Here is a 72089-nt window from a genome sequence, read left to right as displayed (position 1 = left end):
CCGCTGACGGACAAGAAACACTAGTCACATTAATCTTATGTTAACATTTTATCATCTCAACATTTATAACAAAATATAGGTAATAATTCTGATACTGATTGGGAGTATAAATCGCGCATGTTCCATGCGCAGGAATAATTTTGATTCATTTCAGTAAAATGTTTTTTTTTTTTTACAAATTTTTGCAACCCATTTCTTCTCATTCATCATTTCAACCGGAATACGTCCACTGGTGGACAAAGGGTCCCCCAAAGATCGCTATGACGACCGGTCCTAGGTTGTCCTCGTCATATTCCGTCGCTATTGACCAGTTCGTCGGTCCAACTTGTGGGGTTCTAACAACACTACGTCTTCCGGTACGTGGTCGAATACTTTACTGCCCCAACAGCAATCTGTCCGTTGAGCTAAGTGCCCTGCCCACTGCCATTTCAGTCTCGATTTCTTCAGTAATAAGTATAAATATTATAAATAATTCTGAAGAAGATGTGCATCTTCGGTAGAAGAATCTAATGTTATCAATATAGTTAAAAACCTTTAGAGATTGACTTATTTATATATCGTTTATCCATGTTTTGAAGATAAGACGGCCTCGGGTTTATTAGTTTCTAGGTAGACTACATTTAATAATGGAGATGGTGCGTGATATTGGTGTAAGAGTGCTGGGTGGGGTGTGGGGTTTTTGGTATGGGGTGGGGTACCTGCTCTACCTGCTGGCGGTGCGGCGCCCGCTGCCGTATGCGCTGCCAGCACCAGAACCGCCAGAACCTGGCGAGTCCACAGAAACAGAATATGTCACTCTGTTGTGTATTAAATTAGCCTACTACTCGGTTAAGTCGAGTTAGTAAGTATTTTATTGGGCGATGTATATGCTTCTGCAATATGATCCCAGAAAATGTACAAAATAAATGTGTTACGAAATTTAAAAGAATTTTTAAAAAACGTTTGTGTGGGAAAGGTACTATACTACTACTATAGCATAAACTATTTCCTCAATGACACCACAGACTGGGAATGAAGCGAACACCCTCAGGCTCTTATTAAATTATAAATGTTTATTGTACGTTAACACATTGTAATCCATATTTATATATATAAAAAAGCCCGCTGAGTTTCTTGCGCCTGTTCTTCTCAGGTCTGAGGCAGTCTTTTTTGAATGGGTTTTTGACGTTCGATAAGTGATTTTGAGTCCTATTTTGAATAAAAATATTTGAATTTGAATTTAGCGCTGGTATTTTGATATAAATATTTATTTGAATGGACTATTTGATTATTTTATAATTGAGGAATTGATGTGAGTCCTCGTAGTACTCTACCTCAATGTGCAAAATCGGGCCAAAGTTAAAATAGTGACCTTAACACCTTAACACCTTAACTTCCAGCTCGATGCACGGCTCTCGAAGCTGACAAGAAGTCCGATACGGACGTTAAAAGGAGACTTATGAATCGAAACCGTTACGTAAGACGCAACAATAGAACAAGGGGGTTTTCAGAGTACAAAGTGACAGCACCTCTTCTTCGCTGTGGCCGGACGCGGACTCTCGTCTCGTGTTTGTGTCACTCACACAAGCCGGCGAGCGATGACAGCTGTCACTTCGACAAGATGAGGGTAGTTAGAAAATATAACTTGAGTGGTCCCTTCTATCCACCACCGTCACTTGCACATTGATCGAACACACTATTATATAAAACTAATTGATGAGGGGATGAGCGATCACATGACATTATGAGTGCCTGCATCTTACTCCGGCTGCTAAAGAAATTACAAACCCTGACATGCTTGACTTTGAGAGTTATAAAACTCAAAACTTATGGCAGAACTATTAGAGATGCCGTAACTAAACTATGTAAGATTTGTGGGGTCTTTTCTGGTGAATGAGTACGCAATGAAAAGCGGTATGAGGTAGTTCTGGTTGTAGAATTTGTGATTGTAGAATTGCCTACCTAAAATAAAAAATAAAAAAGACGCTTAACCTAAACTAAGGATTAGTTGAGTCTTAACATTCTAGTTGTGTTGTAATTGGTTGGTGGTTGGTGGTTTTAGCTCAATTCAGATAACATTTCGTGCACTCATGAAGTTAGGACTTAATATCAAATGACGCTTCAAAATTATAGATGACAATATTCAAAATTCATCGATTTACAAAATGTTCCGTTCCGTTCCCGCATGCTGCGCTGGGCGAATTTTAAAGGGCCTTGAAAGAAGGGGAAGGGAATTGAAAGAGCCTCAAACAAAGACATTTTTATTATATATATATATATATATATGTATATTTTTATTATATATATATGTATATATATATATATATATATATATATATATATATATATATATATATATATATATGTATATATATATATATATATGTATATATATATGTATATGTATATATATATACAAGAGATAACAACCTTTGGTGGTCGTGTTAGCGGCGCTGTCGCTATAGTCGTCGGAGTCAGAACGCTCCCGCCAGCCAGGCGGCGCGGGGGCAGCAGGGGGAGCAGGGGGCGCGGGAGCAGCGGGGGCAGCGCGCAGCCGGTGTCGCGCCTCCACCGTAGAGCACTTTGACAGGCTCGACTCGTCTGCAGAGTTCAATAAAAAAGGTTTATCTACACCCATGCTTTAAATCCTCTATTAAAGATTCTGAAACAGTTAGCTTATTGCCAACATTAAAACACCCAATGTCCTAATAACCATTACATCATCCAAACGAGTGTTGTAATGATATTCAGTACAACATTACAACAATCGTTTGGTTGATGTAATGGTTACTAAGATTACCTTTTTTAATCTTAGCGGTAAGCTAACTGTTTAGGAAATTTTTTAAAGAGGATTCATATTATGGGTGTAGATAAAGTCTTGTTTGCAACTGTGTATATGATACTATTATCACCCGCATTCATGTTTTAATAAGGGGTATATTAAATATTATTAATTGCTGACAGTGGAAAGGATGATTTGGTAGAAAAACTCCTTATAAATAAATTTGTAGTACGATTAGATTATACAATAAGATTATGTAAGGTTGCATAGTATAAACATAATTTGAAATAATTAATTATATGCTAGTCTTTGTTAATCATTTAGAATAAAGTATTGAATGCTATCAAAATCATTCGTATTCATAAGGTTGTATTCTCTTGCCTGCTGCCAGCTCTCTCGAGCGAATAATAAAAACAACATTCGTATTCTTATGCTTCAAATAAGTTTGACGTCTGACGTTTTCCGTCACAAAATTAATATAAAAAGGAGAAAACGACAAACGCCCGGGCATCTCAGCGGCTACTCCATAGGGAGTGCCGCTTGCACCTCTCTGTCCCCAAGAGAAGGTAGCCTTCGATGAAGGCTTAGAGGGTACTTGCCCAAAGCTCGAATCGTTGGGGACTCAGTGCTCTGTGAACGGCCGGATCACTTGGCGTTGCGTAGATACGTCGCTTCATTGTGTGTCTTCTACCGCATTTATCACGGGGAGTGTTCCGAAGAGCTGTTTAACCTGATTCCTACCGCCGAATTCCACCTTCGCACGACACGCCACAAGTTAGGATATCATCCCCACCATCTGGATGTGTGGCGGTCCTCCACATTGCGGTTTTCAAGGAGCTTTCTTCCTCGTACTATAAAGCTGTAGAATGAGCTTCCTTGTGCGGTGTTTCAGTAACGATACGACATAGGTACCTTCAAAAAAAGCGCATACACCTTCCTTAAAGGCCGGCAACGCTTTTGTGATTCCTCTGGTGTTGCAAGAGAATGTGGGCGGAGGTGATCACTTAACACCAGGTGACCCGGACGCTCGTTTGTCCTCCTATTCCATAAAAAAAACAGGTGGTGTTAGTGGGGAGGCACTTAGGTTTTACGTGAGTCCCACATAACCAACGCAGGCTTGGGCTGCGTTGGTATGCATGAGCAAACACCACCTCCCTCCCGTCGTTTTCCCGGAAGGTAGCCCTTTCCCTTTATCTGGGCGCAAAAAAAACACCCGCCATTAGGTGCTAATCAAAGTAGATGACACAGTTGTTCTAAGTATATAAGTATTAATCTAGTTTACCAGTTCTATTGTACATTGAACTTATAACACAAAAAGCGTGTTTAATTATTGAACCATTTTACCAATGTGATAAAGTAAAAGTGATACCGTATCTGTAATGATCACAAGCACGACGTCTCCGATGCGGTGGCGCAGCGTCATCGTCGCGACGCGCCAGTGTGCGGAAGTGTAGTGAGTGAGCGGCCGCTCCCGCCCCCGCACCCACCCCGCCAACGCCAAACGTTGCGTACGGGCTTATCTCATATAGCTCCGCTGGTGAAAAGTTTCTTCTAAAGTTTTGAAATATACTCCAACATTGGATGTATTATCCAAAAAGCACATACCCATTGCATAAGTAATTTATAGAGAAAAAAAATTTAAATGAGTTTTTTTTTAAATACAAGTTTCAGTTTATGGTTAGTTCTTTATTATTCATGCAGAAATTTTTGGGATATCCGTATTGATGATCCATATGAATAGTAAAATATACAATTTGCGCTTACATTGGAAAATATATCTTAATGCTTGGAATCCTATCGCTCCCATTTGTGACGCCTTTAGCAAAGAACTTGAATGCCATGTAAAAGTGAGCATCATAAAATTTGTATCTCATTTAATACATAACACACACGTGCTTAACATGATTTACAATTCGCGCCTTTAAAATAATAAAAGTAAAGTTGATATGCAATTATTATTATAATGTTACTGTAGTTATAAAATATGTATACCTGAGGAGTCATCATTTAACTTCTCGTTCCCATTGATAGAAGAAGAGGAGTACAATTTTTGTCCTTCTCTTAGTTTCTCTCGCTCAGCCTCGTTGCTTTCACTAAGCTTCCTATTGTCTCTCAAATAATGATCGTTTGACAAACAGAAAAATCTGAAACAAATATTTTAGTGAAAATGTTAATGATAATAAACATTTCAAAAGGTAATTGTACGGTGGTTTGGTTCCGTACAGAGTAAAACACAAGTTAGGCTCAAATGGTATATTGAAACCTTAACTTATGCTATATGGTAAAATGGTAAAATGTTGGTATGGTAATGAGCACGCGAATCGATCGGCGGCTTGTCGCGAACTGGTTACAATATTACTTAGGAAATAACGCGAGGCGACGTAAACGCTGACACGCGAAACGTGATGTACAGTCGACATGCTGTTGACCGTACATGCTGCCACCGCGAGAGAAGAAAGAGTGGTGGTGAAGATGGTACAAAAAAGAAATGGTTATGGTTAGCGAGTGACGTGAGACAAGGTGATAAACAAATTTGCATTATCTAATGGTAACCTTAATGTCTCTAGCCACAGTAATCACTAAAATTATGCCTATGCACTACAGGAGAAGTGGATTGGTCTTTCACTTCATCACTACACTTATCACTATTTTTACTAGCACTAGATTGCCCGTGGTTAACTACACTTACACACTGGTCACTAACACTATACACAAACGCTGCGTTCGTCAGACCCCGCGGCTCAGGGCGCGGCGGGTGCGACGCGGCTGGCCCTGCGCCAGCGGCTGCCGGCGCGGGCGGCGCGCTGGAGTCCTGGCGGCGGCTGCGGCGCGGGCACCACCGCCGCACGGCGTACGCGGCGGCCCCGGCCACCAGCACACCCGCCACCACGTATATCGCGACGTAGTGGTGAACGTCGTGATAAGATATACCACCCTTTAGACCACTCTCTGAATTCATTTGTTTTATTTTTGCGCCTATATCATCTAGCTCCTGATCGTAACCACCCATCACTGATGCTGGCTCCGAAATCAGCGACACGAACGTCTTATTCTGGTTAAAGATGTGGTTGATGGGGTGAATGTCTATCGCTGGTATATCCGTCTGTATGGTTAATGTATTGTTCTGAAGCCTCCGAGCATAAATGGTAATGTCTTGTCCTTTCAGAACACAATCTGGACCCAACCTAATAATGCCGCTATTATTAAGATGATTGGAAAACATTTGCTCTCCACAGATGATACGTACTGGATACGAGTCGCAGCAAAAGAAAAAGTATGTATTGACCTCGCTTAGCTGAGACCACCAATCTAGACATTTGGCAGTTTTGGTTCTGCACTGCTTCGTCTCCTGGTCTTTGGAGCACATGACGTCATCATGACTCATATGAGAAATTGGTTTTTCCAAAGGCCAAAGTTGTGTCTCAGTATCTAAATGAAGACAATTATTTAATTCTAAGTGTGATATGGTCATAAATGAGTCTCTTCGTAAGTTGATCGCAATGTAATCCGAAACTGGAACTAGGGTGACCATGGTTTTGCCGTTCCGTCTTGGTACAGGATAAATTTTATATACTTGGTAATGGTCTCTACTCACTAATGGTATTCTAATTTCAAAAATAAAATAGTCATTTAGCATTTTCGCTCTGACCTTGAGTAAATGGTACATTTTGGTTAATTCTGTATGCGTGTTCTCTATTGGTAAACTTAAATCGTTGGACAATCTTCCGGAAATAATATTTAATTCTTCTAGAAGCTGGTCGGGTTTCAAAAGATGTATGTTGAACTTCCCAAAGTACACCTCCGAAACAGTATCTAAAAGAACATCCTGCACATTCTTCAAATTCGACTCCAAGCTGTTAGCTGCCATAGCGCATAATAAAAATTCATTATTGTTTTCCACGTCTTTCAATTGACTCTTGACATCATTGGTAGCGTTCTTTAACTGGTTAAGGTAATGAGTAAATATTTTATATTGTTTGTCAATTGAGCCTTGCATCCTCTTCAATACATTATATTCTGCTTCTATTACGGAAGTCTGGTTTTTCCATAGAGCAGCAAGATGGTTTTGGTTTTCCCTAATTAAATCGATGTCCTGAATATACTGCTTAGCGAATTGGTCATCGAGTACACCGAACAGCGCGTGTGCAACATTACCCACAGCGTTGATAAGGCCGCGCCTGCGCCGCGCGTGCCCGCGTGGGAACTGCTGCGTCGACAGAATGTTATTGTAATGCGATAACTCTGTATAACTGTGCTGTAATTGTATTAAAATAGATTCACAATGGTTTCTGACTGACGATTCCTTGCAAATATATTCCATATGATCAATATATTTGGATAACAATTTACTGCCTTGCCAATATGGTTTTAAATCGTAGTATACAACTAGTTTCCATTCGTCCTGAACTAGTCGCATGGTTGATATTTTATCTAAATATAAACTTTGACTGTCGTTGAAGTTTATAGCGTTGTATGCACACGTGGCTGGTGAAAATAAAAAGGTAAACAACATAAGTGCCATGGTAAATAAATTAACAATTCCTCTTCTAGCTCGTCGCTTTGGTTTTGGTAAATCGTCGTTCGACTGGTGTTTCGGCTGGTTATGGTCAGTGGTTTCATGAATTTGGTTACTGTCTTCGTCGTTGGAGTGGTTAATAGGTAAAAGAGATAGTTTGACTACTGGTCGCTTCATAATGCCATTTTTGGTTTTAACAGAGACTACTCGAACTAGCCCATCTTGCCCCGGATGTAGCTGCACGATTCGACCGAGAGCCCATTTACCCGGTGGCAGGTTAGCATCGTGTATAATTACAATGCCGCCAACATTTAAATTTGGTTGTGAACGTCGCCACTTGGACCTAGCGTTCAACTGTGTGAGGTACTCCGCTCTCCATCTCTTCCACACATCTTGGTAAATCTTCTGCACTAACTGCCATCTGGTTCGTAAGTCGTGTTCTGACTCAACAATGGTCAATGTTGGTCCACTGGACAGAAAATGAGAAGGGGTCAAACAATCTAAGTCTTCGACGTCTTCACTCAGCGGGCACAGAGGTCTGGAGTTAAGGCATCCTTCTAGCTGAGCTAGAAGAGTAGAGAACTCCTCGTAGGTGAGTTTTTGTTCTCCTATTACTCGCTTCAGGTGGTATTTCAAGCTCTTCACTGCAGCCTCCCAGAGACCGCCTGCGCTTGGCCAAGATGGTGCGTTGAAGTGCCATTCTATCGACATTTCAGCTATTTCTGCATAAAACTGGTCATTCAATATGGTTTTCAAGTTAACAATCTCCTCTTGCAAAACTCTATTTGCTTTTATAAAGTTCGTCCCGTTGTCACTGTAAATGTGACCGGGCGATCCTCTCCTGGCCGCAAGTCTTCTGAGGGCTGCCAAAAATGCTGAGGCGGTGAGATCAGAGACCAACTCCAAATGTACAGCCTTGGTCGCCATACACACGAAGACGGCGACATATCCTTTGGTACATCTCACTGATCTACCCTTCGCAGACTTGACGTCAACAAAACCAGTAAAATCAACCCCCAAATGGTAAAAGGGGCGGGTCCTGTTGATTCTTGCAGGTGGTAAGTCTCCCATCAACTGGTCGTGTTTCAGGGGGTCGTGCCTTCTACATAGCACACATCTCCGTAGCCTCTTCTTTACAGCATTGTTTCCTCCCAGGATCCAATATTCTTGACGCAGCCAAGCAAGGGTTAACCGGGGACCCCCATGAAAGGTCATCTTATGCGCGTGGTCAATAATCATGTCAGTAAGCAAATGGTTATGTGGTAAAATACACGGATGTTTCATACTATCTTCTATTTTGGCGTTGGTCAATCGCCCCCCAACCCTCAAGAGCCCCTGGTTATCAATAAATGGTTTCAATTTTAATAATTTACTCTTAGGGTTAGGTTGGTTATGGTTTTTAATATATTGTATATCTTCTAAAAATTCTACTTGTTGTATATGCCTTATAATTAAGTTTTTAGCTTTTCTTATTTCTAATATAGTTAAGTAGTTTGTTTTATTAGTATTAAATGACTTAGGTGTAAAACGTAACACCCACGCAAGCACTCTTGAAGCTCGCGTAAAATCGCTGTATCTGCTAACTATACTATCTATAACCTTGTTTTGATATTTAATTGTGTTTACATTTATATTTAATAATGGTTTTTTAAGCTCTTCGCAGGTTGTATATAATTTATTGGTTAATTTGGACTCTTCAAACGATCGTAGCCAGTGGGGACCTATCCACCACATGGAATGGTTAATCAGCTGTTCGGTGGTAATGCCTCTACTTGCGCAGTCAGCTGGGTTGTCCTTTGTTGACACATAATGCCAGCTACTCGATGGTATAATGTCAATGACCTGCTTCACCCTATTCGCGACGAATGGTTTCCATTTACATGGGTCGCCGTTGAGCCAGCCTAACACAGCTGTCGAATCAGACCAACCGTAGATTTTGATGTTGTAATCTGATAGGCATTTACAGGTGATCTTCATGACCTTGGTAAGTAGAACCGCTGCACATAACTCTAATCTAGGTAACGATACATTTTTCTTTACAGGTACGAGACGAGACTTCGAAGCTACTAATACTACAGAAGACTGGTTGCTGGTAATATTGTTGACTCTGCAGTATACAACACAAGCGTAGGCATTTTGTGATGAATCACAAAACCCATGTAATTCAATGGTGTCGTTCTTAGAAGACTGCAACCACCTTGGTATGGTAATATGGCTAATTTTCGTGATGTCAGCCTCTATGGTTTTCCATTTTGTGTTGATGTCAGCTGGTAATTCGTCGTCCCACAGAAGATTTAAGAGCCATACTTCCTGGAAGAGTAGTTTCAACTTGGTGGTAACTGGTGAAAGCCATCCAAGCGGATCAAATATCTTCGATATATTCGAGAGTAAACTTCTTTTGGTGAGTTTACTGACTGGTTCGGAATTCAATTGAAAAGTGAAATAATCTTCGTCGGGATGCCACTTAAGTCCTAATGCCTTGGTTGATTCCTGGTATTTAAAAACATATGCTTGGTCTTCGCATGGTAACTGGTTATCTGGTAGTACATCTGGTTGATTTGACGACCACTTCCTTAGATTGAATCCACCTAACTTAAGGAGATTTATGAGGTCGGAAATCAGCCTCTTTGCAGACTGGAGGTCATGATGTCCATGGAGGAGGTCATCCATGTAGAGCCTGGTAGCCAGAACTTCTGCTGCTTCTGGGTAACGGTGACCTTCATCCTTAGCCAGACGTTTCAATGTCATCATGGCTAGGAATGGTGCGGCCTTGGTGCCGTATGTGACAGTGGTAAGTTGGTATTCTTCTAATGGTTGCTTTTCAGAGTCCCTCCACACGATCTTCTGGAGCGGCTGGTCATCATCATGGACATCTATAAATCTGAACATCTTCTCTATATCGGCTGTGAAGGCTATTTGGTACTGCCTCCACTTTAATATGAGAGTAAACAAATCCTCTTGTAAATTTGGTCCAGAGTACATAAGGTCATTCAACGAAAGTCCAGTCGAAGTTTTCGCTGAGGCATTAAAAACAACTCGCGTGGCAGTCGTCGTGGAATCCGTTCTGATTACACAATGGTGAGGTAAATAGCACTGAAGTATCGGATTACTATTACATTTCTTCATATGGTTTAAATTAATATATTCATGGATAAATTGTTTGTAGTTCTGTTCGATAATTTTATTTTTACAAAATCTGCGTTCTAATTGCCGAAATTGGGCTACGGCTTTGGTTTTAGACTCACCCAATTTTTCGGTAATCTCTGGTTTTAATGGTAACCGTACAACATAACGTCCGTCTGGTTTGCGCGTAGTATGCTGTTGATAATGATGAAGGCAATGGTTATCTTCATCCGTAATATTTACAGAGTTGTCTGAGATATCTTCAATCTCCCAGAACCGCTGTATATCCTGCAAGTCGACCATGACGACGTTGCAATATGTTTGGTTTGGTTTTATGGTACCACTAAGAATCCAACCGAGCTTGGTATTTTGCGCGATTGGTAGTGATGTGCCATTACGAATTAAACCTGGTAAAATAATTAATTCGTAAACTTCAACGCTTAAAATTAAATCTATTGGTCTACTTTTATAAAACTCTGGATCTGCGAGTGGTAAATTTTGTAAATACGGCCAAGCTGGTTTTTCTAATGTTTCGTGTGGTAAATTCCCGACGACATGCTTCATCACATAGGCTTCCGTTTTAAATGTGAAATTATTATGAAGAGATGACACTGAAAGCTGTGCGACTCCCTTACTATTGTTGGCTTTTGCGCCTACTCCGACCACCACACAGTGGCGCTTAATCCTGGGTAGGCCTAAAAGTTGAGCGGCATTCTCTGTAATGAGAGATGACTCCGCGCACGGGTCTATGAGGGCTCGCATGGTATGGTGACAGCCATCCATAGACATAATATTAACTTTAGCTGTTGCTAATAATTTGGGCATGGTTTCTTGTGGGGCATTGGTAACGCATATATTGGATTTTCTAGGAGAATTTTCGATCTCGGTATTTCTAGAAGTAGATGGTGCAAAAGTGACAAGAGCATTATGCAGAAGAGTATTATGCTGCTGGTTACAAAAACGGCAAGTTTTTTCCGAAGAACATTCCTTGTCATAATGGTTAATTAAACAGTTTTTACATAATTTGTTGGATTCAATGACCTTAAGTCGATTCAGCGGTGCGGATTCTAGAAATTGTTTGCATTTAAACAATTCATGGCAACACGTTTTACAGAGTATGCATTTCCGTTGTGGCGCAATATGTACTGGTTTCGTATTGACGTGGTTTATTACAGCTGGTCTTGGTTTAAAATTTCTGTTCATAAAATTATGTAAATGGTTATTGGTATGCTTTTCAGCCCATGGTTTTTGGTATTGGTTTTGGTGTACCTGGGATGAATTTGATTTGTTGAAGTCCTGCTTACGACGAGAGCTTTCTAACGAAGTAAATTTAATTTCTAAAAATTTCAAAAAATCTAACAAAGTAGGCAATTCTTTTGGATTCTTAAGCGACACAATGTAATCATTATGGGTTTCAGTATCTAACTTTTGGCACAAAATATAGACGATCAATGGGTCCCAGTTGGAAATGTCGATGCCCATTGCTTTTATAGAGTTAAGACACTCGTTGGTGGTGTCATGTAACTTTTTGATGACCGCTGCAGATTGATGTTGAATCGTAGGCATGGTTAGTAACAATTGTATGTGAGAATTAAATATTAACCTAGTATTATGGTAACGTTGGTTTAATATGTCCCAGCATACTTCGTAGTTTTCAGAATTGATGCGTAAATGGTGAACTAATTTTTCAGCCTCGCCACGGAGCTTACTTTTCAAGAATTGCATTTTCTGCGCATTTGGTAAAGATTTATTATGGTGAATTGTTTCGGAGAATAAATCTTTAAAACATATCCAATCTTGGTAGTTTCCGCTGAAGGTGGGAATGTCCATTTGTGGGGTTGAACGTTCCCTGTAAGATGACGACCACATCTGTCTGTTCACTGCCTTCTTCATGGTGTTGTATTTCTTCTCCATCTCAGCGAATGCTGTCTCATACTCTTCGTTGTCGAGCAGCCCTTCGCTGTCGATGTCCCAGTGAAGAGAATCGATGACCGACCATCTTGATTGGATAGTTCGTAAAATATCTTCGAACTCCCAGCGGTCGGAGCAGCTTTCAAGGTCGACAGCCTCTATGGTACGGGATAGCGCCTTGAAGTTGCTCTTCTGCTTTCGCAGCATTTCTTCGACCCTACTGGAGTTGCCCTGGTTCGATAGCTTTGGTGCAGGGAAGCTAAAAGAGGGACCCTCCTGAGCGGGAGAGAAAATATCGCGCCTATCTGAGCCCTGCGATAATGGTGTAGCAGGTCTCAGTAATGGTTTGCTGGGATCGCTGGTTACGTAATTAGAAATCATATTCCTAACTTCCTGGTAAAAATCTTTCGTCCGCTGGTAATGGTTTTCCGCGAAGTAGCGATGGTTAGGGTCTTCAAACTCAGCACAAAGCCTAGTATGGTTGGTCTGGAATTCACTCCAGTACGAGTCTAAAGCGTTGAGACGTTTTTCAATATAGGCGGGTGTCTTTCGTTCTGGCCCGTCCTTCTTGAAATTAACACACTGCGTGTTAATCGCGGACATAATCTGGTTTTGGGTGGTTAATAGAGCCTCCATGGTTACGGGTCAAAAGAGAGTGGTAAAGAGTGGTGAGTGATAAAAAGGAAAGATCTTACTTGAAGACTGGTACGTGGTGACCTGGTGTGTCCTCAGCAGTCTCCCCGTTGGTAGTCGCTGGTAGTATCGCCGATCTGGTGAACTGGTTACACTCCACACACAAGCACTTTGGTCAACACTAATTTGGTTCACTACACACGCGACGAATTTTGGTTAAAATGGTTAACTAATGGTACTGGTTAATAGAACGATGGATCACAATGTTTTTGTGTCCTCGAAATGGTTAAAAAATACACTGGTTAACAAAAGGCCGAAGGACCACAATGTCCTTGGAATGGTTAAAAAAAATTCTGGTCACTGGTTAACAAAAGGCCGAAGGACCACAATGTCCTTGGAATGGTTAAAAAAAAATTTTGGTCACTGGTTAACAAAAGGCCGAAGGACCACAATGTCCTTGGAATGGTTAAAAAAAATTCTGTTCACTGGTTAACAAAAGGCCGAAGGACCACAATGTACGGTGGTTTGGTTCCGTACAGAGTAAAACACAAGTTAGGCTCAAATGGTATATTGAAACCTTAACTTATGCTATATGGTAAAATGGTAAAATGTTGGTATGGTAATGAGCACGCGAATCGATCGGCGGCTTGTCGCGAACTGGTTACAATATTACTTAGGAAATAACGCGAGGCGACGTAAACGCTGACACGCGAAACGTGATGTACAGTCGACATGCTGTTGACCGTACAGTAATATTTATGTAAAAGATAATAGGGTTAATTAATTTAATCTTGAATCATTATAAGCAGTGTCTAAATCGTTTTTTCGAAACCAGACAGAACTCTTGTTTGTACAGTATTTTTTTTTCATGAAAATAAGGGATGAGACGAACTGGACGTTCGTGGTGTAATGAATTTCAGTACAACATTGACACTGTCAAACAATTGCATTAAAAAACCTTAATCTTTTTTCATAGTTGCTTTTGTTGCTTATATTTCTATTCATAAAATCTATATCTGTAGTAATTCAAGTCCAGAAGTAGATATAGCAGAGTGACATGGCTGCCACTCTACCAGCACCGTGTCCGCTATACAAAGGTGGAATATAAACGAGCACTTACTTCCTCTTTCCGTGCAGCAGACACAGGAGAGCGGCCAGTGCAGCCACCACGACCACGGCACTGGCTGCGCATGAGACCAGCACCGTACGCAGAGAACCTGAGCGCGCGCTCCCTACCGGTGGAGCTGACTGTACTGCTGGAATACGACCTGGTAATTATGACACAAGGGGTTAAGCATGAAACAGCATTAGATTACGGGAAGGTTATTTATACCTATGCGGTAGAAACGTGGTGGTCTCGAAACATAAACTCTGTGAAGTCATTTTGTATTATTTAGTGAGATGATATGTGCCTAGATTATGGGTACCACAACGGCGCCTATTTCTACCGTGAACCAATAATGTGTAAGCATTACTGTGTTTCGGACTGAAGTGCGCCGTAGTTAGTGAAATTACTGGGCAAATGAGACTTGACAACTTATGTCTCAAGGTGGCGAGCGCAGTTGTAGTGCCGTTCAAAATTTTTGGGTTAATCCTGAGCGGCAATGCATTGTAATGGGCAGGGCGTATCAATTACAATCAGCTGAACGTTCTGCTCGTCTCGTCCCTTATTTTCATTAAAAAAAATACAATATTATGCCATGTCAAGGAATGTCCAAAACTCGGAAAAATGGAAGGCGATTGCACTAGCTCTAGTGACTATAGAGGGTGTCAGAGAGACACTGAATGCGCGGTGACTGAGGCCTAGGCGGGTGCGACATGCGGGGGCGTGAGGTGGCCGCAGTGACGCGCGACCTTTCGAAGCGGCTAGACGTTTTATCAGGTGTTGCAAACCATGGACGACGATTTGGTATTTTTACTAGATACTAATCCTATCCTACGATGTGAGGTGCTCAACATGAGAGATGGTGTGCACGAAATAAATAAAAACAGAGAACAATGTGGTGAATTTTATAATTTGTATGAAAAAATGAGATTATATCCTACAAAATTTTTTGAGTACACTAGAATGCCCATATCGACATTTGAATACATTTTAAGTAAAATATCAGATAAAATAACCAAAGAAGATACAAACTTCCGCAAAAGTATTAGTCCTAAGGAGAAATTGTTCATAACTCTAAGGTAAGAATAAAACAAGATTTAAATAATTATAATTTTTTATTTATCTAGAAATTAATTCTGTCAGTTGTGTTAAAAGCTGTTGGTAATCATAAAGTTAATAATTATTGTAGTTTCCCGTAAAATACCCTCCTCTATAATTGTCCTCGAACCCCTGATGAGAAGAAAACTGCATCCTTTCTGTCTCATCTATTATGACTTGGGACATTTTATTTCGAATTCGTAACTTCTGTAATTCACTAAATTGCTTCATTTGAGGCAGGAGACTCATGAAAAAATGATAATCGTCACATTTCTCCAGCTGCTCATGAGTAGAGCTCATTTTCTGTTCTATTAGATAAATTTTTTTACGTTCGCATTCTATAAGCTCATCTCTATAATCTGAGGCAGTTTTGCGCTTTGGCACATTTGAGCGACTGTTGGTTGATGAACCTGGACTAGTCACATTAGTGAATGTCTCCTCAGTATTATGAGAGGACTCGTTAATGGATTCCGAATCGCTATCATGCAGATTTCCCGTCATGGGTTCGGGTGTTATGTCATCGTTCATAAATTGCATAAGTTGAAAGTATGGCCAGGTACTCTCTATATCGTCACCACCGTCACCAGATCGCGGAGTAGGGAATTTCTTTTTTTCTTTTCGAAACTGATCACGAAGATTTTTCCACTTCTTGCGCAGTTGTTTTTCTGTAACAATAATAATATGTTTAATTCATGTTTATTTTTCAGGTTTCTGTCAACTGGAACTCCGTTTAGAGCACTGGCTTACAGTTTTCGTATGGGGAAAAATACCCTTGCATCAATAGTTCACGAAACATGCCGTGTTTTATGGACTGAGTTAGTTCCTATTCACATGCCGACACCTACTGAACAACGTCTGAAAGCTATTGCAGAAGATTTTGAAGCTACCTGGAATTTCCCCCACTGCATCGGAGCAATTGATGGGAAACATTGCAAGATAAAAAAACCACCTAAAAGTGGTTCGGCACATTGGAGCTATAAAAAAAGAAATACAACTGTTATGCAAGCTGTAGCTGACGCAAAAAGGAGATTTATAGCAGTTGAAGTTGGCGGTCGAGGCAAGCAAAGTGATGGTGGTACTTTCGTTGCATCAAAACTATACAAACTTATAGAACAAAATAAATTCAAAGTTCCTATGCCAAAGAGACTTGCAAATTCTGATGTCGTTTATGCAAACATTATTTAATGCGTCCTTATCCCGAGCGAGTACTTAATAACGAAAGAAAAAATTTTAATATAAGATTGTCTACCGCTAGACAAACAATCGAGTGCGCATTTGGCATTTTAACATGTAAATGGAGAATATTACTAAAACCTATCGAAACTAACAGGAAAAATGCCTTGTCTATAATAAAAGCTGCGTGTATATTGCACAATGTTGTAATGGATTTAAACGTCGATGTCGATCTGGATATTGATCATGTGCTGTCTAACCCGCCAATAAATGAAAATCAAAATTATCAGAGAAACCTCGGAGTAAATAATAATCCATCACGAAGAGCAAAAAATGCTAGGATAAAACTCACAAATTATTTCTGGGAACAGTTTTTAAGAATGTAATAAATATATAATATTAAACTTACCTTCACTTTCAGGAAATTGTTCTTTTATTTCTTTCCACAACTTTCTTGTAATACTGCGGTTATTGTGGTGTACATGTTTACTTTGCCATATAGGTGGTTTAGATTGAATTGCACTTATAAACAGTTCAGTATTCAACGCCATTTTACAAAAACGTGTAATTAAATGAAACCAAATAATAAGCAGACGCGCAAACGCCGAGCGACAAGACCGGACTGGTTTGATATCCCCGCCACCCGCGCTTTAAATCGCATGTTGGCTAGGCCCGTAGTGTGGCCAGAAAGCGCGGACACGAACGTTTGAAAACAACGCGCGCTGTCTCGCTCGAGCCCATCGCGCTAGGCTTCCGCCTAACTACTATGGACACAAGCACTATGGACACAAAGGCGCGTTTCTTGTGTTTGATAATTCGCACCCGTCGTCGCAACCGCGCTAGGCTCGCAGTCTGGACGCACACAGAGGGTTTTTAAATGTAAATCTGTAATTGACCGGATCTGAGGAAGCCATAGTGAATAACACTTTTCAATGCGTAAGCATTGCTTTAGATCATTGCTGAGGCATTTGACCTGGAGACAGAGATTGTTTCCATGCTACTTCCATGTTCACTTACGATTATCGTTAAGAATCCACTTTTCATCACGCGTCATAATTCTCCTCTATATCTTTTCATTTATGTGCTGGTTCAATATGGTAAGGCAAGTTCCAACGCGTGCTTTTCGTTATAGCATCGTTGCACGTTCTGATGCAAATGCGTCAATATTGTGGGTTTGATTACATAAAATATAATCCCGCTAATTCCTTGGTAGTTTGATGCGAATCGGCTTCTAACACTGTATTGAATTCATTATTATTTATATTTGTGTCTAGTTTTAACGGATGTTCGTAACCCGTGTATTCTCCAAAAGCATCATATATGTTTAGAGCTGTTTCTGCTACATAACTTTCACGCCGGAACTCGTATTCAAAAATCACTTAATATTTTTGAGGATCACTCTTTAGTTTTAGTAATAGTTTAACTAAAACTGCCTGGTGTATTATGTAACATTGTAACTGACCTCCAGCTAGCGTGTGTGTGTCGGCCAGAAGGGTGACCCTTTCAACGCCGGCGTCGCTCCAGGCCTCCACCACCACCTCGTACCACGTGGCGGGTGACAGTGGCCCCAGAACATGGCTAGCTGCACTCAGTGACTCGTCCAACTGCCAATACAAGAGAGATATACAACTAGATGACTGATACTAACTAACAGGAACGGATAACTAAGTGGCAGTGATCATCCATGCAAATCAAAAGGTATTTGGCTAGTCCTAAAGAGTCCTAGTAACATCGCGTCCAGAATTGAACTATTGTGCTCGCCACTCCTACTTATAGTTCGTCGTCAAGCCCTGCCGCATTTATGGACCGTAGTATCTTCTTGACGCAAGTATTAAAAACAGCATTGGGTGCAGGGTATAGTTGCCAAGGATGGTATTACGCTTATGCATTAGTGGGCCGCAATCGCAGAGCAGATGAAGAGGCGTTTCATCGGCCTCAAGGGAAAATCTGCAAGTTCTTTCGTTTTTTATTCCAACCACACTGAGGTGCTTATTCAGGCGACAGTACCCAGTCAGCATAACAAAGCTATCATTACATTATGGATAGATGAATACGTATTTTTAAAAGGTCAGTCACACATTATATCTTTATTGGGAATTAATGGACAATTTGATCAGCTATGTATTTCACGCGGTCAGACGGATCGCGCTGATACTGGTGCCTCACATTAGAGAAGAGAGTCTCTACACGAATACTTTCTATAAAAAGCGTTACAGTTAGCTTGCAGTATTTCTTAAGTTCACTTCAAAAGCCACTTTGGCTTTGCCTTCCAAATCATTTGCCCTGATTGGCAAATGCTCGAAATATCGATGAGTATCATTATGACCCAATTTTTTTTACTTGACAAGGCACGTGAGAGGAAATTGTTACTTAACATGTTAGGTACTAATATCGTCGTTATCTCCTAAGAGTCTACTGAGAGTTAAACTGAAAAAGGTTCAATTAACCTAATACAATTAGGTTAATTGAACCTTTTTTCTATTTTCTTATATTGCAGGCCTGTTGTCATCGGTTGTCTAGCAGCAAAAGGCTCTAACTAGACGTATACATTATTTATCTAAGATTCTTAAGTTAGTTTAGTTTTTGTTGAATAAATAGCTTTTCGAAAACTAGGGATTAGTAAAAAATTATAATATGATGACATGCTGTGTTTAATTTGGATGATGATAGTTCTGAAAACTTTTTCAAATTCAAATTCAAATATTTTTATTCAAATAGGAAATTTTAATTTCATTAAAATTTTAATTTCATAATTCCGAACATAATTATTAGTTAGTAACAGCGGAATTCTTGTGTCATTATGACCATAGAAATCTAGCAATTAATCAAAAACAAACCTTTATCCAATGTTCATCGCCTACTCTCCTGTATGCCACTCGGAAGCCCAGTATAGGGCACCCTCCGTCCCGCCACGCGTAGAAGTTTATTTTTATAGCTGTCGAGTTCATATGTACATGCTCTTCTGATTTTGGCGGTTTTGGTCCTGAAATTTCCAAACAAAAACCACAATTAATAGATGAGATATCTATCCGCCTATGGAGTTGCAGATTACGTTGGGTATCCACATTCTTGGGTAATATTATTTATAATATTAATATTTATATATAATATAAACGTATATATATATATATATAAACCTGACGAGGCAACGAACACCGTTTATAAATGTATGGCCATGAACTGAAGGTGCATTTTCATTTTTAACCAACTTCGAAAAGGAGGAGGTTCTCAATAGTGTTTTTTATGTATGTACACCAATAACGCTAAGCTTAATGATCCGATTTTCGTGATTCCTCTTTAGTTTGATGCGGAATGTTTGCCATTCGGTTCCATTAAAATTTGACATAGTTTTGCCCAGTAGTTTTCATTTTATGAATATTTTTGTTTACGTGGATTCTGTTATATATTATATTATAGTTTGTGTACTACTTTTTCAGGAGTTTTTTAGTTTGTTTGTATATTATTATTATTAACCCGTTTGATAGATTTGAAGTCGGTGCCAAGCCAAATGTAATAGCAGGTACCTCCGCCACGCGTGACTTTGAGCCGGATAGCTCCGCCTAGAACCAATCAACCCAAGCGGGCAAGCACCTACTTAAACCCTATCAAGAGGTAGCATACAAATAATAGTAGTTTATTAATATGAAAGGTATAAGATTTGCATACGAGGTGTATTAAATTAAATCTCGATTAAGTTATTTTATCCTTTTGAGTTTTTGAAGTCGATTTTTTTAAACGTAATTTTTTGAACTAAAATTTGAATAAAAATTTGTTAGGTGGTGCGTTATTATGGCATACGAAAAATGTCACTTACGCCCTCCCCTAGTTGTTGCGGTCAGTATTTCACTCGGCGGTCCCAATGATATTTTGTTTTGCGCCTGAACTTTAGCTAAATATGTCGTCCCGCACTTTAACATATCCATTGTATACGAAGTCGATTCTGGAGACAGCTCTATGTTATGCCATTCATTTTCCGATGCTTGTTTATATTGGAGTACGTAACCTGAAATATAATCTAATATAATCAACTTAAAACTATATATACGGGGAAGCGTACCAAGAATACTGCCAGCATTTCTGCGTTGAATAGCTAGGCTGATCTTTTGACCGAAATAGTTGCCAGCGCTTGCGTTGCCAGTAGCCCTATTGAGGCGAGAATATAGTACTTTGTACATTCTCCGATCACTCTCCTCACTAAACTACACATAATTACCTAGCACTAACATTAATAATAATACTAACCTAACAATGAACAAAGTACTATCTTCGCGCCTCAATAAGGCTACTGGAAACCTAAGCGCTGGCAGCTATTTCGGTCAACCGATCAGCCTAGCTATCCAACGCGGAAATGCTGCCAGTATTCTTGGTATGTTTCCACGTAATGTTAGTTAAAATTTTATGTAGTCATGGTATTGTAAATATAGTTATAAGATTTGTTTTGTTTGAATAAATTCTATTACCTAGCACTGGTGTGGTGTCGGAACTCATGCGCCAGTGCAGCTTGATGCTGGTCGCCGTAGTGTACTGCAGGGACAGTGTGGGAGCGGCGGGAGGCAAGATGGCAAGGACAATGTATACAATGGAGTCCTCACCGATGCTGTTGCTCGCAGAACATGTAAAGTTTCCTGACGACTGTTCATTAACTTCTAAAATGAAACATTATCCACATTTATAAACTGTGAGATTTTTGCAAGAAATGAAAAGAGTGTTTGTATTACATGGAAGAGGATGACAAAGGGCGTACGGATGTTACGTGATGGTTAAGTGATCACTGCCGCTCACATTCTCATGTAATACCAGAAGAATCACAGGAACGTTGCCGCTCTTTTAGGAAGGAGATTCTTTACGACTATTTTGGAAATGAAGACCCATGTCATATTGTCCTGGAAATTCCCGCAATAGCTTTAGATGACAGCGAACCCGTGCCAGATATTTGGAACTACTTATTCGCCTGTTGAAAATTTTTGTTATAATTCAGGACAATCAGGGATGTATAAACATCATTGTTAACCCTGAGAAATGCTAGAATAATAGTTATATAAGCATGTGTAATAAAGGGTATTAAAACATGCATGTTGGTTTATCTCATGAGGGAAAGCCGAGTGTGGTAATAGTATTACATGAGTGTTTTAATACCTAACTTCCTCCTTATAGTAATTTTTAATTCGAGTAATGATGTCTTAAGTCATTATTATTTTATTATTATCAACAGTTGCATACAATTATCTACCCGCCCATAATATGAATCTTCCTAATATGATTCTGGAACAGTTAGCTTACTGCTAACATTAAAAAAACCAGTCCTAGTAACCATTACATCATCCAAACGAGTGTTGTAATGAAAACGGATTATATAATGTTGTACTGAATTTCATTACAACACTCGTTTGGATTATGTAATGGTTAGTAGGGCATTGGATGTTTTAATGTTGGCAATTAGCTGTTTAAGAATATTTAATAGAGTATTTAAAGCATGGGTGTAGATAAAACATTTTGGTATCAAATGCAAATTTGTTTGTGACAAAGTAAGGTCTAAAGAGATCATTGTAAAGTATGTAACTACAGAAAATCAAATTGATGATATCTTGACAAAACCTTTGCTGAAATGCAAATTTGTGAAATTTAGAGATTTAATTGTGTCTTTTATCTGAATATGTAGTACTAACTTCTTTTGTTGCACTAATTTATTTTCTAGAATTAACTCTATTTGATGACTTGAAAATAAGAACAAAACAAATAAGATATGTTATTGTTCATAAGAAGTATCTGGAACATAATAATTTGTATTTTTTTTAAGTTTTTATACAGATTACAAATGTATCATTTTGTTAAGCATACAGGTTGTTAAAATAAGTTTTTAATATAGTTATTTTAGTTATGATGTTGATTTATGTTAACTGTACTAAGTTTTTAGCAAGACTTACTTATTTACTCTATGATATATTGTTGTTTTTGTTTAATCTATGGTTAGGGATATCGCCTCGTCAAGATCTTTGAAAATTATAACGCGGTTGTTAATCTGATGTCTTGTGCTAAGTTAATAATTAGGCTTCTTGTTTCTTCGACTTATAAAAAATGGTTGTTAGCCGTGTAATATTTAATTTTTTTTTCAGGGAGGCCTTTGCACAGGATGCCGGCTAGATTATGGGTACCACAGCGGCGTCTGTTTCCGTGATATTACTGGGCAAATGAGACTTAAAATCTTATGTGTCAAGGTGACGAGCGCAGTTGTAGTGCCGCTCAGAATTTTTGGGATTTTATAAGAATCTCGATCGGCTCTTCATTGTAATGGGCAGGGCGTATCAATTACCAATTACGTCCCGCTCGTCTCGTCCCTTATTTTCACAAATACATATATTTCACATTCATGCACTGCACAAATCTCTGTGTTTTACTTAAAATGGTTCACCTCTGAGATGCAGGTGGCCTGCGCGTGTGACCTGGTAGTAGGGGTGGTGGGTGACGGGGTCTGCGTTGTGAGCCCACCGCGAGCGAGGCGCGGGCACGCCAACGCACGAACAAGCCAGTAGGGCGCCGCCGCCCAACGGTATCGCACGCGTGCCGCCAAACGACGCGATGCGGGCTGGAACTGACGCGTACACTTACACAAAAAGCCCTCACTCCACTTATGCCATTAAGGCGAAGGGTAAGCAGAAAACACGCAAACATGATGTTTTTAGACAAGTTATTCGGTGAAAGTATAGCAATTCGAGCTATAAACACTACTTAATCCTGTTACACATATCCTTAAGTCTTATTCATAGGTTGCTAATGCTTGCTGTTGGTTATAGTTAACACTGCCGAGCCTTTTTGAACTACCACTTTTCTTTGAAGTTAAACAAGTTTTTTGGCATGGCGTGACGCATTTTTTTGGTACTTTCTCAGAAAAGTTATTCTTATAGCTTGTACTTTTTTGTGTTGGTTCATTTATTCAGATTAGTAGTGAATAACGAGGATTGTAAGCATATAAACTGTTTTCCACCCAAGAATTTTGAAAATATTGGCTTTGTTACATAGATGGCGGGCCGGCAGCCGTGAACTCAAATCGCTCAAGGTCGCTGGCATTTAGTGTCGCCTTAAATCTCATTTTGTATAAAGATGTATATATAGTGTGTGTCACTGCCACCATTTACCATACATATTGTTACAATTAAAAATAAAAAAATATATATTACATTTGAATCTGGAATCTGTCATTTTTCCATGATTGTTCATTTAGGTTTCTCATTTTGGCGCCAATACATTATGCAATATTTTGCGATATTAAAATGTAGTGGGGTGATAAAGAGAACCGAATCGCTGTGATTGCATTACACAAAGTAGGTATGTGGCCAAATGCAATTTTCTAAAACTCTCCATACGCTTGGTATTAGTAAAATGTTTGTGTATCGGGCTACTAATGGGTATAATCAGACCTCCTCTGTTTGTGACAGAAAAATATCTAGACGTCCACGTCACAGACATAGATAACGCAAATCCCTCCGTCTGTATGAAAACTAAGCGTGCCCTTTTTTTGTACTTACTGTGACATCGTTAAAAATCCCAATGCATCGAGCCTAACGTTTAGCCACTCACCTCATCATTAGTTGACGGTTTCAGTACATCAATAGTCGGTATTGCTTATTACTAAAATCGGCAATGTATTATAAATCATAATAAAAAATAAAATAAAAGCGTCAAAGGAAGAGCATTACTGCTCTTTTTGTCGTCTTTTTGACACTGGAAGTACATACACTCGTGGCATCTATTTGAATTCATGTAGTGCACGTGGTCCACGTAGTGTTCGTACGAAAAAGGTGATCAAAGCAATAAGGGAAAGAACTCGAAGAAATCGTGTCCGAAAGCAAAACATTTTATCTCGGGAGATGAAGATAGCACCTAGAACCATGTTGCGTATTTTGAAAGATGACTCAGGACTTGCAGCCTATAAGAGACGTACCGGTCATTTCTTAACCGATAATTTAAAAAAGAATATTATTGAGATAAAACTTAAACAACTATTGAAGCAGTATGCAAAGGGAGGTCACAGAAAAATTTTGTTTACGGATGAGAACATTTTTGCAACTGAGCAACATTTTAGTAAACAAAATAACCATATTTATGCTCAAAGGTCCAAGGAAGTTTCCCATTTAGTCGACAGAGTGCAACGTGGGCACTATCCGACGTCAGTGATGGTTTGGTAGGGTACTAGCTATGAAGAAGTGACTGAGCAAATACTTTTGTGAAAAACGTATCAAAACATCGGCACAAGTGTCTCAAGATACCATTTTTGAGAAGTTATTGAAATCCCTTAACAACGTCATGTTCAATAACCAAGAATGGTCCTTCTAGCAAGACTCGGCGCCGGGTCAAAGCTCGGTCTACGCAGTCTTGGTTGGAAACGTTTCGGACTTCATCAGAGCTGCAGCAGAGCTGTCGTCTAGTCCCGATCTTAATGCGCTGGATTATGATTTATGGTCAGTTTTAGAGAGTACGGCTTGCACTAAACGCCATGATAATTTGGAGTCCCTAAAACAATCCGTACGATTGGCAGTGAATAATTTTGCCATGGAAAGAGTGCGTGCTTCTATTGATAACTGGCCTCAGCGTTTAAAGGACTGTATTGCAGCCAATGGAGACCACTTCGAATATGCTTTTTATGTTTTAAATTGTTTTATATTTATGTATTAAACTAAAACACTGTAAAAGTTATAAATGCTATTATTTTTCTTTGTTTCAATAATTATGGCAAGACTAGGTCTAAAAACTACGCAAAGACAACGTCGTATCGACAAATATTTCGGTCTCATTGCACAATTGCAAAGGCAAGCTACCAGTTTGGTTAAGAAGTCAAAAATTAGCATTATGAAGTTGAAAATTTATTTATAGCTATCCTTGGCTATACGATAAACTCAGTAGAGTTAACCTCATTAACTTTGTATGTATTAAAATATTATGGAGTAATAGTGGTTAAGTGTCGAGTATGAAAAAAAATGTATGTTCAGAAGGCTTTATCTTTTGCAGTCTGGGCCAGACTATTATCATAGACGCGACCCGGCACATCACACCTCGCTATAAAAATAATCTTTTGCAAACTACATCTAAATTAACAGTACACAGTTCTGTTCCCTACCCAATGTCAGTTCAAATGTATAATAAGTTACCAGAAAACTTAAAAGCGGAAACAAACATGCCCACCTTCGCACGACACGCCACAAGTTTGGATATCATCCCCACCATCTGGATGTGTGGCGGTCCTCCACAGTGCGGTTTTCAAGCTTTTTTCGGAGCTTTCTTCCACGTACTACAAAGCTGTGGAATGAGTTTCCTTGTGCGGTGTTTCCGGGACGACACGACATGGGTACCTTCAAAAAAAGCGTGTACACCTTCCTTAAAGGCCGGCTACGCTCCTGTGATTCCTCTGGTGTTGCAAGAGATTGTGGGCGGCGGTGATCAGTTAACAACAGGTGACCCGTACGCTCGTTTGTCCTCCCATTCCGTAAAAAAAAAACATTAAAAAATTCATAAGCTCTTTGAAAAAGTTACTTTTGGAGAAAAGTATAAAGTATTCTATTAATTAATAATTAGTGGAAAAAAAATATTTGAATGTCTGCCCCTCTGTTGTTCTTTGCTATGCCTTACGAGGTGTATGTGATAATTATTTAGTACTTACTACGATTTTGTAACTAAGTCGCAGCATGTAAAGCATTTTAAATAAATAAAAATAAAATAAATTTTCAAAAAATTTCAAATGTGTAGTGGCGGTAGTGAGGGCTAGCTTATGTAACTAAGAGCCACTGACCTCTACTATTTACCACTGGACTGGCGGCTGTCAAAGTACTTTTGTCTTGTCCTGTTTGATATTCGCCATTTTGGCGCTGTTGGCCATGTAGCGAGTGTCTGCGGTACTAAAACTATTGATCTTTAATATATCATTTACGGCCGTTCCCAATATACTATCTACAGATAGAGATTAATTACTACCTTCTACTGTCAGTAATTAGCTGTCAATAATCTAAAGCTGTCCCAATATACCCGATAAGTCATTCTTACCGCCTTATATTGGAACGCGTGAATTGCAATTTCCATACAAACTTCTATCGCTGGTAAACTATACGTCGTCCCATTGACAGACAGCGTGTACGGATATCAAATCAAAACAGTTTATTGAAAGTATGTATTTCAAAATACACTTTTTCACGTCAAATAATTACAATAATAATTTATACGTCATCTTTAGAAAATACAAATAATATGAATATAAAATATATGATGTCATTCATTACAAATTAAATTAAAATTTATACAATATCGGTGCCGCCTACACTCATTCATGTCAAACATATATCTAAAAACTAATCAAGGGCACTTGAGAGCAATATAGGTATGATATTTTTAGGACCAAGCATTCTTGTCATTAATATAATCAACTATCTAATAATAAGCTTTCTCAATTAGTTTACTTTTAACATGAGATTTAAATATAGATAAGGTGAGTTACCGTCGATTGGTTTATTGGGACAAAAAAGTCAACAATAGTTACGATTTTTATCTCAACTACGAGATAGACTGAATATTGGGAAAAGCCGTTAACCAGTCAACAACTCACATAAATAAAAAAAAGATATGTATGTACTTACTTCTAGCACTTGGTCCCTGACCGACGACTAGAGTTGATTCGCCTTCCCCGGAACCTGTAGTGGCCGACACCCAGAACTCGTACAGCTGATTTTCCATCAGGTTCCTTACTTGAAACATTAGCTCCATTTCAGGGTTCTTGTCCGCAGAAACAGTGAAGCTCGAATGCTTACCTAACCTAAGCAATATATAGAGATAAGGACAACTTCTTAATACAAACTTTTTCGTAAATTGAGATCTTTTTCAAACAATGGATATAATTACTGAGTGCCAACTCTTGAGATAAAAAGAAAACATTTAATATGCATATAACTTGTCATTCTGTACATCTATATACTTATAATAAATCTGTAAAGATCAAATTTCTGTACAAAGAAAAAAAATTATCAAAAACGAAAAATTAAATAAGTCCCGATTTTATGGAATTTTATGTTTCTCTGTCTGTTTGTCTGTTTGTACGGGCTAATCTCTCAAACTATTAGACCGATTTAATTGAAATTTTGCATGACGATACCTTACAGCCCCGGTCAACATATTAGATACTTTTATTTCCGGAAAATTAAAGAGTTGATTAAATGCCTGTCTGCAAGAAACTTTTAAATATTTTGTTATGAATGTTAGATGCAGTACGATTCTATATACCTATGCTACGATCACCAGGTATAAAAGGCACTTAAGCGTAATTATAAGAAAATTTTATCAATACCTCCCGGCTTCCCGATAGTACACGGTGTAGTGAGAAATGATCCCGTTGGGATGTACCGGTGGCAGCCAGCTTACCAGCACTGAGTCACTGGAGTACGCTAGGGCTTTGATCTTCTCAGGAGCAGATGGAACTGGAAATTATCCAAGCAGAACAGTATAGATGCGATTAAAGGCTACTGAATACCCTAAACATATTCTACTACTCGAGTTTGCTACGTAAGTCAAAGTTAGAACTTTAACGTACGTAGTTTGCTACGTAAGTCAAAGTTAGAACTTTGACTTACGTAGCAAACTCGACTTTTATTTGCCAGAAACATTCACAAGTAGAGTTGTTAAAATTTTAAGAGCAGGCACATGTTTCGTCTTGACAGACATGCAAATATTTTTGTGGTTTCACTTCACAATATTATAAACCTAACACAATCAATAATTATTGCTACATTTAATTTAATCAACGTAAAGCCTACTAAAAGACCCTACAATACTAAGTACTACATTTACAATAATAAGTGAAATGCTTAGATATAATGTAGTAAAAATAAACACAACAAAATATAATATCTTTCGTAAAAATAGTATTGGTGCCAGTAACCACTTCGTTTGATAATATTCATTTATTGAGTAAAAGCAGTATGTTTTTAATAGTGTTAATAATTTAAATTTAAATCTATTTAACACTGTCTCCTCTCTTATCTCTTTTGGTAATTTATTAAATATTTCGACACAGTATTGTCAAGAAGCTGATACACATAAATAAGGACTTGGGCAGCTCATATCCTACTAATATTATCAATGTGAAATTTTGTATGTCTGGATGTATGTTTGAACTTCTTTAACGCAAAATCTACTGAATAGATTTTGATGAAACTTTACAATAATATAGCTTACATACCAGAATAACAAATAGGCTATAATTTATAAAACTATAGCGTGAATTATACAAAATATAAAAGAAGTGTGATTGCTACTAATGAATACAACTAGCGCCATCTCTTATCAACTAGCAAGGAAAAGATCAATACAATTTATATGGCAAAACAACGTTTGCTGGGTCAGCTAGTTAAATATAACCACTGCTAAAATCGATTAAAAGTTTTCGCTATAACCAAGGCAACTGCCCGACTTTTTTCTTTCTTTCGATGGCCACCACTAATAAGGCTAAGGCCAAATCATTTAAAATTGAATCTTCAGTCGACCAAAAAGCAATATTCAGGTTAGTCCAAGTGCTATAACATATTTATTGACACTATTTTTCTTATGACCCATGAATTTGTTTTTAGTTTCAATTTATAATTAAGATTCACAGTCAGAATTATAGTATTAAAGTGTTGGAATTACGTGTAGTAAGTGTGATTTTTGAGCATCATGTGCCTCTTTCACTAGACAGATAGACGATGGAATTAATATATAAAACATACCATCTTCCTCAGTCATGCAGTAGACTGGAGAACTTCTCTTGCCGTCCCCAGCACCAGTGAACGCCAGCACTTGAATAGAATAATTGGTGTATTTGTGTAAGGTGTGCAGATACGTGTCCGTCGCTGTCACTCTTTTTATTTCAGCAACATCCGCTGTAAACGAGAAATCTAATATAGTTTGGTGCAATGAATCTATTGTGAAAAAAATTTCAACTCCAAGGTTTTCATTTAATCTTGCACGAATTCTGCTCTGGTAATATCGATTAAATTATTACATATTATTGTATATTGAGAAGAAGACTTGCTTAAGCAAATCTGAAACCCCAAAGATCATCAAGTGGCCCTAAACTGAGACGCCGATGTCCTTGGTCACATACAGTGGTATCAATGCAGAATGGTCAAGAATTTTCTTCATAGAAGAGTCTCGATTCTGATTTAATCAAAATTTTACAATGTTGAGGGAAGGTGAAGTGACAGGCGACCTGGTGATCGATACCCTCAAGCCTGGTGCTCTTCAGAAAGAGTCCAGTACGTTGGAGGCAGTATCAATGTATGGGCGTATGGGCTGGCATATCTGCAGAAGGTCATATAGAGTGAGTAGAAAATGGCACTCGGACGGGTAAAAGATTTGCCAAAGAATTTCTTAATGACTATGCGAGGCCTTATTTAGCAAATATGGGTAACGGATCGAAGCTGATGCATGATAATGCCCGGGCATTTTAATTTATTTATAATTTGTTTAAATTCTTCACCGTGGTTGCTGGTTAATGGCGCGTATATAACTTTGTATCCTTGTATCATCCCGCCGCGAGATCCGGGCGGTGGTGGACTCCATGAGACCTTCATGCTTGATGATGACAGCGCCGAACACAGCACGCGCGTCGGATGGGACTCTGGAACTGATTAGACGTACGATGTAGGATTACAACTTAGATTAAGGATTGGTCTCCGCTGCGCTCCAACTAAATACCGAACTACCTAAGAACTAATAGCTTTCTTATTACGACAACTATTAGATGTGTGTGTGCGTGGCATCTTTTAAATTTTGTAACATACACTTCGTTCTATTTTATATTGAAATCAATAAAAATACAAAATACTTACTGATGATATGTGATCCCAGTGTCTTTCTTATTTCTTGTAGTATTATTTACACAAAGTTTTAATTCGCAACCCGGCATTTTAGTTTCAATTATTAGTACAGTTTAACAGAACATGTGGCACGTCGTCACACATTGTTCAAAACTTTTTTTTTATGGAATAGGAGGACAAACGAGCTTTCGGGTCACCTGTTGTTAAGTGATCACCGCTGCCCACAATCTCTTGCAACACCAGAGGAATCACAGGAGCGTTGCCGGCCTTTAAGGAAGGTGTACGCGCTTTTTTTGAAGGTACCCATGTCGTATCGTCCCTGAAACACCGCACAAGGAAGCTCATTCCACAGCTTTGTAGTACGTGGAAGAAAGCTCCTTGAAAACCGCACTGTGGAGGACCGCCACACATCCAGATGGTGAGGATGATATCCTAACTTGTGGCGTGTCGTGCGAAGGTGGAATCAGGTTAAACAGCTCTTCGGAACACTCCCCGTGATAAATGCGGTAGAAGACACACAATGAAGCGACGAAAAAAAAAAACACGACAAACTGGCTCGAGTACGCTCTCTTGGGCGTTATGTTAGTTGCCGCACTTTGCGACTACGCCTGCGGTATCTAGTTGGAGCGCAGCGGAGAACAATAACTTTAAACTAAGGTTTTCAACGTAAATGCTGACTTACTATACTAAAATTTCGTACTGTAGGCATAAAGTTGGATAGTCCTATTAGTCATTTTGACGTATCTTTCGATATCTTTAGGTTTATAAATAGTTAAATTATTAAAACTTCCGTGAGACATTTTTAGGTTACTCATTTATACGGCCTTACTCATGACTTATCGGTGTGGGTCCCGACTAGTTTCGGACCATTCGGAGGTCCTTCATCAGGGTGAGTGTAGTGGTAGTATCACTATAACGTCCCGTCTCTTACTGCGGACTTGTGCTTGTAGTGCGCGGTAGAGGGGGAGGGGGGGGGGGGAGACGCCGGTTGTGAAGCCGAGCACGGTACCACTGATACTATGTCACTATTGGTGTGTCTACTGGTGCACAAAATGTACACACTACGTTTAATAACACGGGTTTCCCAGTAGGTGGAAGAGCCGAACCCTTGTCTTTATTACCATAAAGTCAACAGTCGTTTTTTATGGCTTCCAGAAGCTTCTAAGGACTGAATATGATATTTCACACTTGAAATAAATAGCCAAGAACATGGCTGACATATGTATAAACAAATATTTATTAACAACGAGCTACATAAGATATGTGATATGTTTTTGAGAAGTCCAGTTTTCCTATTTTTTTATGGAAAAGAAGACAAACGAGTTTTCGAGTTACCGGATGTAAAACCACCTCCACCCACAGTCCCTTGCAACACCAGAGGATACAAAAGAGCGTTGCCGGCCCTTTAAAAAGTGTACGCTCTTTTTGTGAAGGTACCGATGTCGTATCGTCCCGGTAACACCGCACAAGGAAGCTCATTCCACAGCTTTGTAGTACGTGGAAGAAAGTTCCTTGAAAACCGCACTGTGGACCGCCACACATCAAGATGGTGGGGATGATATCCTAATTCTTCCGTGTAATGCGAAGGTATAAGTCGGCGGCAGGAATCAGAATTCTTCTTTCCTATAATAATCTAATAATTATATAAAACAATTACAGGCATGGTCATGATCAGTTGTCAACATTGATTCGTACGTTTGTCATCATATCCTTTAAAAAAAAGTATGTATGCACGCAAGAAGTTATACTTCTCTGAACTAACGAAGCAAAAATCCTTAAAATGATTTATTCCTCGTGCTATTCTACGTTTGTAGAAACAACAATATTGTAAAAGTCTTGCAACGATGGCTTTGACAATTAATTATTAAATAACGAATACAGCTGTACGGGCTGAACCCTTTGTCTATCCTAATAAAGGACGAAGAAACCAAAAAAATAAAATAACGAATGTCGCAAACGTCAGAAAATTTTAGGAAGCAACTTCACCCTGTTACTTTTGTATTACAATGATCGCGCATTTTAAAATTTCATTCTCATTATTTTTTCAAAACGCGCCTAAAGAAGTATAACTTCAATAAAACTTTTTTTTTTATGGAATAGGATGACAAACGAGCGTACGGGTCACCTGTTGTTAAGTGAGACCTGCATGGCCTAATAAAACTTGCAGACAAAAAGGACACTATTTATTTAGAGATACTCCGTATAGGTTGATTAATATTTATCAACATGTAAATTAGACAGGTACCTCCTTCAAGTGTGGTGGCAGTGACTGGAGCAGACACAGGGCCTGCAGCAACACCGTTGAACGCACGAACTCTCACTTCATATCGAGTGAATTTCTTCAGTGACGAGAGAGTTAGCTCAGTAGCTGACCAGCCGTTCACAGTGAGTGTTCTACAAACAATAAATTTGAACATCACCAAAATACATATTATTAAAAAATCCATCTGACTAAATCTTTACCGAACTAGAATTAGTAGACGTAGACTAATCTACGCTATGGTCTAAAACTGTAGTAATTTCTTTGATTAACGCGAGTTTTACGCATTTACTCGTATATATTTATGTTACTTTTACGCAAAAATCTTATGTAAAAATATAGTTACAATTCCACTAGTTTTAATCTTTCAAAACTTTCTTATTTAAAGGACGTAGATTAGTTTCATATTTACTAAATATAAAAATACCTATATACCTTAGCAGCTTATTTATTTAATATAGACTTACCTATAAACATTTGTAAGCCATACAAAAAACATAATAATATGATATGAGACATTAAGGACAGAATAGCGTTCTTACAAGTGCTATGTCCAGCTATATTATACCTACTACCACTATTCAAAAAAGTAAATACAAAAAACTGAGTGAGACAAAGGCTTCGTGCTTTGAAATGAAAGCACAGTGTGTATTATTGTTGCACAGCACAGCTGCTGTTCGTCTGAAAGCAGGACGGGAATTTCCAGGGTACTTTATATTATTTTGGCCGTTTTTGAAAACTGTCCAGAGAGATATTTAAGCAGTTTAAATGTATTTTGAACGTATAGGAAAGTAAACCTATAGTCCGCCAACTTCGTGCGTGACTGTCTCACGGAGTGAGAGGCGATGACAGGGACGGGGTAATAAGATGTCAGCGGGTAGGAGGAGGTGAATGCGTGAGACTGTCGTAACCCGCGCACGAAGTTGTCGGACGAGGACGCTAAACACCGCACAAGGAAGCTCATTCCACAGCTTTGTAGTACGTGGAAGAAAGCTCATTGATAACCGAACTGTGGAAGACCGCCAAACATTCAGATGGTGCGGATGATATTCTAATTTATGGCGTGTCGTGCGAAGGTGGAATTCGGCGGCAGGAATCAGGTGAAGCAGCTCTTCGGAACACTCTCACCTCGTGAGATCAGGAGCGTAAAGCGTGTCCTGCGGCAGCTCGGTGCAGGATACGGAGTAGCCGAGCAGCTCGCCGTGCCATGCGTCCCGAGGCGGAGGGCGCCACGTCACGTGGAGCTCACCAGGTCCGCCCGCTGTTACTTGCACATTGCTCGGAGCTTCCGACGGAGCTGTCCAATTTAAATATTTCATTATATATCTGTCCATACAATCGAGATAAATGCTTTTGTGTGTCCAAATTATCTAATATCTGTACCAAAATTTATGCTGAATGCGAGATTTAAACTTCACGATTCACGTCTTCGGATATTACCTATGACCTGCTCATATAATCACATCGATCTTATGATTCACATTAATATTACCCGGATCATTTTTAATAAAAAAATCTACTTTTTATTTAAAAAAACCAACTTCAAAAACTCAAAAGTATCAAATAACTAATAATTTAAATTTATACACCTTTACCTTTAATATTAATAAAATGTTTTTATTTATATGCAAAATAAAACTTAATATTATAAACAGCTTACATACTGTAATTAATAAGGTTGCCTGGCCACGCGTCTCTCCGCTTGGGTTGTTTTGTTCTAGACGAAGCTATCCCGCTCAAAGTCACGCGTGGCGAGTGTAGGTACTTACTAATTTGCCTTGGAACCGACTTCAAAGCTATCAATATCACATACAAATAATAATATTTTATTAATATTAAAGTTAAAGGTGTATTAAGATATTTTTTTTAGTTATTTGATACTTTTGAGGTTTTGAAGTCGGTTATTTTAAAGGTTTTTTTTATTTTTTACTTTTTAGTGTCAGTTAATAATTATATTATATAATCAATCTGAATGAAAACTCCTAAAAAAGCCGTACACATAAAACAATTATATCATCATGGTAAACAAAAATTTTCATAAAATGAAAACTACTGGCCAAACGATGTAAAATGTTTATGGGGCCAAATAGCATCTATTCTGCATCGAACTGAAGAAAAATTACGTAAATCGGATCATAAATCTCAGAGTAATCGGTGTACAAACATAAAAAAATGAATTTGAATTTGAATAAGTTTCATTCAGAAAATTACGCTTAGACAGAGATGAGTGTGATTAAATATGAGGGGAGTCTTTCGCACGGGGCCCCATGTCACGCGGGGCCCCATTTCACGCGGGACCCATTTCACGCGGGACCCATTTCACGCGGGACCCATTTCACGCGGGGCCCGTAGCAATTGCTACGGAGTTAATCCCGCACTGAAGCACACACAATTTGAGATGCTATAAATTTGTACGAATGAGTTACCTTCCTCTTGTGTCTTGACGACGACGGGCTCGGTGAAGGCGCTCCGGTCAATCTGGTTAAGGGCAGCAATGCGGATCATGTACGCGGTGTGCGGCTTCAAGTTACTGAGTAGCGCCTCGTAGTGGACATCACCCTTCTTGGTTAAACTGAAATATAATTCAATTCTATTAGACGGTTAAATTTACTAAGCAATCCAATACTACACGCACGACACGCGACAGATTATAATATCATACACAGCATCTGGATGTGTGGCGTTCCTCCACAGTGCTGTTTTCAAGGAACTTTCTTCCACGTACTACAAAGCTGTGGAATGAGCTTCTTTGTGCGGTGTTTCCAGGACGATACGACATGTCATTAAATTCCTGTATCCCCTAGCTGGGGAAGAGGGCACCCACAGTGCATCTCCATCGCGATCGGTCCTGAGCATCTCTCTTAATTTCACTCCAGGTATTTCCGATGTCCTTCGCTTCGTCAATAACAGTCCACCGCCAGGTTTGCTTTGGACGGCCACGTTTGCGTTTTCCTTGAGGGTTCCAATCTAGGGCTTGCCTCGGTTTATGGTTGGGATCCCTCCGGAGTGTGTGGCCTATCCAGCTCCATTTGCGGCGTTTTATTTGTTGGTCGATTGGGACTTCATCACAGCGACGACGTGAGTACTTTCAAAAAACGGACGTGACCATTCCTTAAAGGGCGGAACGCTCCTTTTGATTCCTCTGGTCTCTTAAAAGAATGTAGGCGGCGGTGATCACTTCACATCAAGTAGCCCGTACGCTCGTTTGTCTTCCTTTTCCCAAAAAAAGAAGACTGGAAATAGTTATAGGATACGATGCAGCAAATATTCTAAGCATTCAGAAAAAGGGGATTCTTCTCACTCAGGAGTTTATTATAAAACTGTGACATAACTTACACCACATGAGCATGAGGGGTCCCTTGCAGGCTTATATTGATTGTGTTGGCGAGCTCCCAGTGGGTGACCCGGATGGCACCCTGTGGGGATAGCGCGCTGTATTGTAGCGTGTAGGCCTCCAGAGGGGAATTGCCATCGAAGCCCTGGCTCCAGGAGAGGCGTACAGCTCGCGACAGAATCTCTATCACTGACAACGACTGCGGTGTTTCTGGGTTCTCTAAAATAATAGTTAATGTTTCATTAATTACTTAACTTATTTAGCTAACCTTGAACAGAGAGATAAATATAGTGGTCGCTAAGTCCGTATGAGCTAACCTTGAACAGATAGATATATTTATTTATTTAATTAAGGTACAAAAACGATTACTAAGTAAAACATTACAAATATAAAAATAAAAATAAAGATCTTATCACTATAAAATTGTAAATCTAACTATTGTACACAGCGTTATATTATTTACATTCACATTGAAAATATGTAAGTACAACTAATATTTGAGTTCTATGTTACAGTGCTTCTTAATAGTTATTTTAAAATTATATAAACTTTGACTAAGTATGTCGATTTCACAATTTTTATAACTACTTAACTCGTTATATAATTGGCACATACAATGAAGTGGATTGTTATATGCGACATTGTTGTAACAGTGCGGTATTGCTAAAATTGTAAGCATACGAGTGGCTTGCTTGCGGGTAATAAAGTGAACATCTTATCAACATGTAGTGGTCGCTAAGTCCATCCGAGCTAACCTTGAACAGACGTAAGTGAATTGGTCGCTAAGTCCGTATGAGCTAACTTTGAACAGATATATATATATGTAGTGGTCGCTAAGTCCGTATGAGCTTACTTTGAACAGATATATAAATGAAGTGCTCGCTAAGTCCGTATGAGCTAACTTTGAACAGATATATAAATGAAGTGCTCGCTAAGTCCGTATGAGCTAACTTTAAACAGATATATAAATGAAATGCTCGCTAAGTCCGTATGACCTGACTTTGAGCAGATATATAATTGAAGTGCTCGCTAAGTCCGTATGAGCTAACCTTGAACAGATATATAAATGAAGTGCTCGCTAAGGCCGTATGAACTAACCTTGAACAGAGAGATATATGTAATGGTCGCTGTGTCCGTATGCGTTGACGGCTTGGCATTTGTACACCCCGGAGTCGAGTCGCTCAGTCCGACTGATGTACAATTGCGATCTCAATCCACCATCAGTCTTCGCTTCTGATATACTAAGCCTGAAATAAGTATTAAGATCTATGAATTAACTCTAACATAATTCGGAGCTTAGATACAATATTAAACAATTCTGTGAGTATCAAATATCACGAAGATTTCAGTGTGATGTTTAATTCTTTATGTGATGTTTAATTCTATCAAAATAAACTGATTTACAATAATTCATTTTCATCTGTGGCCGTTTCTTGAATAATTACATAAGTTTACAATATAATATTTTGTTTGCATTAATTCGAGCTATAATTGAGCAGGAGATCTTTAGAATAATAACGAGAATATTTGTTTTCTGATCATAATTTATCTTGGGAACTGCGATCGAGCATTGAGCTTATTCTCGGGTTAATCGCCTGTTTAAAAAATAATATTCGCTCCGAGCACTGACCAATTAATTCAGAGAGACTTTAGTAGGTTATGGTAACTGCACTATAATTGTGCCCGGTGCATAAATTAATAGGTAAGTTCCAGGTCAAAGGGTGTCGTTAGTGGCGTTTACCAAGGGCATTTACCAGTGGGATGCTTCTTGGCACAGGATGCCTGCTAGATAATGGGTACTACAACGGCACCTTATACTGCTGTGAAGCTGTAATGTGTAAACATTACTGTGCTTTGGTCTGAAGGGCGCCGTAGCTAGTGAAATTACTTGGCTAATGAGATTTGACATCTAACTAGGTGACGAGCGCAATTTTAGTGCCGATCACAATTTTTGGGATTTTACCATTAACTGAAAGTCCTGCTCGTCTCTTTCTTTATTATTATAAAAAAAATATAAAGTGATGACAGATTGAACACCAACCTGTAAGTAGAGAGGTCCAGTGGTTTTACCGCTCTAGACCAGGTGAGTCTGAGAGGCGCGTCTCCACGGGCCTCGCAGGCGAGGGTGGCCGCGGCGTCCTTTCGTGCTGACACATTGTGAGATGTCAGCTCGAATCGCGCCGGCTCTTAAAACAAATCGTAAGTCATTTCATCATTAAAAAATCTTAAAATAATTGTCGTAATATATTTTGTACTAAAATTAATGAACGCTGTCGGATTTGAACCCACATGAATGGATCTGGTTCTTAACGCAAAGATTGTGACCGTTAAGCTTGAGCTTAGATTGTGAGCGGTGTCATTAGGTATCGGAAAATAGTATATTACGCACCTAGGGAGAAAAGTAGGTCATTCTCACTCGCGGAATATTGACAATCGCGGGTGGCAATGTTGTCTTGCCGGGAAAGAATCGGCCACTTTTGCCCCTCGTACCAGGGACTAAAAGACAGTTTCATCGAGGTGGGAAAAAAAGTTATTACTCTACAATTTGAAAGCATAAATTTTACCCAGAAACATTTCATGACGTCCGTCTGGTCTGTCAAGGGACACTAAAATGTGTTTCACGGAGTCAGCGGATTGGCACTGTTCTATTTATTTATATATTTATTTCTTTCCTTTTTGCATAGACATATTACCTACTAAAACTTAATTTTAACGTTATATCTTGCTTTTTGAAATGCAGTTGTTGTTTGGGTATGAATTCAATGTGAAATTATCTTTCTTGTTTTTTTTTTAAACTCAATTCTTTTGTGAGATAAAAAGACTTCATCTGTGTTAATATGTGAAAATTCATGATTTATTTGTTGACAGGGACGTGCATTGCTTTTCTAGCAAGGTAGTAATTGCGCTTTGGAATTTGCAAAGATTGCTTACCGTAGGTATCTGGTATCTAGCGTAAGGAAAAATTTTATGAGTGTGTTTTCAATAGAAGTTTCGTTATAAAATAACGTTACCAAATTAAACTAAATTAACATTAACACTAGTGATATATTTATTTAGGTTTATAACGAGGTTGGCACTGCCTGCCTATATAATATGAACACCCCTGTTTGTTGATTACCATAACATAAAATTTACTAATGCTAAGCTAATATATAATAACGAACGCATTATTGATGTAACTAGCAGTATAGCCCAGTAAATACCCATAATAGCTATATCGTATGATTCTATGCAAATCTGTAAATGTTATACAACTTAGAATTACTTCTAATTCAGTTCAACTTACCATTGACAGCTAAGAAAATGGTCTTCGACAACGAACTACCCACTCCGTTCTCCGCCTTGCACGTGTAAGATCCTTCGTCGTATGGCAGCGTGGACTCGAACCACAGAGTTCCGTTCGACATGAACTGAAAGCGACCTCCCAGGTTGACTAGTGGCTCGTAGTCGGAAGACGAGCCCGCTGCGATTCACATAAGTAAAGCTTATTAAGTATTTAGCTATAGCCAATACATGTCTAAGCATTTCATTTGTTTGCGATCCTCTGTGGTTTAAGACATTACTAAATTTACTAGCTTTTCTAGCTAGTCGAAAGCAGACGTCGAAGAGGTTGTAATGAATGAATCAAGAATCAAGATCATATTTATAAAAGAGGAAATTTATAAGCTGACTTTTTGATTCACTTACTGATAGAACAACGTTTAGCTATAGATATGATTATTTATTCAAACAAAAGAAATCTTATAATTATATTTACAATGCTATGACTACATAAAATTAAAACTATCATTACGTGGAAGGGTACCAAGAATACTGGCAGCATTTCCGCGTTGGATAGCTAGGCTGATCCGTTGACCGAGATAGCTGCCAGCGCTTGGTTTTCCAGTAGCCTTATTGAGGCGCGAAGAAGTATTTTGAACATTCTCCGCACCTCTAGGCCCCACGGGCCAAGTGTCTCGACACCAAAGGGCATAAAGATGTATGTCTCACTGAGACCAATATATTTGCGACGCTTGTCGTACTAGGCAGTCGAAGCAACAACGTTTTGTTACATAAGAAACTTCACGACAATATTTCTTCATAAAAAACTATCCCATTTTACTGGAAGAAGCTAAATTAATCATAAAAATCAAAATCGTGTACAAGTTGCTTCTTACACGTCGCTGCAGTCCACTGACTGAAAAGATTATACCACTGTATACTCTTTATTATAAACCAATAATATTAATAACACTTTAGTATCGCTTGTTAAAGATATTGCCCAGACTGTTTATCGCTAACGTTTACACTTTATCCCTCAGTGACTGTTTCGATTAATAATGAGCTTCCCTTTATCGGTATAAAGGGACGATCCTAACTAGTGTTAGGAACATTCTAGAATAATGTAGAAAAATGTAGTAACAAAAAAAACATGTTTTTGTAAACAACTACAAGGTCAATGATCCTTTACGCCGGTAGCGACCTAAAGAATTGCGAACATTCGATGTAATAATATTTGTATAGTTCTGATATTGTTTTACTAACATACGTAATAGTTATTTATGCAACTGTTGTGTAATAAGGGGTATTAAAACACGAATGTGGGTTTGATAATGGTGGTGATAATAGTATCATATGTGTGTTTTAATACCTAATTATCAACAGTTGCATACAAGACTTTATCTACACTCTATAAAAGATTCTGAAACAGTTAGCTTGCTGCTAACATTAAAAAGCTAGTTCTAATTAAAATTCAGGACAACATTACAACACTCGTTTGGATGATGTAATGGTTATAAGAACATTCGGTGTTTTAATGTTGGCAATAAGCTAACTGTTTTAGAATCTTTATTAGAGGATTTAAAGCATGGGTGTACATAAATACTATTACACCACTCACGTTGAAAACTTTGGTATTATCATATTATGTACTTATATAAATTTTATTTACCCCGTTGTTTCAACCAGGATATCTCTGGTGTTGGAGAACCAGTGGTCTGACAGTGCAGAGCTATGGGTTCTCCTGCTAACACGGCCTCATCCTGGGGTTCCGTCACCCACTTAGGGGATACTGCAGCGTCCATAAACATAACAGAGTAAATGAAAAATAAGAATTATATACAGATACACACATTCATAGACAAAATTAACTGGTCCGTGTAATTGATCATTAAGAAGTTTACTTTTATATGATTTTATTAATGGTCGAGCTTATAGGTAATGTTGCTTTTCCGAATTCAAAGCAGCGTAGAATAAGCTCACAGATGAGGCGCTGAATTTGGGATGAAATCATGGGATAAATTAGTTTGATATACAAAATAAAATAAAAAATAAACAATTCGTTATGTTTTCAAAGTGATAACCCCCACTTCTGGCATTAATTACACAAATAAAGTTTGAAAACAAAATTTATTTAAAAAGATGCGGCACTCGAACCCAACCTGAGAGTTGAACAAAGCATCGAGATTTTACTAACGATACGTCACTGGAACGGTTGGCTTAGTTGGAAGAGCACTTGCACGGAATACGAGAGATTGTATCATATTTAATTTGTGTAATTAATCCCAGAAGTGAGGGTTATCAGTTTAAAAACATAACAAATTGTTTAGATTCGCAAGAGCGACATCGCAAGTCAATTTCCTAATATGCAAATATTGGGGTAGAGCAGGCTATCAACTGTAAAGTAGACACAGTAGATAAAGCCACAACCTGAGAGTTGAACAAAGCATACAAGATTTTATCAACGATACGTCAGTCGGTTGGCTCAGTTGGAAGAGCACTCGCACGGAACGCGAGAGGTCACGGGTGCCATTCCCGCATCGTTCATAAAATCAAATTTTATTTTTGAAAAACAAAAATCTTAATAATATGCCTTACCGATTACTTACCCTTCCTGGTATTACTATAAACCTGTGTTCTATTTAATTAAAATAAACTTGCGATAGCATAAGGTACATTTAAAACAAAGTTTCAACTATAAAATTAGATCAAATGATTTTTGAAGACTTGTTTCACACGAATCCGATAGTCGATATTTCCAAACCATGTTTTTGTAAATAACTAGGTTCCAGGTCCCTTTACGCCGTTTTAGTATAATGAGACTTTCATAAAAATATATTTTATTATTTTAATTACATAAGACAATTACCCTTTCCTTAAGCCATCTGTAATCCAACGTAGAGCAAAACAAAAACGAAAAGAAACATTAAAGTATTTAGCGAAAAGTAAAAATTAAGACAAACATTGAGAGCAACTTTTCAAAGACAAATCTTTCACCTTCTTATTTTTTTATGAATTTGGTAGCAGCTTAAATCATTGCATAGTTTCTCTTTTACATAAAAAGAGGATTAAACAAGTTCCTTTCCTTCGTGAATAGAAGAGTCTATTTAAGAATATAGCAAAATATAATGTTACTTGCAATATTTAAATCAAAAATACGGAGTGCCGGCAGAAGTGAAAACTTTAACATTAACGTTGTGCATTTTTGAATATTTTGGAATGGTTTGGGCATAATTTCGCACGTTTTTTTTATTTATTTAATAAAATTATTTGCATTTCTGTGGATAAATACAATATTAAATTATTGCGCTATCGTACACAAAAATAACAATATATATTACATAAAAAAATGCACTTCAGAAATATTACATACTTTCAACCACTGCCTTACGAATTTTCGATCAGGTCACGTGTCCCGACACGAGTTTAACATTTTATACCCATCCTAAGAAAAGTGCTCAACGCCTTGAAGTTTTCACTTCAAAAAAACAACGTAGTTTGATTGAATGCCTGATTTAAATTTTTAAAAATATAAAACTGTTATCAAATCCACAAATAGTTTTTTTTTTAAATCAATGTTTATTTGGTGCTTAAGCGTGAAGGTGCGGATATGACAAGGTGCTATTTGGTGCAGTTGGTGCGACGCTAATTGGTGGGTGGTTTCGTGGTTACCTTTGACCACCAGCTCAGCGGTATAGTTAACTTTGGCCGCACTGTTGGATGCAACGCACGTGTATGAGCCACTATGCCTTGCCGACACTTCTTTGAACACAAGATTGCTGAAAAAATCTGCCGCACGTTCTTCCACCTATATGAGCAAGGATTTTTCTGAGCTCTTCAAATTTTAAATGTATCTTGGGATAAGAGTAGGTATTATAAAGATTTCGATGAATTACATCTTAAAAGATAAATTCAAAGTCATTAACACTTGGAAGACCAAACATTTTTTCGGGATTAAAATAAAAATATTCAAATGATATAAATAATCACCTGGAGTGAAGATGGTATCGGTCCATTGTCTTTTAACCACAAGAAATGTACTGGCATGTCTCCAGATATAACGCTGCAGCTCACTTGTGCCCGTTTCCCCTCCTGAAGATTAGCTGAGAAGGAGAAAGGTTCTATTTCCGGAGGATCTGAAACCAAATGGTATTGATATTATATATCGGTATACAAAAGACATTTCAGTTATTTATTTTGTATAAGAGACTACAGGCAATATTTCACCAGGACTCCATGGTGGCGCAACCACTCGCTGTTACCAACAAAAATATAATATATCTAATAATAATATTGACACACTTTTACACAAATTATCTTGCCCCAAACTAGGCATAGCTTGTACAATGAGTACAAGACATCGAAATATTCAATACAATACACTTACATAAATACGTATAAACATCCATGACTCGGAAACAAACATCCATATTCATGCATTCTTCGGGATTCGAAGCCGGGACCTCTAGCTCAGTAGGCAGGGGCACTAACCACTGGGCTATATGGGTCGTCCTTTAGAGCACTATAGAGTTACTCACCTGGTGACTGTTTGGACCGACAAGACCGCCGGACGCATGTACTGAATGTTACTGGTCGCGCCACCACTAATTACTATAGAGTTGTATGGTGTCTCACTCACTCGGTCGCCAGTAACGCTCTTACCTAATTGTATGCAATACGTATGCGATGTTGTGTTTTATTTTTTGTATTATTTATGCGAGAAAAGTAGTATTTTGTCGCTCGCTGTTGCGGTTATAAAAAGAGCCGTTTGCCCATTTTAAAATTATGCGTGAGTTTTTTCGTAAATGAAACTGTTGTTTGAGATAAAATTGCTAAAATAATAACAAAAGTAACACAATCGAAATATCAAAACTGAATTGAGGTTGACGGGTCTGACAGTTTAATTTAATAAATCAAATTATAATTTAAGTTTACAAAAGTTTAAAAACGAATATGGAGTCGGAAATATTACATAAATCGTCGCATTTGTAATACAAAATGGTATGTGCTCCTCGTGCGACGTTGTCGATTAACCCACGACGTTAACGAATGACCGACTTCAATGTTCAACTTCGCTTGAGTTGCATAATATACTATTATTTGGGTTTGTTAGTTGGATACGATAGATAGTTTCGATACAGAAAGGTTTATTATCAAAGTTTTGAATTTTAAGGTTTAAAAATGAAACGGTAAGGCTAAATAAAGACTGTTTCTTTTTCTCTTGAACTTCCTTTTCCTACTTATATACAACAGTAGTGCTATCTACTCGAGGTCAATTTTGATACTGTCTCAGCGTGATGTCGTGACTCTGGTATCTGTATACTAGTTTGGTAACTTACGGACATTATGGCAGCGTCGCCATGGTGTCCCAGTGAAATATATTGTGTTTTAATGAACTAGAACTGACTGCTAACTACGAGCTGCAGCTCGCGGCGGGCCATCTCCCCGTGCGGGCCGTGCACCGTGCATGTGTAGGCGCCCCCGTGCGCCGCCTCCACCCGGGCGACGCGCAGTGCCCCCGATATACCTCCCCCCCACTCCACCTGGCTGCCATCCCTCTCCCACTTCACAGAACTGGAACACACCGGATATTCGCCGCTCACACTTCGATCATACAAAATTGTCAATAACACTAAAAATCATTCATAATAAAGAGTTATTTTTTCCTTAATGTGTTTCAAATATTACCTTTCGGTTTCAGTTTAAAGAACTTTATCTCATTAAGACATTCGTCACTTCTTAAAATCAGTGATTGAGAGGCGAATTTGCTCATTGCTGCTTTCCTTTTTTAGGCGGTGGTCCAAGTAACAAGATATGGTTTATTGTTATTGGAATAATAAGATTTTTTTATTCATGGATTTGAATATCATATGGCAGCCTTTTTTTAATGATGTTGAGCGAGGTCGCTTCCCTAATAGTTTTCGGAAGTTTTCTTATTGTATAGGTGTGCTCCTGCAAATGTTAGATTATTTTTACCATAGTTGGTTAAATGTGGTAATACAAAGTGACTGGCGCGACATAATATATATATGATGGTTTTTGTGTTTTGTTGTGAATGTTGTATTGTTACCTTCAATACATACATCAAGGATTATTAATACTTTCATCGCAAAAACACAGAAATACGACGTCACCGAATTTTCTAGAGTTAGTTCTTAGAACTGTTGTCGTTCTATATCACATTCATAAAGGAATTGATCCTATCATGGTTTCTTGCCCCTGACAAACATACTTTGACTGATAATCATATCCCAAAATACTTCTGGAGACGACATCCTTATTTGATACAGGTCGTACTTTGTTTCATTCAATGCAGAGTGCATTTCACTCAATCGCTAGTTAACTACTCATTTCATTCATTTTAAAAGTTCTTTATTTATGTAAAAAAATAAATAAATGGAAAGTATATTAATCGACACAGTCAAAGAAATAACAATCTTAAATTTAATACATTCCAACGGCGATATTGCCTTATGATTATGTTTTAACATCGGAGACTTATGAAGCTTATAATAATAATATTTGGTTGATATTTTAATGTGTACCTTCTTTCTGTCTTCTTAATGGACAGGTAGGTAACACTTGTTTAGTCATTATATATGTACATCATTAATTTATTACTGATGGCAAAGGTAATAAAATAATCCTAATAAATAATTGAAGGTAGTTTGAAAATAAAATACTTGTAACAATTTGTTCAATGCGGTAATTAGCTTGTGCATGTTTCATTGTCCTCATCACACTGGCTAAACAAATAGTGATGGGCAGTTTATATCGATGATAAGTTAGATTAGATTAGTTAACTACTGGCACAGAACACCTTGTAATTGTTTCTTCGAAAAATCTTTTTCTCATAATATTAAGAGTAATGCGAATAATTTTAAAAAGTGTCATCGATCCCTTGATCTAAAAGTACCCTCGTTTTGATATTAAATATATATTTTAGTATTATGTTAGTCTGTAATTATTTTATTATTATTTTAATTAATATTTTATTGCTACTGACATGCAGGCAAACATCAGCCTAATTATTTAATTTTCTTACGTGTTTAATTACTTATACCATTTATTGTATTAAGTTAATTTGCATGCATAGGTAAATTTGTGAAACTATAAGATTGTACCATCCTAACATACCATGATTATACGCAAATACAAAATTTGATTGATTGATATGATTAACTTTTGAGTTTTTCATTCATGATATTATAAACTTTAGTAGAACTAAGTAATATGCTTGTAGTGACCGACCTTATTGGATAGCCGGAGTAGGGACAGTAAAGACTCAGCTCTCGACCAGCGACGGCTCTTATCGGTCCTATTGATCGCACGTACGGTGGCCCTGCACGAAAACATACGTAATATTATAGTCATGTCAAAAGATACACTTTTTCCATACTGTACATCATGGTAGATACGAGTTATATTTTCAAATAAGATCAAATCAAAGTCATGTAGGTTAAAAATATTATTCTTAATGTCACTGTCAATTTAACTTTTACCACCACTTTAGAAAAAGTGGGATTACATCAAAAGAAGTAGCTAAAACCAGTGGGAGGTTCCTTTGCACAGGATGCCGGCTAGATTATGGGTACCACAACGGCGCCTATTTCTACCGTGAAGCAGTAATGTGTAAGCATTACTGTGTTTCGGTCTGAACGGCGCCGTAGCTAGTGAAATTACTGGCCAATGGGACTTAACATCTTATGTCTCAAGGTAGTGCCGCTCAGAATTTTTGGGGTTTTTCAAGAATCCTGAGTGGCACTGCATTGTAATGGGCAGGGTGTATCAATCACCATCAGCTGGACGTCCTGCCCGTCTCGACCCTTATTTTCATAAAAAAGAAAAGCTCATCGCCACTCTGGTTCACATCAAAATTTTCAGTTTCATAATATTATTATGTAAGTATGTATAAGTTAGTGAGGATTTATAATGGAAGTGGATACATCAATTCAGACACATAGTAAATAATTAAAGAAATTATGGGAACACTTTAAGCATATTATTATATAAAGTATTTAAAGACAATATAACTTAATATTTAATAGCAAAAGCAAAAGCCTCCACATGACAATATTGGAGATGCCTTCGACAGAGGCATGCACGTCTCTCGTGCCTAAAGAAACATGTTTCTTCTATCGAGTTCTCTTTTCAGAAGATTTCGGATTAGGAATATACCATGGTCATTTTAATCCCCAGACTACGCAATAAATTCACATTTGTTGTATCACCGATTTTTTATAACTTCTCACTTTATCTTGTTCGATTTTTAATTGACTTGAAGAAACTGAGGACCATATCAGGGGCACGGCAATATGTTATAATGGCCAACATTATAAAGATCTACAACGCTCAGGTCTGACCATGTTTGGAGTATTATTATCATCTCTGGCCAGCTTCATCCTAGTATTTGACCTGATATTTTATCGAATAATTGGGGATCTAGTACTCTATGTACTAGATCCCCGATAGACTCTACTTGGCGCTGCGTAAAGATGTTTGGCAGTATTCCTAAGAACTGTTTGATCTGATCCCTGCTGCTAATTTACCCTTCACACTACACGCCTCAAATTTAATCTTCAACGTCTATTTAAAGAAGTAGCACATACAAAGTTTCTAGGAGTAATAATAGATGAGAATTTCAATTGGAAAGAGCAAGTATACAATATATTGCTGTCGCTTTATATATTCGAGATATGTATGTTTGTAAAAAAAATAAAGAATTCTTTAAATCAGCTAATGATCTAAATCCGCGGAACCGACGTGATCCACATAGACTCGTTTACACGATATTCCAAAAATTACTAAATATAATAAAAGTTGTGTATGTAATTGTGTTCGTGTTTATAATAAGTTACCGAGTAGCATTAAAAATTTTAAATTAGATTATTTAAGAATAAGCTTTATAGTTGGCTAAATGCTTATAATTTTTATAGTGTTAAGGAATTTATGGAAATGAAATTCTGATATTCATTGTAGTTAAATATTTGCGTGCTAGGAATAGTGCTAGCAAAACATATAAGCTCATCATTATATTAATTATAAAACGCTATTGTATACTATGTTTTTTGCAAATAAATATATTTTTATTATTATGATATGATAATTTATTTAATTACCATAAATATTTAATCTGGAAGTATGTGTCACTTCGCCCAGTGAGTTGGCAGCCTTACACGTGTATAGTCCTCCGTCGTCTGCCCTCACTGAGCTGATGTTCAGATAACTCACCACTTCGTTGTTCTTGGCTGCAAATTGTTCGACGCTGTATCTATTAAAACATCATAAAAAAGTATATTTATACATTCTTTGAGACAATAATGTAATGTTTTGTAAGAAGCTGGGTCGCTTGGCGTTCCATGGAAGGCACAGCTTTATTGCACCAGTGGGAGGCTTCTTTGCACAGGATGCAGGCTAGAGTTTGGGTACCAAAACGGCGCCTATTTCTGCCGTAAAGCAGGGCGCTGTAGCTAGTGAAATTACTGGGCAAATGAGACTTAATATCTTATGTCTCAAGGTGACGAGCGAAAATTTTTGGATTTTTCAAGAATCCTGAGCGGCACTGCATTGTTATGGGCACGGCGTATCAATTACCATCAGCTGAACGTCTCGTCCTTTATTTTCATAAAAAGAATGCCGAATTGTGCTGATTCTTAGTTGGGACATGAATTAGTTTTTAAATGCACCAGCAGACTGCGCTTAGTTCAATGTTGAAAAAAAAAATGGTAAGCTAAATGTTATGTTTGTACCTTCATCCATACTTTTTTAACACAGCCTGAATTAACTTTTATTTTATTAACTTCTTTTAACAGTAAAAAATATAACTAAGGATAATATATCTTAATATATATAAATTACGAGACACGTTGTTTGTCCGCGATGGAATCCTAAAGTAATTAACGGATTTTAATGGGGTAATTCCCATTAAAATCCGTTAATTCATGGAGTGCAGTTTGGTCCAACTTGGGAGATAGGAAAGTTTTCATTTCGATTTGGGACCCATAATTATTTTTATTTTCAATATTTGTTTTGTATGGACATATTTTCTATGAGAGAATTTAGTGACGCACGGTTTGACAGTTCCGCTGTCAAACAATTTCATTATAAGAACAGGAAGAATACCAATTAAATCTTGATGTTTTGATATATTATTGGCAAATTCCTATAAAACAGTATTTTTTTATTATCTACAGAACAACGTCCGTCGGGTCAGCTAGTTGTTAATAAAATTTCAACTTAAACAAAAAACACATGCAAATTTTTTGCCACTTCTGCGATGTACTTTTGAGAGTGCTTGATTGTGCGAAGCGTTGCTGTATTTGGAACATTCAACATTATTGGAAGCCTATCTTAATTGCGTGCAAATTGTAAGTCATTTGTACATGTTCGTCTTAGATTAATGATTGGGCTCCGCTGCGCTCCAACTAGATAGCGCAGACATAGTCATAAAGTGCGGCTAAACTACGCCCGTAGGCGTACTCGAGCCAGTCTCGTGTGGTCTCGTGGCGAACAATGTGTAACGTTGACGTGTCAGAATGTCATATTATGTCAAATTTTGTTAGTAATAATTTTTGAGTTTCGGTTGTCCCACAGTAAAAAAGATTGTGTGTGTGTGCACGAAATAAGTTATACTTCTTTGGCGTAACAGAGTAAAAACTCTTAAAATTATTTATTCCTACTGCTATTCTACGTTTGTAGAAAGAACAATGTTGTAAAAATCTTGCAACGATGGCTTTGAAAATTAATTATTAAATAATGAATACAGCTGTATGGGCTTGAACCCTTTGCCTGTCCTAATAATGGACGAAGAAACCAAAAAATAAAATAACGAATGTCGCAAATGTCAGAGAATTTTTGGAACCAACTTCACCCTGTTACTTTAGTGTTACAGTGATGCGCGCGCATCTTAAAATTTCACTTTCATCATAGTTTCCTGACGCTCCTAAAGAAGTATAACTTCAAAAATGGCACCACAATTTTTGCACGCGACAACAATTGTCTGGTGTGCGATCCGACTTACTTGTATATAGACATTCGACTGCTACTTCATCAATTCATAATATAATAAACATTTGATTGTTTAAAACTTCATGTATTAAGAAGTGTAACATCAAACAGAAACCTGTGTCCTCTCGCCATCGTGTTGAGCGGCTGACCATCCAACAGCCAGCTGAAATGCGGAGGTGGCGAGCCTGCAGCCGAGCACTTGAGTGTCACGACCTGGCCGGGCCGGAGAACTTGCTCAATGAATGTGTACTGCAGCTCGGGAGCGGTATCTGTGATGACAATATACTGCTATATAAGCTACCCCTATTCCTCAATACAAGTGAAATTACTAGGCAAATGAGACTTAACATCTTATGTCACAAGGTGACGAGCGCAATTGTAGTGCCGCTCAGAATTTTTGAGTTTTTTTTTTATGAATTAGGAGGACAAACGAGCGTACGGGTCACCTGTTGTTTTTTTTTATGGAATAGGAGGACAAATGAGCGTACGGGTCACCTGTTGTTAAGTGATCACCGCCGCCCACAATCTCTTGCAACAGCAGAGGAATCACAGGAGCGTTGCCGGCTTTTAAGAAAGGTGTACGCGCTTTTTTTGAAGGTACCCATGTCGTATCGTCCCGGAAACACCGCACAAGGAAGCTCATTCCACAGCTTTGTAGTACGTGGAAGATAGCTCCTTGAAAACCGCACTGTGGAGGACCGCCACACATCCAGATGGTGAGGATGATATCCTAACTTGTGGCGTGTCGTGCGAAGGTGGAATTAGGCGGCAGGAATTAGGTAAAACAGCTCTTCGGAACACTCCCCGTGATAAATGCGGTAGAAGACACACAATGAAGCGACGTCTCTACGCAACGCCAAGTGATCCAGCCGTTCACAGAGCACTGTGTCCCCGACAATTCGAGCTGCTCTGCGTTGCACGCGGTCAAATGGATCGAGCTGATACTGGGGTGCGCCAGACCAGAGATGACAGCAATACTCCATGTGTGGCCGGACCTGCGCTTTGTAGAGCGCTAGTATGTGGGCCGGCTTGAAGTATTGCCGTGCTCCATTAATGACGCCCAGTTTCTTTGAAGCCAATTTGGCTTTGCCTTCCAGATGACCACGAAATTGGCAATCGCTCGAGATTTCGAGACCCAGTATTCCGATACTAGGCGAGGCTTTGAGGGAAGTGTTGTCGAAGAGCGGTGATACGACAAATGGGGTTTTTTTAGTGGTAAACGCGCAAACTTGAGTCTTCTGGGGGTTAAATTGGACAAGGTTCAATTTTCCCCATTCCGCGACCTTCTCAAGAGAGGACTCGATAGAAGACACAAGTTTCTCCCGGCACTGGTCGACGATATCCCGAGAGAGACCTGCATGGCCAGTGTATACGGCATCACCAGTGCTGTCGTCTGCATAGCAATGAATGTTGGAGGTGTCCAACATATCATTGATATGCAGACGACAGCAGAAGAAACAGCGTGGGAGACAGCACACAGCCTTGGGGCACTCCACCATTCACGGGCTTCGGGTTCGAGCAATATCCGTCGACAACGATCTGTATGCTGCGCCCAGTGAGGAAGCTGGAGGTCCACTTGCACAAGCTCTCGGGAAGCCCAAATGATGGAAGTTTGGAGAGGAGCGCCTTGTGCCATACACGATCAAAGGCCTTCGCTATATCCAGGCTAACTGCGAGGCCTTCCCCCTTGCTTTCAATAGCCGCTGCCCATCTATGTGTTAGGTATACGAGAAGATCACCTGCCGACCGACCATGGCGAAACCCGTATTGTCGATCGTTGATCAACTGGTGACCCTCTAGATATACTAAGAGCTGACGGCTAATTATGCGCTCCATGATTTTGGAGAGCAGGGAGGTAATAGCAATAGGCCTGTAGTTTGCCGGATCCGAACTGTCTCCTTTTTTTTGGATCGGATGGACAAGGGCTGACTTCCATGAGTCAGGGACTACGCCTTTAGAATAAGAGTTCCGGAATAAACGCGTTATCACCGGCGTCAACTCAGGGGCACACGTTCTAAGCACGATTGGAAAAATGCCATCCGGCCCGCTCGACTTCCTGACGTCCAACGAAAACAGAGCTCGCCTAACAGTTTTCTGTCTGAACTGTACTTCAGGCATAGAGCTCTGACACCGCGGAATGGTCGGCGGTGTTTTTCCGTTGTCGTCAAGAGTCGAGTTGGAGGCGAAAAGAGTGCACAAGAGATCGGCTTTCTCTTTTGCCGTATGGGCCAGGGTGTCATTCCTCATGTGCAACGGCGGCATGGATGGCTGGTTGAAGTTACCAAGAGCAGCTTTCGACAACGACCAGAACTTGCGTGTTCCGGTCGGGTAACTGGAAAGCTGCTCGCCGATTATGACGACGTGTTTTGACTTTGCACGGGCGATTTGCCTCTTAAAAAAATCTGGAGGCACGGTTGTATTTCCTCTTAATAACTGTGCAGTTCAGATCCTTTGCGCCCAGCGCCGCAACCCAAGCTCGATGCGCCTGTTTTTTGCAGTCAGATGCTGCTTTAACTGACGCATCGAACTAGGGCTGTGATCTGCCACCGATGGGTACTACAGAGCTTGGTATAAAAATATCCGTGCCCTGCAGTATCACATCGGCTACTGCAACGGCGCAGGCACTAGGATCATCCGAAGGGAAACAAACCCTGCCCCAAGGGTAGGATGCAAAAAAGGAACGCATCCTATCCCAATCTGCTGACTTGTAGTGCCAAACGCGGCGGGTCGCTGGTGGTCTGCGACGTTGGCGTCGGATAGGCACTACACTCCTGACCAGGCAATGGTCGGACGTTCCGAGAGGGGCATCGACAAAGACCTGGTAACCATCGGGATGTGTAGTCAGCAGAAGATCGAATAAGGACGGCATGTGGCTATCCACATCCGGGAGCAGCGTTGGCGACTCGACCAATTGGGACAGCCAATACGCCAATGCAAAATTATGCACAGATCGCCCTGCGTAGTCTGTGGTACGTGATCCAAGCCATTCGGCATTGTGCCCGTTGAAATCACCCAAGACTACGATTTCAGCGGAGGGGATATGTGCAAGCACGTCTCCAATTGCCGCTTGAAAGCAGGCCATGAGATGATCGGTTTCTGCGTTACCACTATGGGACCTGTAGACACACGCATAGATGCGGACGGGGTCCTCTAAATCTACGCGGAGCCAGAGAGTGGACAGGTCCCTACCCTCAAAATTGCCGAGACGGCGACAGCAGATATCCTCCCTAACGTACACACATACCCCGGCATGAGGCAAAAAATTGTGCTCAATTTTGTACCCGGGGTACGTTAAATATGACGTATCGCTAGGTCAAGATATCTGCGTCTCCGTAAGGAAACACAAGTCCGGCTGCGCCGTCTCAAGGTGGTGGTGGACGGCGTTTAAATTGGAGTGAATTCCCCTGATATTGCAAAAGTCCACGTTGAGTGTGGAGCGGGGTGCCGTGGTGTTACTGCCTCGTTTGTCCTTGGTCATGCGCGGTTCTGTGCCCTCCCCAGAATACGAAGGGCAGCCCGAGCTAGAGTGCTCGGGGAGGGATTCTCCGACTCTGGTAGAGCCGGTACCCTCCTGGGGTAAAATCTTTTTAAGTTCCGCTGTCATATTCGGGTGGAGGGGGGGGAGATGGCCACCGGTCCTCGACACTAACCTATGCGAAACATAGCGGCACTAGGCCGCTACTTCACGCCGGTATTCTGTGCGAGTGTGGTAATTAACCCGGACGAGCCTGGCCCGATTGTGCTGACGTCAAAAGACGGCAGCGTGACTCTCCCACTTCTAAAAAGCCCTTAGTCGCCTCTTACGACACCCATGGGCCTGGGACTCCCTATTCTTTTTACGCCCCGGGAAAAGTACAATTCTTTGCATTTGCTGATATTGATTGACTTTTATCGATCGAACTAAAGTACGTAAATTGGATCATAAATCTCAGTGTAATCGGTGTACATACATAAAAAAATACCGTTCGATTTGAGAACCTCCTCTTTTTTGAAGTCGGTTAAAAACAATTTTTAAGGATTAAAACGCGTGTAATGTAACTGTTTTTACAAAAGATTTTTGCGTAAAAGTTACATTTTTATTTTTATTTTAGTTAAACCGACTGCTGTTTAGTGATCACCGCCGCCCACAATCTCTTGCAACACCAGAGGAATCACAGGAGCGTTGCCGGCCTTTAAGGAAGGTGTACGAGCTTTTTTTGAAGGTACCCATGTCGTATCGTCCCGGAAACATCGCACAAGGAAGTTCTTTCCACACCTTTGTAGTACGTGAGGTTCTACAAGAATCTTGAGCGGCGCTGCATTGTAACAGGCAGGGCGTATCAGTTACCATCAGCTGAACGTCCTGCTCGTCTCATCCCTTATTTTCATAAGAAAACACAAACTCAATACAAGCTCTCGATAAGTAATTGTTGGAGGGCCTCAACAAACTATTCATTTCTACCAATAACGTTCTATACATATAGAGTTCATAGTTTCTCAACCTTATTTTGCTCACTGCCCACTTTAAGAATATGTTTTTTTCTAGAGAATTTTCGTGTACTTTTTTGCCTTTTTAGACTATATTTTTTTAATCTACCCACGCCCCATCTGCGCCATCTCAATGCCCCCTAATTTTCTCTGGGTCTTCTACTGCCCCCCCCGAAAGTCTCAAACGCCCACGTTGAGAACCTTATAGACAATGCACGTCATACAAAATATGGCAGATGTCACAAATGACACCATAATAAGCGTCGACTACTACTACGCCTATACATTTCTGCGTTTACTCCAGTCGTTTAAAATAATATTGGTCAAAAGGCAGCAATGTAAACACTTTTTAAGTTCAAGCTGCGTATTTTGAATTTTGAACTCGATTTGGACAGTGACATCATTGGAGTAGCACTCAGGAATTTTACCCAATTAAGGAGCTTATTGCATAAACAGAAGCACACCATATCATAGCTATTGCTACATGAAATAGGTTTTATGCGAGTATGATGATGTCTGTAACGGGAACTTCATTTTTTATACATTTTCCTATTTAGAAATATTAGCTATTGATATAGATTTGTGGTTATTAAGCTTTATGTGTGAACTATCACAGCAAGAGCTACCTCCTAGCCTGAGCTCCGCGCTGGCCTGTGCTGAGTCCCGCTCGTTCCTGGCCATACACTGGTATACGCCGCGGTCGGCGCGTGTCACAGCCGCTATCACCAGCTGTCCGCCACCACTCTGTACTTGCACGCGGCCGCCTGATACGCCCGAGCTAACTGGCACTCCGTTGTGGAGCCACTCCAGACGGGGTGACGGCCATCCGCCCCAACTGCAACTCATATTCGCCGTGCCACCACTGTTCACCACCTGAAATGTTTGCTGCTATCATTAATTTCAATTCTTCATATGGCTGATGTTAAACATCACTCGTAGATAAAAAAGTGTGTGTACTTATGTATGCACGCAAGAAGTTATACTTCTTTGGCCTAACGAAGCAAATATCATTAAAATGATTTATTTATTCCTCGTGCTATTATTCGTTTTTAGAAAGAGCATATTTGTATAAATCTTGAAAAGATGGCTTTGACAATTTGACTGTCCAAATAATGGACGAAGTAATAATAATAATAATACTAAGCATATTTATTCAAGAGTTATAGATTACATATTTTAATGTGTTTGTAACTTAAAAATATTCCTTAAACTAATGTTATTACTTATCTTTATCTTGATCCCATCCGGGTATATGCCTCCTCCATGTTCTTCCACAACTCTCTATTTTTTGCTTTCTCTAGCCAGTTTTTACCTGCCACTGTAAGAAGGTCATCACTCCACCTCATTTTGGGTCTGCCTCGGTATCTGTTACCTGAGGGACCACTCCATGTAGTCGCTTTTAGAGTCCATCTTTGGTCTGGGACCCTAGCCACATGTCCTGCCCATTGCCATTTTATTTTTAATGCATGTTCAAGGACATCTGTCAGGTTTGATTTTTTCCTGATGACCATCAGGAAAAAATGGACGAAGTAAACAAAATAAAATAATGAATGACGCAAACGCCAGAAAACTCTAGGAACCAACTTCACCGTGTTACTTTTGATTTACAGTGATGCGCGCGCATCTTAAAATGTCACTCTCATAATTTTTTCATAACGCGCCTAAAGAAGTATAACTTCAATAATCTGCTGATGTATTACTTCTTCCATCAGTTAAATACAAAACTTTTAAATTCCTAACTAGTTACACTTTTTAATGTTTAATTTAAAAAAAAAACATCTTATAGCTTCTGAATCTTAAATCATTTACGGCCGTTCCCAATATACTATCTACAGATAGATATAAATTACTACCTTCTACTGTCAGTAATTAGCTGTCAATAAACTGAAGCTGTCCCAATATACCCGATATGTCATTCTTATCGTCTTATATTGCGACGCGTGATTTTCAATTTCCATACAAACTTCTATCGCTGGTAAGCTATACGTCGTCCCAGTGACAGACAGCGTGTACGGATAAGGTGAGTTGCCGTCGATAAGTTTAATGGGACAGAAAATTCAACGATAGTTAAGATTTTTATCTCAAATAAGAGATAGACTGAATATTGGGAACAATTGAGGTTGATAGTTAACCTCACACTAACACAAACTGACATACAAATCGCGAGTATAAGACGGAGCTTGTCAAGCACACTAAAGTAATAAACCTGTTTCATCGGATGTCTAGCAGACAGAGGCTCTATCTAGACGTATAAATTATTTAATCTGTCTATAGCAAATACCACCACCGAGGCGATAATGGCGCTTCATAATGACAACTGCGACAAACATTATCTTTGAGTCATTTCATCTGCAGTCGGTTCAACTAAAATAAAAAAAAAATGTAACTTTTACGCAAAAATCTAATGTAAAAACAGTTACAATTACACGCGTTTTAATCCTTTAAAAGTGTTTTAAACCGACTTCAAAAAGGAGGAGGTTTTCAATTCGAACGGTATTTTTTTATGTATGTACACCGATTACACTGAGATTGATGATCCAATTTACGTAATTCTTCTTTAGTTCGATGCGCAATAGATGCCATTTGGTCCCATAAAAATTTTACATTGTTTGGCCCAGTAGTTTTCAATTTATGAAAATTTGTGTTAACGTGGATGATATAATTATGTTTTGTGTACCGTTTTTTAGGAGTTTTCATCCAGTTTGATTATATATTATTATTAACTGAAACAAAATACGTTTACAAAAACCGACTTCAAAAACTGAAAAGATTATTATTGATACTTTTCAGTTTTTGAAGTCAGTTTTTTTAAACGAAGTTTTTATTTTATTTAAATAAATTATATAAAGCATTTCTTACGTTTTTAAAGTGATAACCCTCACTTTGGGGATTAATACACAAATAAAATTTGAAAACAAAATTTTATGAACAATGCGGGACTCGAACCCAGGACGTTCCGTGTCAGTGCTCTCCCAGCTGAGCTAACCGTTCGAATGACGTATCGTCATAAAATCTTGTATGCTTTGTTCAACTCTCAGGTTGTGGCTTCATCTACAGGATCTACTTTACAATTGATAACCTGCTCAACCCCAATATTTGCGTATTAGGAAATTGACTTGACCGCATCGTACATAAAATATTGTTTTCCAATTAAAATTTTAATGAATTTATCAAACAATAATTTAAGTTGTTACCCTCAAGGCTGATAGAATGCCTTAACTATTTGCTCAGTAGTAAAAGTCAATCAAATGCAAAGAATAAAACTGGATCAAAACAAGCCGGGTAAATTGTTAAGTGGAACGTGTTGGGCTGGGATCATATTCGTAATGTATTCAGGCTTAAGTCGGTAACAGAATTGGAGAGTAGCCCTTACATAAAATTTTATCCGAGAAGTCGACAGTAATTCGAGAAATTCAATTGAACTTGCGAGTGGTGTGTGTGTTGAACATTGGAATACAAAATGACAACATCGTATTTATTACTTGGTATTACAAGTTTTATTCGGGGAAGGGCGCTGGTCTTGGAAGCGACTTGCGTCGACACTCTGGCTCCTTCTCATGTTCAAGTTACGTTAGTTTGTGTTGGGGCTGCTGCTTCGACTGCAGAAGACGGCAAGCGTCGCAAATATGTTGATCTCAGTGAGTATCACATCTTTGTGCCGCGACACTTGGCCCGGGAGAATGTTCAAAATACTATCTTCGCGCCTTAATAAGGCTACTGGAAACCAAAGCGCTGGCAGTTATATCGGTCAACGGATCAGCCTTGCTATCCAACGCGGTAATGCTGCCAGTATTCTTGGTACGCTTCCTCGTAATGATAGTTTTAATTTTATGTAGTCATAGTATTGTAAATATAATGATAAGATTTGTTTTCTTTGAATATTAGAAGTTATTCTTATCCCTACTAATATTATAAATGTTTTTTTTTTTAATGAAAATAAGGGATGAGATGAACAGGACTATCAGCTGATGGTAATTGCCACGTTTCACACATTATGCTGTGCTGCTCGGGATTATTGAAAAACCGAAAAATTATGAGTGGCACTACAACTTTGCTCGTCACCTTGAGACATGAGATGTTAAATCTTATTTTCCCAATAATTTCACTAGCTACTTCAGACCGAAACACAATCATGTTTACACACAACTGCTTCACGGTAGAAATAGGCGCCGTTATGGTACCCATAATCTAGAAATGTGAATCTAAGTTTGTTTGTTACGCTTTTACGCCGGAGCTACAGAACCAATTTTGATGAGATTTGGTACAGCGATAGACTGGAAGACATAGGATGGAATGGACATAGGCTACATTTTATCCCGGAAACGTTCATGGTTCCCGCCGGTATTGTGAAATTTGAAATTCACATCGATGAGCTATAGAAGGTTTAGTTTGCCATAGAAAACTTCTTCGAAATAAGATTCATATAATATAAATTTTATTGAAGTAGGCGTTACTTTGCGGAAATGCATAATTATCCAATTGTTTTGAGTTTTCTTTAGTTTTAATTCCGCCAATATTTGTCTTTGAACATTTCAACACGTGTTCCGCCTCTACACGAGGAATCCTCAGGACATGTTGATTCGCCAAAATCTGGCACGAGACTGAGTCTCAGTCTTTTGGATTGATATGATTGATTGAATTATCCATTCATATAATATCATGAAAACGGGAGCGAAAACCGGAACCGGAACTGGAATAGGACATGAGATTATTATCAATTACAAACTTGCTTATTATTTTTAAGAACCCTTTACCTACGCGGACGAAGTCGCGGGCATCAACTTGTAAAAAATAAAGTCTGTCTTATTTCCTATCATTGATGGTTCCATTGCCAATACTGTACCGTTGTGGCATAGACGAGATATGAATTCAATACCTAGATTGAATAAACGAAGCTAGTTAAATGGGCAATCGGATTTAGAACTAAAATATGGAGTCAGCAAAATGCGGCGACTTATACTACACCCAAGTGGGCGAACTCGAGCTAGTCTCGAACAATGTGTGACGTTGACGTGCCACATGTTTGCTAATAATTGCAACTAAAATGCCAGGTTGCGTAGTCAAACTTTGTAAAAATAATACTACAAGAAATAAGAACCACACTGGCATCACATATCATCAGTAAATATTGTGTATTTTATTAATTTCAATGTAAAATAACACGAAGCGTATGTTACAAAATGTGAAAGATGCCATTGAGTGTCAAGATGCCACGCACTAAGCATTATGATTTAGTTATTTGATTAATAGTTGCCGTAATAAAAAAGCTATTGTTTTTAGGTAGTGTGGTATCTAGTTGTAGCACAGCGGAGACCAATCCTTAATCTAAGTATGGAGTAGAATATTAACAATAAAATATTGAATATTTTTCATGATAAAAAGCGACGAGATGAGAAATACGTTCACTTGAAGTAATAGCGTTCCGCCAACTCTACACATAGCATGGTCACAGGTGATTCAATTATAGATTCTTCAAATCATCCTAGCAAATTTCAAAAATAATACTATACTTTTTTTTATAACACTAGAAATAAGGGATTGCTTGTAACTAATTCTAGTAGGCTTCATAAGATACATAATAGATTTAAGAGTAAATGTATACACTTCTAAAATAAAGTCCCAGCCACTGTTCAGGCATTATCTATAAATAAATTTAAATGTTTTATAAAAAAATGGCTCTGTCGTAAATCCTATTACCCCATTGCTGAATATCTAAATGATCGGACAGCCTGGGACTAGATTGTGATTATTTTATAGTGATAGAAATGACTGTACAATATTGTATATTTTTATTGAAAAGAGCGCAAAAAAGAATGCTGGGAGAGTTTCTTGCGCCGCTTCTTCTATCTCAGAGCGTCATTTGTTTCCGAAGCGGTAGTAGTATCTAGTAGTTATTAGAATTGACATCAAAAAAAATTCTAAAGGAATAAATTTATAGAAAATAAATGCTTTTTATGCCTTTTTTGGAAGAGAGGACAAAGAGCGTACAGTCAACTGATCACCCGTACGCTTGCCGCCGCCCACATTCAGAGTGTTGCCGGTCTTTTAGAAAAGTGTACGCGCTTTTATCCTAAAATTATATTATATTAAATACTTACACAGGTACGCTTCCACTTAATGATAGTTTAAATTTTAATGTAGTCATATTCTATATATTATATTTATAATGAAAATGGTCTGTTTGAGGCTCAATCACGCCTAAACCACTGATCGTATCGACATGAAACTACCACCATTCGATGCGAAATTTATCCTTGATGGTTTAAAGCTATTTATTGTATTTGTAAAGTATAAAGTCATCCATAGACTATTTATCAGGAGTTTTTGATACAGTAAAAACAGAGTTAGAAAACGCAAAGGCGGAAATCTCAACCTTAAAGAAAGAGAATATTGAACTCCGAGATATCATAAATAGTCATACAAACGCACTTAATATATTGGATCGAGAGGCAAGAGCCACCAATATTGAGGTAAATTGTATTCCAGAGCATAGAGGCGAGAACTTAGTTAAAATAGTAGAACAAATTGGAAGAGTTATAAATACTACAATACCTGAAGGGAGTGTAGTTAAGTGCACAAGAGTCGCTAAAATTAACAAGGACTCTTTGAGGCCTAGATCCGTTATTATTAAGTTCAGCTCATCTTTGCTAAGAGACAAATTTTTGGCTGGTGCAATAAAGTTCAATAAATCTAACAAGGAGGATAAGCTAAATACATCACATTTGGGATTATCTGGAGACAAGAAACCGGTTTATATTTCAGAGCACTTGTCCTCCACCGCTAAAGATTTGTACGCCGCAACACGTATTTTTGCCAAGAGTAAACAGTACCGTTTCGTCTGGTCGCGTAACGGTAATATATTCTTACGAAAAACCATATCAAGTGACGTAATATTAGTAAAATCAAAGGATCAATTAGCCACCTTAGTATAAAAATCTCTAATCTTTTGTCCGTCTCTGTGTAAATAACTTTTTATTGTGTAATAATTTTTGTATTTTAAAAGGCATCAAAACTTGTAACTGGAATTGATGGTTAAAGGTTTAAAAATTTTCTATCAAAATGTTAGAGGAATAAGAACAAAAACTAATGACATATATCTTGGAGTACTGAATTCGGACTTTGATATTATAGTGTTCACAGAAACATGGCTTAACAGCGGAGTATTGAATAATGAGTTTATTGATGATAGACATAATGTATTTCGTAGAGATCGTGAATCTAGCGAGTCATGCAAATTGGATGGAGGGGGAGTATTAATTGCTATTTCTAGAAAATATAAATGCTACAGGGTAGATTTGTGGGAATCTGATCATGAAGACCTCTGGGTTAATATGGTCCTAAAATCAATAACTATATCGATATGTGCAGTATATATACCTTCACCGCTTAAATATGGAACTATATAAAAACTATTTAGAAAGGGTAGAACATAATATTAAATTAAATCCTAATTTTTTTCATTCTTACTTAAAACAAAAGCGTAATAATAAATGTGACTATCCTGCTCTTATGTCTTTTAATGGTTACTCATTCACTGATGGCTTGGATATTTGCAATCAATTCGCAAATCACTTTTCAAATATGTACATAATGTCAGACAAAATATTAAAAAGAGAACCATCTATTAATACAAATTCCATACATAACTCACAATTAGGCAGTATCAACATAACAAAAATGGATGTTATAAAACTATTAAAAGGCCTTGATGTTAATAAAGGGCCCGGACCAGACGATATACCACCCATATTTGCTAAACGTTGTTCTGTTTTCCTAGCAGAACCGTTATTGCTAATATTTAACAAATCTTTGTGTGACGGTGAATTCCCAAGTATTTGGAAAAGAGCCAGGGTAGTTCCCGTATTCAAAAGTGGGGATCGAAAAGACATAGCAAAGTACAGACCAATATGTATTTTATCAATATTTTCTAAAGTTTTTGAAAAATTAATTTGTCCGCTACTAGCATGGTACATGAAACCAGCGATGTCAGAAAACCAGCACGGGTTCATTAAAAAAAGATCAACTATGTCTAATTTAGCCTTCTTTGTGGATGACGTAACAATGGCTCTGGATAATACAGCTCAAGTAGATTGTGTTTACGCGGACCTATCAAAGGCGTTTGATGTAGTTGATCACTATATTTTGTTAGAGAAACTCCGGAGATACGGTATTTGCAGGATTCTACTTAGCTGGTTTGAGTCGTACTTAACGAATCGCAAAATGAATGTGGTTTTAGGAGGATATCAGTCCCACACATTTGTTGCGACGTCAGGAGTACCACAGGGCTCCAATCTTGGGCCCTTGTTATTTGGAATATTCATAAACGATATTATTGAATGTTTCAAGTACTGTCAGTTCCAAACATATGCTGATGACCTAAAGATATACAGTAAGATTAATGACATATGTGATTCAATTCATATTCAAAGTGACTTGGATAGACTTTCTGATTGGTGCGATCTCAATAATTTAAAATTAAATCACTTGAAATGCAAAAGCATAACCTTCAGCAGAAAAATTAAAAATGTTGAGTTTGATTATAGTATCAAAAACAACATTTTAGAAAAAGTAAATCAAATAAAAGATCTTGGCGTGATCGTAGATTATAAATTAAGCTTTATACCTCATATTGACAATATAGTTAAAAATTCACTAAAATTGTTGGGGTTCATAATCAGGAATACAAAGGCATTTAGAAAGTCTTCTACTAAACTAGCACTTTTTAATTCGCTTGTTCGAAGCAGACTTGAATACTGTTCTATTGCATGGAACCCATATTATCAAATACATAAAAATAGGGTAGAGAGAGTCCAGAAGAAGTTCTTACGGCACCTAGTATACAAGGATAAAATACATAAAAAGGGTACACCTACACTGATCTTTTAAAATTTTATAAAGCGTCGTCACTGTCTGATCGCAGGGACTTAATTGATCTCTCTTTCCTGGAGGGGCCGATTGCCCAAATCTGTTGAGTAGGGTTCAATTGGCGGTACCAAAGCGTAATGCTAGGTCACATGTTCTCAAAAAACTAACGTTCAGGCCTAGATTAACTAGATCGAACCTAGGCAGATCCGCCCCTTTGTATAGAATAGTTGTCACCTACAACAACTTGGTTAAAAGAGCTGGTATAGATATTTTTCAGCACTCTGCCCCATGTTTCAAAAAAGAAATCAAAAAAATTATGAAAGTACTGCAAGATGGTTAGTCATTGTTCGTAGTTATTGTTTTATTCTTTAGTTTTTTCTTGGCTATTAAGTAAGGACATAGTTATTTTATTGTTTTATCAGCCTTTTGCTTGTGGCTTTAATTTGTAAAAAATTTATCAAAAATTGTTTTCAAAAGTTTTAGTTTAACAAAGGATGTATATAATACTATTAAGCATGTCGAGTTAGCCTGTAAGTGGAGTATACAACATTATAAAAGAATTTTTAAATGTATCTATAGATTAAGATAGTTGTATGCACGTTGGCTTCCTAATAAATAAATAAATAAATATTTGTAATAAGATGAATAAAATTTAATTTATTTCCTTTTGAAATTCGCTCAGCGCTGCGGGCGGGAATAGCTACTGTAAATATAGTCATAAGATTTGTTTTCTTACACAGGACACAAAATCTATTAAATTAATTATAATGTTTTTATATCGTTATGTTATTTTACACCTAACAGTTTTCACATCAACCAGTTTTCTCGTTGCTATTAAACTTATAACCAATTTCTTTTTAGCCAGTGATCAGACTACGTTTATATCGTTCCAGTAGATCTTCGAGCTTCATAAAACGGTTGTTGTAATTTGGAGATGGTTATCACTGAGCCGGCGTAACTATTACAAATTGTGGGACGTTTTGTCGAAAGCATTTTTCCCGATTGAAAATACTTAAGATTGTAAGATTGTCTCGTTTACGGTATCGACTCGCTCGCCCTTGTGACCTTTGTTAAATCTATTCTGACCTCTGTTGAAATAAAATAGTCTCAATAAATAAAGTACGTCAATACAGTTTATAGACTAACGAGTAATTATTTGATGCAGCAACCGATAAAATAGCTTTAATTGACTTCGACCGCGTTGAATAGTTTGGGCATTTTTTTATATTTTAGGATACTTTTCAAAAAATACACATAAAAACTGCTCTTTCCGCTGCTGGCAGCGCTCTTCTATCATACAGTGCATATCACTTGACATTGTGGACAGTCTTTTTAATAGTATTTCAGTGTGAACTTTAATCTCCTAACTCATCCCCCTGTAGGTCATAGTTTCAAAAATGCTTGAACAAGTGTTTATAAATTATTTCCTATCATATATCTAAATACAAAGTCTCATGGTTTTATTTTCGATATTGACATATTTCAATACAAACTGCCGACCCTTATTTCAACCCCTTTCATTTATTTTTTTGCAATAAAAGGTAGCCTGTGTCCTATTTCAATCTCTAGTCTATCTCTGTACATAATTTTATCAAAATAGTTTAGGCGTGAAAGCGTAACAAACAAACTTACTTTCACATAATATTAATTATATATTATAATAGTGTTACACATGTTTTTGTTACCTGTAAATTTATTTAATTAAAAGATAAGAAGGAACGCCACACATACAGGTAGTGAGGTATTTCACTTTGTAGCAAGTAGTCAAAGAGTATATATATAGGGAAAAGAGAGCCCTCTCTACGCATTATGAGCTGTATAATTGATTACTAGCGCCATCTGGAGATTGGCCCCGAAAATAACTATATATAAGCTCGAAATTATAAAATTAAATTTTAATGTTGTGACGCAATTAAATAACTAACTCTACTTTTTAATGTAGGTATTGCAATTTTTTACCATGTTCAAATTGTGCGTAGAGTTAGTTATTTAATTTTGTCACAACATAGAACATAAAGGATAGATTTAGTAGTGTAAATATGCAAAATGGAACACGAGAGCTACATACATGTGCAAACGCTAGAAGTAGCCGCCATTTTATGACCAGTGGGCAGTGACACAAATAAAGAAAAGTTGACAGGTGTCAAAGCGAGTGACAGCTGACAAAGCTTTCATTTTCGGGCCAACTAACAGATGGCACTACAGTCTTTTGAAAACGTCACTTTAAGGTGTCTGTCCCACCCCTGCGAGTAGTGCTATTGTGAAATTCATTGGCATCGGTCGTGTAAAGGACGCACAAAAAGATTGCATTGTTTGCTTAAGGATTAGTTAAATAAAGAAAAAGAATTAAGTCAATTAGTTTAAGCAAATAGTAAATGACTGGTTAAATCTTGTTTTTGTATCATTACTATAAGTATTATATTATTGCTCACAATTCTATAAAGCTTTGATTAGCCGCATAGTTAACAAACAGGGTGGTGAATGTACTCGCATACATCAAACAGAGATGCATTTACACAACAAACAGAATATATTCAAGTCCAACAAATTTAATAGCATACCTCTGGACATTTCCGACCCATTTCCTATAAATTAATTGTACAGTCTTGCACAAAACACTAACTGACAACATCAAGGACTCGATAAGTTTATTATTATATTATAATATTAATTTGTATGTCGTTGTTAAGAACGTCGTAGGTATTCGTATTAGCTCGGGTGTAATCGGCGTGCGATGTGAATGCGTAGGAGAGCAGTCGCTGGGCGAGCGCCGAGCTGGCAGTCAGGGATGAAGATGAACTCTCTAACGAGGTGATTGTGTCGCTCGCGCATGTCGGCACACAACACCGCGTTTTTATTACGTAATCTATTATAGCTGTGAAGTAAAGTAAATTCTTTGTGAATCGATTATACCGTGTATTTTACTTGCTGTCGTAGTCTATGCCCACAACCACGAAGACCTTGACCATGTGACTGACCTTGATTAGTTATTTATGCAACTGTTGTGTAATAAGGGGTATTAAAACACGAATGTGAGTTAACATGATATTAGTATCACATGAGTGTTTTAATACCTAATTATCAATAGTTTCATACAAGACTTTTTCTACACCCATAATATGAATCCTTAGCTTAACTTACTGCTAAAATTAAAAAAGCCAGTCGTAGAAACCATTATATTATCCAAACGAGTGTTGTAATGAAAACGGATGATGTAATGTTGTACTGAATTTCATTACAACACTCGTTTGGATGATGTAATGGTTATTAGGACATTGGGTGTTTTAATGTTGGCAATAAGCTTTTAGAATCTTTAATAGAAGATGTAACGCGTGGGTGTAGATCAATATTATTTACCTGTGTGTGCGGCTGGACGCGCACGGTGAGTGTCGCTCGCAGCGCCAGGTGCAGGCGCAGTGTGAGATGTCCGTGCGCGTTGGCAGCGCGGCACGCCCATCGGCCGTCGTCCGCAAGATCGGCGCGCCGTACGCTGAGCGCGTCCCCCGTTAGTCCCGCGTCCCCCACCCCTGCCACCGCGTACCGTCCGCCACCTTCGCCTGTACGCACCTCGCGCAGCGCCCCGCTTGACGTCTCGCGGTACCATCTACCAAATGCAAAATATGGTTGTCACCAAAATGAAAATCAAAGGCACTTAAACAAAATTGAGGAACTTACAATAAAACCCGATATAATAATTTGACATACGTTACTCGTACTAGAATAAATTTACGTACAAGTCTGATACATTTTGAAAAAAACGACAATTTTTATTAATGGTTCTTATCTTTTTTTTTTAGATTAGTTGCTATTATGAATTTTTAGAGATATAAAATATATCTACATCATTAAATCTTGAGTTTTCAAGAGCAAAAATTTGTCCTGTTGTGTGAAATATGATCTAATTTCACTCAAACATAATATTTTTCTCAAAGTAACGGAGTCAATTAAAATGCGTCGCTGACTTAGAAGGAATATTATATTGTTTTTTAAAATTATTGTATCGACGCCTTCTCAAGCGAAAATTTAAATATGCGCAAGGTTTTCTTTTGTATCATCATCATATACTCAACGGCCACTGTTGAATATATTATCTACGTTCACAATGATACACACACAAACACTTCTATTTATTTATTATCCACTGCCGTGTCACAAATTTAGCGAACACCTAACATAGTAATACTAAGCCTTACACCCAATACACAAAGCACAATCATAGTCCGTTTTAATCTATAGCTAGCGCCATCTAGGCATCTAGGACGTAAACTTTATTGACAGACTCACAGAGTCTGTGAACTATGTGGAGGTTTACCTGACATGAATTTCAACAGCCACTCTTTTCAATCAAATAGAGTATATAGGGTAGTTATTTAATATAAACTATTTCATAAAACACATCGTGCAACCAACCCTTAATGACTCTTGCACACGTAGTTGTTGTCAAAAGTCAACTCATGCATAACTAAAAGTTGTGTTATTCAAGTCGAACGCGACCTGCTTCAGTATACAGCGTTCATGTTTACAATGAGCTAAGCATAAATAGGAAAAGATTTCAAACTTTACGTCAAGTCGATTTGTTTGAGTTTGTTCATGAATTGTTTTGAAAGCTGTCACTCAATATTATGAGTGAAATATTGCTCTTAATTTTAATATATCAAATTTTCATGTGATTTGATTTATAAGTATTATAAGTGACTCACGTGGATACAATAATATTCTAGACAAATCTAGAATATTAGTGTATCCACGTGAGTCACTTATAATACTTATAAATGTGAAAGTTCTATGTTGAAACATTTTCAACCACATCGGAAAACTGTAGCTTTAATGAGAAAGCTCATTGCGACTCATATGGTACAATACTCACAGCTTTATTATTAAAATTTCCTTTTTTTATGAAAATAAGGGAGGAGACGAGCCGGACGTTCAACTGATGGTAATTGATACGCCCTGCCCATTACAATGCAGTGCCACTCAGGATTCTTGAAAGACCCAACAATTCTGAACGACACTACAACTGCGTTCGTCGCCTTGAGACATAAGATGTTAAGTCTCATTTGACCAGTAATATCACTAGTTACGGCGCCTTTCGGATCGTAACACAGTAGTGCTTACACATTACTGCTTCTAATACTAATTAATAATCTAATAGCGTCACCTCTTGTGAATATGTAATGCTATTTTAATATTTTAACTTGTTCGATATATATTGTACATAGATTATACTGTATATTTTGTTATGAGCTGGGAGATTCTTGTCGATTCTTCTCCCCATATCAAAGCTCCTTTACGAACCGATGTAGAGTCATGAAGTAATAAAGATATTATATCTCAAAGAATAAGGTGATTTACTTGAATATAAAGGTAATTATATTTTCCTAATCGTTTTACTTGTAATTTCTATACCCTCTACTCTATTTCTCGTAGCTATTCTAACACTGCTCGCTCATGAGTCCTTACTGGAGAGCCTCTTTGTAGAGGCCGCCGCTCGTACATTTGATTTCGATACCCACACGGGTAGTGAGACAGGCCTGGTATTACTTAAGCTGTTACGTTCAAAGCCTTAAATTACATTATTGATAGCGTCATTTATGAGAAAGTGGTATTGTTTTTTTTAATCGGTCCACTCGTATCAAGACTTACGAGCATAACATCAAAGAGTAGAAAGTTTAATGTCGCGAATCCTCGCAGATTATATGCGAGTAGAAGGAGCCAGCCAATAACTATAAATACAATCCCGATGTCACGACTCGCGACGTTAACTCGACTCCACTCTCAACTCGTATAGTTTGCTTCAAGTTGTTTCAAACAGAACCTGATTTGAATCGCTATGAAATGCTGATGGCTTCTTTAACAGAGATAGACACTCACATAAATCATGTTATGTGTTTGACTTTTGTCCATTATTTTACTTGACGTTTCTTGAAGGTTCCAGCTAGAAGATTTCGTGAATGTTAATGTTGGTCTGTTTTCATGTCGATGTCAGATTTAATTAAGGTCTAAGCAAAAATGTGGATTAAGGAGTATATTTTTATGTTTCAACGTTGATAGAATTTTCATGCACTTTTTATGTTTGAAAGCCGATGTGATGGAGATTGTTCTAAATATATATTCATCGGAATTTAGTACTTAATAAATGCATTTGCTTCTGTCATGGCTGTTTAATTTTGTGTGGGCGGACTTGGGCCAGTCTTAAACAATGTGTTACGTTGACATGCCACATGTTCTATAAAACTTTTATTACGAAGTAAAACATTTTAAAATTATTACAACAAGAATGAAGAAAGACAGTGGGATCACATATTATCAGTAAGTATTTTGTATTTTATTAATTTCAATGTAAAATAACACGAAGCGTATGTTACAAATATCTGAAAAGTTGTCATTGAGTGTCAAGATGCCACGCACACAAGCATCAAAAAGCTGCCGTAATATGAAACCTATTGTTCTCTGTTCCTTAATATAAGCTAATTAATTTATCTATTAAGAAATGCGAAATCAAGAAGCTTTAATTCACATAAATGGCAGAAATAAAAACAACAGTAATGAGAGAACTATAAATAACGCAAGAAGCAGATACCTGAACCATTAATGTGCATTCCGAGTGGAACATGACAAATGGTCTGGTGAGACTAGACACGGTACATGAAGCTTTATGAGGTCATGTGAGCCTGAAGCCTTCGCCGACTGTGCATGATTAATGATGTAGAACCACTAGCAGCGCGCCCGGTATTCTATCCTTCGATCATGACTTTTAATAATGCCCGCAAGTTGATCAGTTCTGGTTTTATTTATAACTAGCAATGCGCCGCAGTTTCACTTGCTTCAATCATGATTTTTAATAATGCCCCGCGATTTCACTTGCTTCGATCATGACTTTTAATAGTGCTCGCAACTTGATCAATTATGGTTTTATTTACAACTAGCAATGCCCTGTGGTTTCACTTGCTTCGATCATGACTTTTAATAATGCTCGCAACTTGATCAATTATGGTTTTATTTACAACTAGCAATGCCCTGTGGTTTCACTTGCTTCGATCATGACTTTTAATAATGCTCGCAACTTGATCAATTATGGTTTTATTTACAACTAGCAATGCCCTGTGGTTTCACTTGCTTCGATCATGACTTTTAATAATGCTCGCAACTTGATCAATTATAGTTTTATTTATAACTAGCTATGCCCCGCGGTTTCACTTGCTTCGATCATGACTTTTAATAGTGCTCGCAACTTGATCAATTATGGTTTTATTTACAACTAGCAATGCCCTGTGGTTTCACTTGCTTCGATCATGACTTTTAATAATGCTCGCAACTTGATCAATTATGGTTTTATTTACAACTAGCAATGCCCTGTGGTTTCACTTGCTTCGATCATGACTTTTAATAATGCTCGCAACTTGATCAATTATGGTTTTATTTACAACTAGCAATGCCCTGTGGTTTCACTTGCTTCGATCATGACTTTTAATAATGCTCGCAACTTGATCAATTATGGTTTTATTTACAACTAGCAATGCCCTGTGGTTTCACTTGCTTCGATCATGACTTTTAATAATGCTCGCAACTTGATCAGTTTCGATTTTATTTAAAACTAGCAATGCCCTGTGGTTTCACTTGCTTCAATCATGACTTTTAATAATGCTCGCAAGTTGATCAGTTCTGATTTTATTTACAACTAGCAATGCCCTGTGGTTTCACTTGATTCGATCATGACTTTTAATAATGCTCGCAACTTGATCAGATTTGATTTTATTACAACTAGCAATGCCTCGCGGTTTCACTTGCTTCAATCATGACTTTTAATACTGCCCGCAAGTTGATCAGTTTAGATTTTATTTACAACTAGCTATGCCCTGTGGTTTCACTTGCTTCAATCATGACTTTTAATAATGCTCGCAACTTGATCAGTTTGGGTTTTATTTACAACTAGCGCGGTTTTACTCGCTTAGAGACCTTTCCCATGGTAGTTGAAAGTCTACTACTAAGTCAGACTATAGATCTATTTTCTTGACATTTAAGCTTCATTTCACTTATGTTGTTATTTTATTATTGCATTATTTTCTTGAGATTGACATTTTTAAATTCGTTATATCCTTTAAATGTAATGTCCGATTTTAACAATTTAAAAAGTATTTTACAGGTATTTAAACGTTCTTTAATAAAATATTTCATGGGATATGGATTAATACAAAGGCATAAATAATATGATTTGATTATTGTCACAACTTTTATCAGCTTTTAAAATGTAAAAAAAGTAGTTATAGTGGCATAACTACAGTAGTTGGATACATAGTATTGCAGTCAGTTTTGTAGATGTTGATACGTTCTATAATACTGTAGAACATTTATTGTTCTATCATCAATAGTTATCGCAGCGCACGCGAAAACAGATTTTTACGACTGATTTTTTTCACACCTCCGGTTATATTATTGAGTTTTATTAGGGATCCCTATTTTTTTGCAAATGTATTAAAGCCTTTGTCAGTTTTTGTGTGAAAACATTACAAACATACGTACAAAAATACAGATGTTCTTTATAATATTATTATTATTATATATAGTTTAGTTTAGATATTACCACAACGGCACCTATTTCTGCCGTGAAACAGTAATGTGTAAGCATTATTGTGTTTCGGTCTGAAGGGCGCTGTAGCTAGACAAATTACTGGGCAAATGAGACTTAACATCTTATATCGCAGGGCTCTATTCTTGGACCCTTGCTCTTCACTATTTTTATCAATGA

The 72089-nt window shown here is 38.1% G+C and overlaps 1 protein-coding gene across 1 annotated transcript; it reads right to left on the bottom strand.

The window, feature by feature from the left end:
• Positions 1-26981: 26981 nt before the first annotated feature.
• LOC126968683 (cell adhesion molecule Dscam2-like) lies at positions 26982-44466 on the bottom strand. The gene is made up of 15 exons (XM_050813732.1): positions 44412-44466; positions 42995-43140; positions 42677-42812; positions 40677-40796; positions 39033-39209; positions 37788-37932; positions 36845-36993; positions 35749-35965; positions 34839-34984; positions 33541-33709; positions 32398-32546; positions 29813-29959; positions 29061-29213; positions 27644-27773; positions 26982-27110 (listed from the first exon to the last, which is right to left on the bottom strand). The coding sequence occupies exons 1-15, from the start codon at positions 44443-44445 to the stop codon at positions 27107-27109; spliced, it is 2022 nt and encodes a 673-aa protein (XP_050669689.1). The 5' UTR covers positions 44446-44466; the 3' UTR covers positions 26982-27106.
• Positions 44467-72089: the final 27623 nt, after the last annotated feature.

Source organism: Leptidea sinapis, chromosome 16 (genome assembly GCF_905404315.1).
Source record: "Leptidea sinapis chromosome 16, ilLepSina1.1, whole genome shotgun sequence".
Lineage (NCBI taxonomy): Eukaryota > Metazoa > Arthropoda > Insecta > Lepidoptera > Pieridae > Leptidea > Leptidea sinapis.
Note: the sequence above shows the minus strand (reverse complement) of the source record. Positions and strands in the feature narration are given on the sequence as shown.

What these genes read in the sequence shown, in the direction of transcription:
- LOC126968683 (XM_050813732.1), bottom strand. Translation starts at nt 44,445, where the DNA reads ATGGCCCGCCGCGAGCTGCAGCTCGTAGTTAGCA. An exon ending in CATTTTCTTAGCTGTCAATG is followed by an intron (nt 37,933 to 39,032) that starts GTAAGTTGAACT and finishes ATTTGTTTTAAG; the next exon opens with AGCCGGCGCGATTCGAGCTG. An exon ending in CTGGACCTCTCTACTTACAG is followed by an intron (nt 36,994 to 37,787) that starts GTTGGTGTTCAA and finishes TACTTATTTCAG; the next exon opens with GCTTAGTATATCAGAAGCGA.